This window comes from Betta splendens, chromosome 2, assembly GCF_900634795.4.
Source record: "Betta splendens chromosome 2, fBetSpl5.4, whole genome shotgun sequence".
Taxonomy (NCBI): Eukaryota; Metazoa; Chordata; class Actinopteri; order Anabantiformes; family Osphronemidae; genus Betta; species Betta splendens.
Window position 1 is genome coordinate 9946722 of NC_040882.2, and position 60948 is coordinate 10007669.

The 60948-nt window shown below is 45.1% G+C and overlaps 6 protein-coding genes across 9 annotated transcripts; 1 reads left to right on the forward strand and 5 right to left on the reverse strand.

Moving 5' to 3' along the window:
* Positions 1-2487: 2487 nt before the first annotated feature.
* LOC114851212 (kelch-like protein 41b) lies at positions 2488-6972 on the reverse strand. Its single transcript, XM_029142895.3, has 6 exons — positions 5752-6972; positions 4710-4867; positions 4220-4327; positions 3308-3493; positions 3016-3162; positions 2488-2906 (listed from the first exon to the last, which is right to left on the reverse strand). Exons 1-6 carry the CDS (start codon positions 6853-6855, stop codon positions 2795-2797), a joined length of 1815 nt encoding a protein of 604 aa, XP_028998728.1. The 5' UTR covers positions 6856-6972; the 3' UTR covers positions 2488-2794.
* Positions 6973-8597: 1625 nt separating this feature from the next.
* On the reverse strand, positions 8598-33768 carry LOC114851343 (collagen alpha-1(XXVIII) chain-like). The gene is made up of 36 exons (XM_029143119.3): positions 33512-33768; positions 33222-33379; positions 31033-31607; positions 29755-29775; positions 29613-29675; positions 28475-28528; positions 28350-28394; positions 28175-28201; positions 27806-27850; positions 27570-27614; positions 27086-27139; positions 25941-26009; positions 25770-25838; positions 24927-24995; positions 20887-20955; positions 20215-20283; positions 19314-19382; positions 19011-19079; positions 18853-18924; positions 18696-18764; positions 18517-18588; positions 18290-18358; positions 17676-17744; positions 17108-17176; positions 16143-16211; positions 15395-15463; positions 13093-13161; positions 12908-12976; positions 12747-12827; positions 12638-12673; positions 12522-12558; positions 11833-12390; positions 11141-11388; positions 10788-11049; positions 9647-9841; positions 8598-9543 (listed from the first exon to the last, which is right to left on the reverse strand). Exons 2-36 carry the CDS (start codon positions 33370-33372, stop codon positions 9536-9538), a joined length of 3684 nt encoding a protein of 1227 aa, XP_028998952.1. The 5' UTR covers positions 33373-33379; positions 33512-33768; the 3' UTR covers positions 8598-9535.
* Positions 33769-39283: 5515 nt separating this feature from the next.
* LOC114870420 (ATP synthase subunit beta, mitochondrial) lies at positions 39284-42625 on the forward strand. The gene is made up of 10 exons (XM_029174979.3): positions 39284-39442; positions 40272-40445; positions 40527-40701; positions 40828-40949; positions 41044-41228; positions 41295-41453; positions 41574-41696; positions 41785-41997; positions 42076-42277; positions 42360-42625. Exons 1-10 carry the CDS (start codon positions 39340-39342, stop codon positions 42455-42457), a joined length of 1554 nt encoding a protein of 517 aa, XP_029030812.1. The 5' UTR covers positions 39284-39339; the 3' UTR covers positions 42458-42625.
* Positions 42626-42837: 212 nt separating this feature from the next.
* LOC114870433 (retinol dehydrogenase 7-like) lies at positions 42838-60382 on the reverse strand. Of its 2 annotated transcripts, none has more exons than XM_029175024.1 (5): positions 60255-60382; positions 44267-44581; positions 43667-43925; positions 43416-43579; positions 42838-43332 (listed from the first exon to the last, which is right to left on the reverse strand). In XM_029175024.1, exons 2-5 carry the CDS (start codon positions 44577-44579, stop codon positions 43109-43111), a joined length of 960 nt encoding a protein of 319 aa, XP_029030857.1. In that variant the 5' UTR covers positions 44580-44581; positions 60255-60382; the 3' UTR covers positions 42838-43108. The 2 variants fall into 2 exon arrangements, with proteins under 2 accessions (XP_029030857.1, XP_029030851.1); XM_029175018.3 differs by lacking the exon at positions 60255-60382 and adding an exon at positions 49040-49199.
* On the reverse strand, positions 49256-55047 carry LOC114870444 (retinol dehydrogenase 7-like). Of its 2 annotated transcripts, none has more exons than XM_029175045.3 (5): positions 54905-55047; positions 51936-52250; positions 51342-51600; positions 51091-51254; positions 49256-51015 (listed from the first exon to the last, which is right to left on the reverse strand). In XM_029175045.3, exons 2-5 carry the CDS (start codon positions 52246-52248, stop codon positions 50792-50794), a joined length of 960 nt encoding a protein of 319 aa, XP_029030878.1. In that variant the 5' UTR covers positions 52249-52250; positions 54905-55047; the 3' UTR covers positions 49256-50791. The 2 variants fall into 2 exon arrangements, with proteins under 2 accessions (XP_029030878.1, XP_029030895.1); XM_029175062.3 differs by lacking the exon at positions 54905-55047 and adding an exon at positions 52905-52920.
* LOC114870427 (retinol dehydrogenase 7-like) lies at positions 57574-60395 on the reverse strand. Of its 2 annotated transcripts, XM_029174991.1 has the most exons (5): positions 60255-60395; positions 59554-59868; positions 58194-58452; positions 57937-58100; positions 57574-57864 (listed from the first exon to the last, which is right to left on the reverse strand). In XM_029174991.1, exons 2-5 carry the CDS (start codon positions 59864-59866, stop codon positions 57641-57643), a joined length of 960 nt encoding a protein of 319 aa, XP_029030824.1. In that variant the 5' UTR covers positions 59867-59868; positions 60255-60395; the 3' UTR covers positions 57574-57640. The 2 variants fall into 2 exon arrangements, with proteins under 2 accessions (XP_029030824.1, XP_055360258.1); XM_055504283.1 differs by lacking the exon at positions 60255-60395 and having other exon boundaries at positions 59554-59881.
* Between the last annotated feature and the right edge of the window lie 553 nt (positions 60396-60948).

A 60948-nucleotide genomic window follows, 5' to 3' on the forward strand; every position in this document is an offset into this window, starting at 1 on the left:
GGTCCCCTGGGAAATCAATCCATGCACTTATTGTTTGTGGTTAGCACACGACGAAGGAACTACAGCTGTCACATCTACAGCATGCGTTTGTGTGAGTCCAAGGGCTCGTTCACCTTCTGCCAAAGCTATGGTAGCGAAGTCAAACAAGGCCAGCACAGTTTTCATGCATATGTATGTTAATGCAAACACTGTGATGCTTCATGCCTCTGTTTATGCACTCGAACAGAGCTAGGTCCAAGCGTCCGGCCAGAGGTCTGCACAAAACATCCATTCACACCATTGGCAGAGTGTGAAATGGATGACGGCAACGTCTCTTTGCTCACGCTGAAGTTCTAGTTGCTAATGTCTGTGTGGCTCCAGCACACGAGGTCAAGAACACATATAAAGCAACAGCAAAGAGGCTCAGATACTCTCTGTGTGTCACCGTGACTCTTAAAGTGCGAGCAGCCATGTTTAAAAACCGGTCCAGCTTCAAAGTTTTGGAACGCGCTGCGCAAACGCTGAATGTATTTCTGGCTCTAACAGACACTTGGAGCTGCATAAATCCGCCGCTTCCCGTGAAGCGTTGCAATTTGCAGTTCTTTGCGGTGAATAGTTCCGGAGGACTGTACTGTGCATGTTTGTGGGGTGAGGGGAAATAGGTTATAAGCCGTCACTCCCTCCGCTGTCACGTCACTGTCAGCAGCAATTACTGCTTGAAGAGGGGAAGGAGAAGCAGGGAATGAAACTCAGAGGTGAGAAGACAAAGAAAGAAACAAACAATCAGACAAACTCAGTGGGAAAGGAGCAAACAACATTTTCCACTTTCCTCGTCAACGGTGTGATTTTTTTGAAAGCCTCTCCTGATGTGACAGGGCCCATGGCTGCCTGACTCCATGCTGTCAGTGCATTCTGCTCTCATTATGAATATGAGGGAATGTGTGAGATGTCATATTGCACATACCATGAGCACTCTGATCTCCCAACGCAGGAACCTGCACTCATTAAAGTGCTTGTATTTGTAGAAACGCACAAAGCTGGTGCGAAGCCTAATTCCGCCGTGCAGCGTTGAACAGGACAGGTTCTTCTACCCACCTGTGGTTGTTCCCAGCTGTGCTCCGTCCAATCATCCCGTCCCGTTTTTTTTTTTTTGTTTTTTCATATGTGCTTGTCTTCTTGCTTTCTATCACCCCTTCTCTCGCGGTCCTTCACACCCACACACCCATGGGGGAAAGACTGGCACAGCGTTCTTTTTATGAGCACCATCTTCCCTGTGTCATGTTTCTGCATACCACCCCTCTCTCAACAATCAAACAAACCCTAAAACAAACAAACTAACAAAAGACATTAGTTTCATTTCCAGCGACATATTCGCTTGTCTTTTATTTTGAAAAATGCCTCTTTTCATATATGTGACAACCAGGCTTTCAATTACTGTAAGTCTCCAGGAAAGTGATTTTAATTAATTTAGTAATTACATTTTACTAATTTAATATGAATTGCTAATGAGATTGGTGAAGCTGAACCAAACTACAATACAGTAGTTTCCAGACGAATTTAACAAAACAGCAACAAAAAGTGGCAGGATTTGCTTACAGTTCTCTATGGCTTTTGTGGATGTTCACTGTAGCAGCCTTAACCTCTTAACCTCTACAGCGTTGTCAAGATGTACTGTACAGCAATATGGAGAATGGATGGGTGCGAGAACAAGCTTAAAACATACAGGCAAAGACAAACAAACAGCAGTACTTTGTCACCCACGGATAAAACAACCTGAAATTTAAAAAATTATATTCAAGCATAGCAGCCATGAATGTTGATTTATGTAACATCTTGTAATATATATACAGTATTAGTTCACTATATCCCTCAATAGGTGTAATTGTTACAGCACAACTTACCTGTCACTTTATTATTAACTATTTTTTGGTATATTTGTCTAGTTTGGCCTTTTCTGTCATTTTCTTCCTTTCTGTTTAACTGTTTGCAGTAAATATTTCACGCATACAGTAATTGACTCTATATTTACAGTTTGTTCATCATCAAAGCTTTTTATTTGACATTACCTGTCATCGCTCTTCACAGCAGGCAGGACAGAAGAAATTGTAGAAGTTGTAGAAATGCACTTTGCTAACTCCTAACTATTACTACTGTATTTATTTTAAGTGTCAATGTTTGTACCTGACATTTTAGACTTTTGTTTTGATGCAGTGCGGAGGTGCAGTGACATTATTTCCCGAGCCATTATCCTGTAATGCAAGTGTTAAAAAATGGTGTAAACAGCCATGATTCAGCATGAATATATTGCATAGAGAGTCATGTTTGGGATTTTAATGTGTTTGCTGGACAGAAACACGCCCACGATTAGCCGCGTTCCGCTTCCCTATTTTAACTCCAGCAACAGAGGCTAGAGCTGCACGTCCCGTCTCCTCCCGCTGGTGCTCAGCACGTGGAGGGAGCCTCCGTAATGTCACATTTCTGTAGATCAGACAACGTCAAGCAGCGCAGGAAGATTACAAATGTTTATTTTACAAAAGAAGAGCTAGAAACGATGTAAACAGAGCTTCATAGATCAATCTAAATGGTGGCTTCGTTTTAAAATGCTGCGGGGATGGTTCACTCTTAGATGCAGCGGCAGAACCAAGTGTTTGTAGTACAGATAAAAATCAGAGAAAGTGTAATGTCAAAGATCAACTCAGCACACAGGCATCGGAGTGTAGAGGATGAGACAGAGGCAGCTCGCCTGGGGGTGTCAGTAGGTGTTGATGGCGAGGGGGGGGGGGGTTAAGAATCACAGGGAGAAAAAGGCTTCTGTCTACAGTTTGGGCATCCTGGCGGCGTTGAGGCGCATGGACACACAGGACGAACCGGCAGCGTAACGCATCTCCCTCAGCATACCACTCCACTGCTTCTTATCGTCCTCGAACCTGAGGACACACACACACACACACACACACACACACACACACACAGGTGAGTCATCGGCAGCGATGGCCGTTGCCGGGGGAAACATTTTAGTTCGGGTCCCGTACTTACTGCCAGACATCAGTGACCTCTGTGGGAGCCACCTCCTTGTTCTCCATCTCCACCATAGCGAAGCCGCCCACAGCGTAGAGGGAGCCGCCGTTGCTCACCAGGTTGATGGAGCTCCTCTCCTGGGGGAACTCCACGAAGGGCTCCCACCTGAGAAGGCAGCGTTACAGAAAGGTCACGGGTGAGGCGCAGCGCTGTCCTGTCTGTAGGTTCTGTCCATTCGTGGTGTATAGGAAACCCTGAACACTGACTATTATTATTAACGAAACAAAACTGCATTCAAAGTCACTCGTACTTGTGCGTCGTGAAGTCAAAGGCTTCGCACGTGGCAGTGAGGCCGTCCTCGTTGACCCCTCCGGCCACCACAATCTTGCCGTTGTGGATGGTGGCGCCGAACATGGCTCTGGGCGTCTTCATGGCTGCCAGCTCCCTCCACTCGGACTGCTTGTGGTTGTACACAAACACCTTGTTCAGCGCTTTGCTGCGGAGACGAGAAGAATTTGCTGATGATGTGTGCGCGTGATGTGTCGTCGCAACTGAAAGAGACAACGCGAGCTGACAATGCGTTTCAGCATGAAGCATCTAATCAAATCAACTGAATCTCTTAAAACTCTTAATTTAATATAACCTGGTTAATATCGTGTGTTTTCCTTCCTGCGTGTTTGAAGAGAAGCCGCATTAATCAGATTTCCTCTTCCTTTCACATCCTTCCTTTTGTGGCAGCATTAATGGTTTCCTCCCTGATTGATTAGCTGCACGCTGCGTTCAAACACTCGCTGTAATGACGGCTTTCTTGAAACACAGACGCAGATGAAAGTCTGTGCAGCGCAAACACACCTGTTACGGCTTAATAATTAACACAGTGGTCCACTGGCAGCTGCCGAGTATCAAGACACACGTGAATTGGCCTAGGAGATCTGAAATTAAATGAAATCCCATCTTCTCCGGACCTTTTATGTTTTATTTATGTGATATTGAAGGTCCCAGCATGTTACGCTCGATGTTTGGCTTTCAGACACAGAAACTAAGCAGCGCTTGTGTCCCGGCTGTAAAGTGTCCAGGACCAGGCTTTTCCATTATTGCAGCAGTCGTGACCTGCAGCACAGTAAGTGTCGTCTGCGTCGGGCGGCGCTGCCCTGCGGCCGGGCCGGATGACGGAGCGCGAACAGCTGCAGGTGCCCTCACGTGCACATGCTCACGCACTCACTTGTCATCTGTTTTTCCTCCGATGCAGTAGACGGCTCCTTTGTGGGAGATGACAGCGTGGCCGTGGATCTTCAGTGGGAGCTTTTTGGTCTCGGTCCACTTCATTTTCCTAAACAGAGGATGTTTAAGTCTTGGTTTGAAACCAGGTGAACACATTTGATGGTGTTTGGAGGCTGCTGCTGTCTCACTCAGACCCTCAGACACGTGTCTGGCAGGACTAAATCAACCTGGAGGTTCTGACAGCAAATTAAGGAAACACAGCTGTATAATTACTGAAGAAACACCCGAGTTGATTAAGATGGTGCGATCACATCAAACCACAAATAATTACGTCTAAGCATCGTGTTTCTTTTTAACGTTGCTTAAAGGAAACAATTCTGTTGATCTCCGGAGCTCAATTATCACCTGACATCTTGAAACATCAACAGACAGACTCAGACTCAGACGGAGATGGAGAATGTGAAAGCCAAGAGGCAAGTAATAGCACTAACTCGACATCGTAGCACAGGACGGAGTCCAGGGACTCGTTGGTCTGCAGGTCTTTCCCGGCCACGGCAAACAGCAGGTTCTCGCTCTCTCCGATGTTGAAGAGGCACCGTGGAGAAGGCATGGGCGGCATGGCCACCCAGTCAGAGGTCAGAGGATCCAACTGTGTTAAAAGATGGAGGAGAGTGGAGGAAGCCCCCTCTTAGCACCCTTTAGCTCTTTATCTTCCCATAAAGCAGGGATGACTCACAGAAGTGTATTGATTATGCTGTAAAACGTCAGTATTCAAGGCCAGGATCACTGCATAGTGATGGGCAACGTGGGAAACGTAATCCACTAGCTGCTGCCAGCAATAATGAATGTCAACATGTTCTGACTTTTCCTCTGAATCCTTTATGGTTTGAGATTCATAAAACCAGCCTATTCATATCTGTTGTTGCCATAGCTAACATAGCTAATGCTAACACCGTGTTACATAATTTACCACTTATACATTAATAGAATTATAATAGAAGATGTTGGGAAATACCATTAATAGTTGTCTTCTTGACACCCCCCATGTCTGTATGTTAAATATAGAACTGAGCTGAACTGAAAACCTGCCTGTGACTGTCGCAGCCCACGGGAACCAATGCACATACTTTGAATAATTAATCAGTCATTTATTAATTCAACCAATGCGCCTGTTCAGATCATCCACTGCTGGATGTTTCTCCTGCTTCAGGTTTTTGAGTTTATGAGGTTTTAACATTTAACATTTTCAGGAAAAGTGTGAATTTCGATTGCGGCTGATTCTCAGGTATGTGTATCATCATAAGAGGTTTCACCATTTGGCTTAAAACGCACAGAACTGCTCACACCAGCTAAAAATAACTTATCAACAAAGTGTTGGCAAAATGGCTGCACGCAACGTGGGCAACGGCTGAATAAAATATACAAAAATGATTCTGCCAAAGTGGGTTTAGGCCATTTGAGCTCAGTTCTTCTTGTTCAGCAGATTCCCTAATAATAAGGGAGTCAAATGATTTCCGGTGAAACGCTACTCACCAAGTAGACGTAACACTGCAGAGGCACGTCCTTATTTTCCTCGTCCACGAAGAGTCCACCGATGATGTACAGCTGGTTCCTCTGCGTCACCAGGCTGACGTGGTTGCGGGGCAGCTGCTCCGACATGGCCGCCAGGAAGCATTCGTTCTCGCTCACGTCATACGCAACCGCCGCCGTGTCGTTGATCATGAGGATGAAGTCCCGCGCATACATGCCGTGTCTGCGGTTGTCGTTCAGGAAGCCGGGGAACAGGCTGTCCTCCTCCTCGGCCCCTTCCTTATCTTCACCCTCCTTCCTCGCGGGTTTGTCTGGGAGCTTCCCCTTGTAGGCATCCCTGACGACCTGGATCGTCTTCTGAAGCTCCGGGTCAGCCTTGATGATGTCATCCGTCTCCACTCTGTCCTTGAAATACTTCTCCGGCAGAAGACGGAAGCGAATGCAGTTGAACGCGTCCTTCAGGACCTTGACGCGCTTGTCCCTGTCGTGGCGGACCCAGGACATGACTGCCTCAAACACCAGCTCCTCCTTCTCCACGTTCAGCGAGTCCCCGCCGATCACGGCAAACAGTTCGTGGGGCGCGAGCTTGAGGAACTCCTCGCCTTTGTGCAGGAGCTCGAAGCGGTCTGCGATGTAGTTGCGCGCGGCCACCGCCAGCCTGGGGCAGCTGAGCACCAGGCCCATCCTGAAAATGGCCATGCAGTTGGCCAGAGACAGCTTCTTCTGAAGGTAGTTGACGCAAACGGTGAAGACGGAAGGAATCTGGAACCTGTTCGCTACAGCGATTATGTCCTGCACGTTATCGTCATTGAGGTCGATCTCGGCAGAATAGAGGTACTGGATGATCAAGTCCAGGGTGGAGGGGTTGACATCCTCCAAGATCACCTCTTTGGTGTTCTCCACCTCCTTCCCATCCTCTGTGAAGAAAATCTCCCTGAAATAGGGACTGCAGGCAGCCATGATCAGCCGATGGCAAGGAAAGCTGCGGTCACCTACCTTCAGGGTGCAGTCCACAAACTTGTTCTCATTCAGAAGCTCCTTCAGCCCATCCTGGAGCAGGGTGCTCTGAAACAGACGCAGCTCCTCCTTGATGGCGTTGGGGTCCATGGTGAGTGGGAGGTGAAACGGCGGGTGATCCGAAGGGTTTGTGGAAGAGGAAAGAGCCGTTGGACGCGAGTCCTTTGGGCAGTCGGTCCTGGCTGGAAAAGGCAGAGCAGAGGAAAGGGTCCCGGTGTGAAGCCCCTGCAATTTAATCCTGCCCCGGCCTAAATATAGCTCCTCTGCCCCCTGCCCGCTGCAGCTCCGGTGGAATCCGACTGGGCCGGATCACAGAGCAGCGCAGGCCTCGGCCCGAGCAGCTGCTGTCGCAGACTGAAGGAAGCAACTGGGCTGGAGATATGCCACCATGATTCAGCTCGCACAGTGTCATGTGTCCGGCTAATAGTGGAGACAATGCACACAAAGCTCTCGAAAGGCCGCACGTATGACTTGAGGATATTTAGAGCGAGCGCCGTCACGTGTAAAACATGAAGATCTTAGTTTCAGATTATGTCTTATGACAGTAAATCTGTTTGTTTCTGCTTCGTAGGTCACATCTAACAGTAAAAACAAAGTACTTATTGGAGTAACTCAGTCTGAATCTGAAACAAGCAAACATTTTTGAAAATACAAGAGTATAAATTAAAGTAGTTATAGTTATGTTTGGAACGCTTAAGCACTAAAATCTAAGTCACTAGAAAGTTTTATCACAAAACTGCAATATTTAAGAGGGCAAAAGCTAAAAATGGAGCAGAGACGTTTGAGTAAAGCAGCTGTGAACAGAAACAGGTGACAACCACTCACCAATCAGCAGAACTCAGCCTTGTCCTTATTGGGTGTATTATTGTCCAGCTGCTTGTGTCTGTGAGAGTGTGTGCGTGTTTCCATTAAACACACACTTTCAATCACCGGGATAATAACACTTTTTCACTGCAATTTCCATTTTCTTTTAGATAAGTGGTGTCAATTTGCACGGAGCGCTTTTTCGCCATGACTGCGTCTGTTTCAGTACAAAACGTCAAATGTGTCTGGATCGATAGGCTCATATAGTGGTAAGTCCTATTTCTGTGGCCTGATAGAGTGTGAGTTAGGTAATGTGTCTCCCGTGGGTAGCACTAAAGATAGATCATACTCCTCTCGTCCAACGTGTAATTTAAGCAGAAGGGTAGAGCGCAGGAAACGCTGCCCTCCTCCTCAAACCTCAGCGGCTCAAGCAAGATGCACAGAAACATGTTTTACAAATGTTTGTTCTTGTTGTTGTAATATTTAGGGACTGTGTAAAAATGACCGGCCTCATTATAAAAGAACACCAGTGCCAGCAGTATTAAATTGATTTTGAGGAAAAATGAAATGCCAAACTGGGCAAAAGTCCAAAGTTTGCTTCATTTGTTGACACTTGCTAAGCGTCGTCCCAGTTGGTCTCTATCACACATGAGCCCGGAAGGCGCTAAAAACGGCAGCTTGAATAAGACCTACTCGTTCACTGCAACAGCTACAAAGCAGCACATGGACTGTGCTACATTCAGAGTCTAACGAGATATTTTGGTCCGATGATGAACGGTATTGCTAACTGTTACGAACGGCACAGCAACGTACTGATAGTCGGCCAAGGACACAGACGCCAGGAGCCTGTTGTAGCAGAGCTGCGACAAAAACACAGACCCACACAGGTTCTCTAAACACTGAAAATGTGCTTCTAGTAGGGAAAACTTTACTAGGCTCCGAGTCTGAAAGCAGCTTCTCCTGTTCACGTCCATTCAACACTATGCATGAAGGTGTTTCATGTGTACGAAGCACAGTCACAATGCCAATCTGGGGAATAACCTTTAATCAAGTACCATGAAAACAGCGATGAAAACGTCAAGCCCCATTAACTCACATTAACACGGCCCCCATGGACGTGATCCTTTACACATATTGGTTTAGATACAGTTTATTGAAAACCTTTGACTCTGTAAAAACAGTACAGTATGAAAGTTCAAAACAAGTACAGCAGGAAAACTCATGTAGACATGGTGTGTTATAAGCAGTAGAGGGCAGTGTGTGTGTGTGTGTGTGTGTGTGTGTGTGTGTGTGTGTGTGTGTGTGTGTGTGTGTGTGTGTGTGTGTGTGTGTGTCTATTTCCATATTAAGTTACTGTTCTAATGGTTAGTGCTAAATGGAACTATGTACACACAAAAATCACATTTCATTCACAAGATGTAAAAAAAACAACAACACCTAAATTCGAACAATTAGTCCATGATGTTACAGAGCATCAGTCATTTTCATACAATAACAAAACAATCTATATTTTATTGATATAAGTGAACTGAGGTTTCATCACTGCCACGTGTTATTGACAGAGTTACAGCGACTGCTGGAGTAAAGTACAGTTTGTCTTAATGGCATCCTGACTGAGAGACGTGAGCAGTGACCTGAGTTATTGAGGAAATCTTTTCCCCAAATCAACAGGCCGTGTGTGAAAAAATCCCTCCAGTGGCTATTGGAATGATTGGAGAAGTGGACCCACACTCATCTGTATTCCTGAGTAAAGGTGGCCCAGTATCTGAATGCTAATGTAAAAAACACTGGAGGTATTTATCAAACCTGGCTCCTTTTACGACAATTAGACAAAGGTGTTCTTAGGGGAGGGCAGAAAAAGCATAACGTGAGGAGCAGTGGTGCCTGAGATTCAAGCTAAAAGTGATGGCGATTAGCTGCCTCTCCTGTGGAGGATCCACAACAGATGTCGGGCAGACGACTCCACTCAGCGTCCTGGAAGAAGAGCACACGGAAAAGTCAGCACGTGAAGCGCTCGGAGGCCTCGGGCGAAACGAGGCGGCGCCCGAGACAGACAGGCGACGCGAATCAAACGCACCCGCGGGTCTGGCGAGCACGCACGTCCTCCGGCACTCCGCCTCCGTGTCGAAGCGGTTCCTGTTGCCGTTGCAGCCGCCGTACCAGAACTGCGCGCAGGCGTTGGCCTGCTTGTCGTAGTACCAGCGGATGCTGTAGTCCCGACACGTGCCCTGGTCCAGGACCAGCGCGCAGCGCGGGTCCAACGGGGCGGACTCTGCCGGATAAAGCGTTTCAAACGAGTCACAACCTAATCTCACCTCAGAGCAGCCGCTTCTGCCGTTTTACTCGGCGTAGAGCAAATTTTGTAAAATCATCCACAGTGCATCAGAAATAATTGGCCTCCCTGCTCCTCACTCGACCTCATTACAGAGACTGTCAATCACGGAGTGCTAATCATAACCCTGGAGCCGGGCCGCTGACACTTTAGCTGCAGACACAGGGACTGATTTTCTCACCACAGAACAGCTCTTGTCACTCAGAAAATGATCATTAAGGAAATTGGTTCCAGCCTCCTGATTCCCCAGTTTGTTTGCAGACAGTGCCCTCAACACTGCACTCTTCACTATTATTTCATTTCACTGATGTCCATTTTCCTATGAGGCAGTCTCTTGTTATTTCATTAGTAATTACATGTTCAAACATCAGGAACGCTCTTGTCTGATTGGCCTCTCCTGCTCTGGACATACATGTGATTAGTCATCTTGATGTGGATGAAGCTGATCATTGTGTTATAATTGTTTTGGAGCTCTACACAAGCTCAGGTCACCTTTGGCATATACAGGATTAGAGTGCAGGAGAATCCAATAACAAGGTGGGAGGGTCTAACGGGGCCTTCACACCTTTAGGCTTTAGTGCTCCTGTGATTTTTTTCCCTTCTCTTCTCTTGTTGATTACAAATGGTGAGGACAAAGTTGCACTAAAAAAACACAGCTGGACTTGATCTGAATCATTGAGAGAATCGAAAGCAACGAATAGGGTCTTTATAAATAGATTGCAATTTGTCTGTGTTCACCCTGATCCTGCTGCAGCGTAATGCACAGGCCAATGGGGAGCGAACTCATCAGCTGATTAGAACCAAACAATCCAACAGGTGACTTGGTGACATGGAAACATTGCAGTGATTGCAGTAAAAGTATCTGCGGTTACAGTGCGAACTGTACCTTTGGGAAGAGCCGGCCTCAGTGCAGGCACATTGGACACAGATACACCTGAGGAGAGCACTGTTATATTTGTAGAAGACGCCGACGATGACGACGACGACGATGATGATGATGATGATGATGATGATGATGAAGACGAGGAGGACCCTCGGCCGCGGGAGGACTCCTCTCTAGGAAGAGGGGCAGCCGTTGCGTGCGACGTGACGCGGTTGAACGTGTCCCCGCGTTCAGCTCCTCTGTTTGCTGTGTCAGCGCGTCCTCCCTGACAGTTAAAGAACCAACAAATGGGCTCAAACACTTGTTATGATCACCTGTGTGTAAACCGCGTGAAGTTAAAAGCTCCGGTTCTGTACGTGCGCTGTGCCGGATCCTTTGGCTCCGTGCTGGGTGGTCTCCACCCGTCCTCCTTGACCGGAGGTGCTGGTGCCGGTCTGCTGGTTGTGCAGCGCTTTGTCCGTCAGAGGCCGGTACCCGAGGCCCCCGAGAGCCGAGTTCCCGTTGAAGCCATTCCTGTGGCCGTTGTTCCCGTTAGTTATTCTGTTATATATCAGGTCTCCGTTCTCGTCCTCACAGAACTGACTGACCAGCTTGGACTCCAGGGCTGCGACGGGACGAAACACAAGCCACAGTCAGGATGGAGCTACACGGACTAACTTTGCTTTACCACCGAGGTGTGTGCTGCGCTGGCTGACCTTTACTGTGCTTCTTATGCTAATGCCTGAAACAACATAACTCCAACTGTTCACAGGCAACTCTACAAACCTGAGCATTTCCGAAACAGACTGTCTAGTGGAGTGTGAAAATAAAATCTGTACTAGAATAACGAGAATAAAGAATGATCAGTCATCATATTGTTTTTTATGCAATGTTAAAGTAATAATGCAATCGAAAAAATTTGCAAAAACATCTAAGAGTCTTAGATGTAAAGCCTGGAACAGAAGCTAGTTAGATATATGAATAAATAAAAGTATAAGGTGGATCGAACGTTAGCATTTCTAACCCCATGAATCAACTATCGATGACCACACTGAGCTGAGGCTCCTACCTGGCAGAGTGTTGAAGTCATCAATGAGGAACATGTGCTCGCTGTCGGGGTCGGAGGCGATCAGGTTGAGCTCTCTCAGGAACTCCGTCTGCGTCGGGTCCGACGTGTTGACGATCCCCAGAGCGAACATCTCGATGTTGGCAGCGTGAGCCTCTCGCACGGCGATGTCCAGCTTCACGGGCTCCCGCTTGTCCGTCTGCCCGTCCGTGATGACGATGGCCACCTTGCTGACGCCCGCGCGCGAGCTGTAGAAGGCCTCGTGCGTGGCCTTGCGTATGGCCGTGCCCGTGTGCGTGCCCTCGCCCATGTAGGGGATGTTCCTGATGGCCTGCTTGATGTCCTGCCTGGTGGCGTAGCGCGCCAGGTTGAACACCAGCCGCACCTCCAGGCTGTACAGCACCAGGCCGATCCTGGTGGCGTTGCGGCCCACCGTGACCCGGTCCACCAGCGCGTTGACGAAGTCCTTGATGATCTCGAAGTTCTCGGGGCCCACGCTCTCTGAGCTGTCAATGACGAACACCAGCTCCATGGGCCTCTCCTTGCACCGGATCCCGCATCCTGGAATCACATCGCATGGACACATGAGAACCGGGTTGAGTCTGTGGAACCCGATCCAGCGATTCGCAGATAAGACGAGGCGGCTGCTTGGAACCTGCTCGATCAATACATGTGAAATGAATATACGTTACCGCAGATCTCTTTGATCATTCGAATAATGTCCTCTCTCTGGAAAGAACAGACCAACAGTGTGAGAGCAGCAGTTAACAAAAGCGATGAAGAAGCAGAAAAGGGTGACATCACTCACAGTGAGGCCAGCTTCACCTTTGACACCAGGTTTGCCCTGTAATAAAAAGTCCATCAGAACCAAATACACTGAAACAGGGAACAATGTCGGGTTTTCAATAGTGACTCACAGACTGTCCTGGGATTCCGGGGTCTCCCATGTCTCCTTTAAATCCCTTCATCCCCCTCTCCCCCGCCGAGCCTCGATCCCCCTGACACACAACCAAAGGTCACCACTTGGAATGTACAATACATGGATTCAAGTCTCACGTTGACAAATAAAAAAACCCACTTTGGCTCCAGGAAATCCTTCTCCAGGAACCCCCCTGGGCCCCGTGACCCCCTGGGCCCCCTGCTCTCCCTGAATCAGACATAGAGTTCAGAGCTCAAACGCACACATGCAGTAGCAAAAAAAAATAACTAAACATCCGAATCAGTTCACAGCTTCTACAAGTACGACAACAGACCCTGTCCCACCTTCGGTCCTTGGACTCCTTGTCCTTGTGGCCCACTTGGTCCTGGCGGGCCCGGTCGTCCAGGATTCCCCTGAAAAGCACGTCTATTAAAATGCATTCAAAAACTATTCAAAGAATTTTAAGAGTAAACAAAATGTATATCATAAATGTATGTGGAGAGGAGCAGAAGATGAGTAGAGCTTTTCTGTGATGTTGTGTTAGGTATGTGAAGCACCAAATCTAAAGCGTGCTTTTCCGCGTCGGGCCTCGACTCTGGGGACAGGACGCTGACCTGTCCCAGTCGACCTGAGAGCTCTGGCCTGGTTCACAACCCGCAGCGGATCAGTAATGTGCTTCATCCCAGAACAGCAGGTTTTAAAAGCCCCAAATGAATGCGTTTCTCTCCAGCAGCCATGAGCTGAATCATCTTACACAGAACTTTATCACTGAGACTCTACTTGTTTTCCTTTGTTCTGCCGTTCAATATTCTTGGAACTTTGTTAATCTATTTCAATGTTTACAGTATGTACATGTTTCAGCTTCAACTCAATTTTATCTTTATTTAATCCAGAGATTAAATAAAGATAGAGATAGCGAGATAGAGATTAAATCTAATCTCTTTTTAATCTCTATCTCTATGTACCTTATTCATCCAAACCATCGACTACTGAAACTACATTTAAATGTATTATTTTCTTTAACAATTGCCTCTGATTGTGCCCAGAGGAAAAGTGAAGCAGAGTAGTTGGACCTTTGCTACTTTGTAATTTTGTGCTCTTGACAAACACTTTTTCAGCCATTGTCTCCTCCAGATATATTTTTAAGCTTTTCTTTTTCCATACATTTGTACATCTATATAAACACCCACAAAAGGTGACAAACTAACGCTCACAGCAGCTGTTAACACCAGATCTTCACTTCAACATAAGCAGGAACCAAAACCTAAAATGAAGTGTTTATCTGCTATGAGCTTCATGCCCTAAGGTTAGTTATTGGGGCTTGACCCGTACTCTGTGTCCAGACAGCTAAACGTTTGTTTAATGGATTAATAAGCTTTTCATTTTATATCAACTATTTTAGGGGGGCATGTTGAGACAGAAAAGAAGAAGTGGAAACCGATGCGTGTCTGAGCTTTCTATTGGAGCAGGTGATTCATCTGTAACACGTAACTGTCCTGTCTGTCAGAATTTAAGGGCATCTAACAGTTGGCAATGTTCCACAGCAGTGACAGCATCTCAGTCCTGGCTGATTACCCTGTACGAAGCTGTGTTTAATGGAAGGAGGGAGCTGCAGTGACTAAAAGCTCCTCCAACTGGAATACGAGGACGTAAACACTGTCAAACTTTAATGTGTCGTCTGTGTGTTGTTAATTAACCGCATCAACTGCTCGGTTTGTGTGGAGACCCAGTCAAGGGAAACACAAACCCCGGGGTTTCCCCTGGATCTGGCTGTGGAAATAGACTACACACTGTATTTCATTGTTTTCATGATGTCATGGTTGGATGAAATAAAGGTTTCCCAATGTGAGAAACGCTCTGCAATGTTCAAAATCCAATCAAGGACCATGTGATAGTGAGTAATCCAGCTTGACCAGAAGCAGAATGAATGTGAAATCAAATACTTATTCATTCGTCTCCTTTTTTTTGGTTCAGCATTATTCTTTTTTTATAGTGAGACACAGATTTCTGATACCACCATTTTCTCAACATGAATAGGGTTTGAAGTCTGCCAATGTAATCAGCGATCTCATTTTTCCCTGCTTGACAGCTCTACTCAGCTCAATTAAATCTCGCCGGCCGCCACGAGAGTGTGACAGGGCTTGTACCTGCAGAGACACTGGTCTGGAGCCTGCAGGGAATCTGAATGTGATATTTCAGGACATGGGTGTTGCTTCAGTTAGGCCTGTTAGGCCAAGTGCTTCTCATCAGACACGTATGTCTGTGGAGATTTGCACACTGCATCAATGTGTCAGAGTGCTGTGGGGAAAATGATGATAAATACCCCGAACAAATGAACTGGCAGCCTTTGAATAAAAGGCCCCTGTGGTGGGCATGTTCACACACAAGATGAAGCAGTCTTTTTTCAGCCCGAAACTCTCTTACTAGAGCTTAGACACAATTCTTCAGAGAATATGACTCAATTGCAACCATCTGGTTTCATGTCAAACAATTACAGCAGGCTCCCTGCATAAGTAAACACATTAGAATGCTGTCCTTAAATGGTGTTTGCAGAAACAGGAAAGAAAGGCGGATTTTAGGCGCTAAAAGTCAGAAAAAGTTAGAAAGCTAGTGCAACATCTGGAGAAATGTCAAGCTGTGAAGTACCGGGGGTCCTTGGAGGCCTTCGCCCGGGGGTCCTGGTAAACCAGGTAAGCCTCGGAAACCAATATCTCCCTGCAAGGAAGAAGATGAAGATGTATGTACAGTCAGTTCATCAAATGAATGGGCTTCTGCGCCCAGTGTGGCTCCTTAAACAAACAGATCTTGGATTCCTGTACAGCGCAGTGCCTCAAACACAGATTCACTGACAGCAGCAGCTGTCATGATGTTTGCAGTGCGTGAGATTACGTTAGTCTTTATGTGAATAAAATGTGTGCAACATTGCACAGGCGTAGCTCATGTTTACCAAGTGTTACACATTATGCAGAGGTCATATGCAACTTTTGCTGACAGATATTGAAAACATTCATTTTACACTTTTACACTCACTGCATGCACATGGTTCATTCTGCAGACTCTGACCACACAGAATACAGCGACTGTTGAGGCTGTTGTGTTCTGAGGTTTTAGTATTCTGTCTTTATACACAGGCTGTTGTGCAATGAATACAGATGTAACAAAGGGGACATGGCTACAAAGATGAGTGAGGAGCACGGGGACTGGATTTACATTATATACACAGATCCAGAGCATATTTAATGGGATGAAAACATTTAGAACCCGGTGCAAAATTATTTGATGTTTTATAATTAATGGTGAAATGCTGGAAAAGTGAAAAGCAAAACCAGGCTGATGTGTCAAAACATGAATGAATTCAGCTCTATCTTTGCTTCCATCTTCTTCTCTCCCTCACCTTTGGTCCGGGGATGCCCAGTCCTTCTTGGCCAGGTTCTCCCGGAAGTCCAGGCAAACCAGGAAGGCCCTAAATGACACGAAGCCAGGAAGAGAGAGACACACGTTAAAATGAGGTAAACACATTGACAGCTTTCTTCTGATCTGATCGTGGCCAACACTGTGTCACATAACTGCAAAAAACTAGACACCAACATCCCGTAAACATTCATTATTGCTCAGAAGAAGGCGCAAATCGCTAATCACTTAGCCTTAGAGGTGTGAATAGGTGCCATGTGAATCACCTCAGCAGGCTTATCTCACCAATAATGATAGAACATGATGATGATGATGATGATGATGATGACGAGTACGTCACCTTAATCTGGTTATAGGTAGGGTTTAAGAATGTTTTGTGTGAACTACAGTACACCTAATACTACACCAGGAGAGATTTTTTGAAGATTCTGGTGACTACGTAGAACTGGGACTAGTAGAGCTAGTGAAGCAATGTCCGAGATGATTCAAAGTGGATTTGGAGTGAACCCTTCGAGTATTTGGATCAGGCGAGATGTTGTAGCGGCACACAGCATGTTGCAGAATGGTGCTGCCGTCACGGGGCCCAGCAGATTTATGACGGCACGGCCTGATACCCGCTGCAGGACTTGGTGATAGGTCAGAGCATTTATCATGAACACCAGGCTTTTGTCGGAACGCTTACACATGTGGCACATTTAGCTCCGGAGTGATAATTTTAGGGGACAGACGTGAGCATGGTATTGATTGTCTTCCTCTTGTCCAAAGGTCAAAGCATGTGTTTAAATCTCTTCCTCGATGACCACGTATCCTAACTAGCCTGTAAGTAAATTCTGTCCTCTCTATGAACTGAATCACACGTATGCCAAAGACAAATGGATGGAGCAGAAGATTTAATGGATACTGATTCACGACATGGATTCTCAGATTTACGAGTGGAGTGTTCCTCACCGTGGGACCAGGGTATCCATCTCCTTTGGGACCAAATGGGCCTGCGGGGCCTGGGTCTCCTCGGTCGCCCTTTAGCAGAGAGAAAGACACATAATCAATAATTCACTCAAGCAAAGGAAGTTAAGTGACTTGAAGATGTGTGGATGTACAGTAAATGGAGACATCTGGTCTGTTGCGTGGTTCGGCTCTGCAAGCATTGCTCATTACACCGCAACAGCTGGAAGGTTCCAACTACAAAAACATGCTCCAACATTTTATTGGTTAAAATGTAATCCCTGATTTTAATTTTAAACAAATGCTGGAGCAAAGGGCAGCGGGATGTGATGTAGCTGTATGTTTTCCTTCCAGTTTTTGACGTGTTGTGATCTTTCCGGAGGCAGGGACCTGATGAAAGCGGCCAGACCTGCCTCTCATTACACTCGCTTGATAATTAATCAACACAGGCTGCTCAGTTGTGACAGCGTGCTTGCACTTGTTTATTGCAAATCTAATTTCTAATGTGTTTCCACCAGCAGACTGCCAGGACAGTACGCACTGCGGCTTTCAAAGGGGCGGTTCATTCTGTCACCTTTGGACCAGGAAGTCCGTAGCCCGTCTCCCCGACTGGACCAGGAGGACCATTTGGACCAGCATCACCCTAAAAGACAATTCAGGTTTCCTCACCTTTACATATTTACATAGGTACATACAGTAAGAGTTCTTAACAAACACTAGACTGTTTCACATTCAAGCTTTAGCATTTACCTGTAATAAGCAAACTTTGTAATGTTGACGTTTACAAAATGTGTACTGTACGTTTAACATCTTACTTCTGTTACTACAGAACAATTTCTAAATATCCAATGTATATTATTTTTGATAACCTGATGATTAAACTGCAGAATTTGCTTCGGTGGGAGTGCTGCACCCCAAAGTGTGACAGGATAGAGCAGCGTCGACACACTGAGCAAGCAACAGGTCACTAAACACCGCCTTTACTTCCTATGGTGAGTATACTACCATTGATGACAGTACTATACCAACTACTGAAATATGATACTAGTACTATGAGGCACTCGATTCAGAACAGCTTGCTCAGAATTTCATCAACTAAGAGAAAAAAAATTTTAACAGTTAGTTGTTTTACTGTATGAACATGTGCACAGTTGGTAATGTCAGTGTAGTAAAAGTGAAAACTCTCACCTTGGGTCCCACCATGAAACGACCTGGTGGACCTGGAGGACCTGATCTGCCTTGTGTCCCAGGTTCTCCCTGATGATGATTAATGGAAACCAAACTGTCAAAGTCATTATGCATGTTTTCATGCCTCACATTTACAAAAAGGAAAGGCCAGAACACTAAATACAACAACTCAACACAAAAATGTTAAATTATGTAGTAACTAATGATGTTGTGTGTGACCTGCTCACCTTTGGTCCAGAAGGCCCAGCGATGCCAGGTGGCCCAGTCAGCCCTCTTATTCCTCTTTGGCCTTGGTCACCCTTAAAGGTCACATTGAGAACAAGGTTAATAACCTGGCTGCTGTGGCTTCCCCTATTACTCGCAGCATGCTTGAGTAAAAATTGGTTGTGAAGATATATGTATTTACTTTTTCACCCTGGGTACCAATTCCAGCTGCCCCCTCTGGCCCCCTTAGACCTACAGCCCCCAGTTCACCCTACAGAGTCACAGACGTTTGATTAGTGGACTTGGGCTTGATTTTGTAGTGAATAGATGTAGATCCAGTAGACGGCGACTTAGACAACCTTCTGTCCAGGGGCTCCATCCTCTCCTGGCAGCCCTGGCAAACCTGACATGCCTGGTGATCCCGGCTCACCCTGACAACAGGTTCATTACAGTGAGTCAGCGTGCTGGTCAGAACACTGTAAATCTTCAGATCACTGAGTTTTGTGTGAGTGTTTACTTTAGCACCAGGCTCTCCAGCTCCTCTCTCTCCTGGGGCACCAATCTCACCAGGCAGTCCTTGGTCTCCCTGTACAGGTCAGCATGACAACATCACATTCCTTTTTCTGTCATTATTACGTTTATTCAGAGTTGGTGGAGATTTATGATACAACAGGAAACACGATGGTAGGAGATTCTACAAAGGTCTTGCAGCTGGACTCAAACTTCGCAGTTATGACTTGCACAGTAAATATTCAGCGACCAGTTTGCTCCAGGCCCATCTAATTTGATATGAGCAAACATTGTATGGGTGAGTGCAGACCTTAGGTCCGGTCAAGCCTTCTCCTGGTGGGCCTCTGCCTCCTGGTGGCCCCCTTGGTCCTTCTACACCCTGTGTGAATAAATAGATGCAGTAACAAAATGAGTAGTGAATAAATGACTAAGGGGCTAAAGTTACTGTTTAGTGGCAACGTATGAACACAAAACAGCAGACCCTGTACCTCTGGAGCATTATAGCTATTATTTATTGAATGTGAAGCACACATTCAATAAATAATAGGTTCAGTGGATTTAAACGTGTTATGGTTTGCTCACTAGTCCACACACTTTCAGAAGCTGCACTTTTAGAGGCTCGTTCATGAGTCACCTTGGCGTCCGGTGATTAAAAACCTACGGGTACTGTAGATCTCAGTGATCGCGTATGTGAGCAGTGGACTAAAACCACGTTTTGACAGTAATTATCTTGAATTTTAATATCAGGGAAGTGATCTTTGACTTCGCAGGGAGCGGAAAACAGCCTCCAGCTGTTGGTCCAAAACACTAATTGTTATGCAACCGTACGCATCCTGCAGTTTAATTATGACAGCTAACTAGTCAGTCTGACCTTATACTGCACACGTTATCTGTTCTAATTCAACTACGCTTCATTTTGCATATATATGTTGCATGTAGGGTCATTAATTAGCAGCTTGAACAGTCTACCAGCCCTGTGAGCCTGTGCTTGGCCATAACACTGGTACTGTGGGGTAAATGCCACCATCCAAATGCTAACACACTGTTTAAGGGTTAGAACGTTCAATTATTAATCAATAACAAACAACAATGGTGAAAAGGGTTGTTAAATAAAGCACAGCTCTCCACAGTAATACATGTTGCATTGTTAGACTATGTAGAAATATGTTAATACGATAAGTATAGTCGTTATTTATAAATTCAGTACTTGCCTTCTCTCCCTGTATTCCTAATCCTGGGAGGCCGAGGGGCCCTGGAAGACCCGGAGGTCCAAAATCCCCCTAAAGGTGCAGATAAGGAAGAAGGTTAATGGTGCTAACATGATGCAATTGTTGACAGTACAGTGTATGACACCTAATTGGCAAGTGGAGCCCAGCTGTTAAAAGCTGATTTGCAAAAAGGTCTTTGTCTCAGCAGCTAGCGTTAGCTAGCGTTTGCTCCCGTACATCTTCGGACTGTTTTCTGGGGGAACCATTCGCGCCCATTCCTAAAAGTTGAGGCCATCTTCTAGCGAGAATTATCTCCGAGTTTTCTAGTCATGTCCTTGTCGACATCGCTGAACTACAAAACCGACAGCGGAGATGTGTAAAAACATCCTGAAAGGTTCGGAGAATATCTCGATGACCTCATCTGAGCGCACCGGCCCAATGTTGCCTTCCCCACATTCATCAGCCCAAACCACCAGGCCGCTCTCCTCCTACACTGTTCCAGCTTTTACCTTGATTCATCACCTGCAGACGGTGACCTCCTGTATAACAGCACACTGAATGGATTCAATAGTGACTCTGTCAACTCTTGGCCTTCTTTGCAGCAGGACCCTGGCTTCATGGCTGTGTGAAGTCTTTTCAGACAGGTGTCTTATTTACAGCCTCTCTGTACTCTACCTTGTCTCCTTTGATTCCAGCGCCTGGCTGTCCTCTGAGCCCCCGCGGCCCCTCCAAGCCCCGCTCTCCCTGTCAAGACAGACAGAAGTTATTGCATTTTGCCTCTTGAAAAAAAAAACTTAATATGTGAGAATAATGAAGAGTAAATAAAGCAGCCATGCAGCAGATCGCAGCTGCACAAATGGGGGAAACCAGCCCGATATGCAAATAACAGCAAATTGCCAAAGTGAACTGAGACTTCACTGACCTATTAGTGGAGCTGCACTGACAGCTTTTATAGGGAAATGATGAATTGTGTGGCTTTAAGATGCAAAGCAGAGCTGGGAACATGCATTTCCATTATTTAGCACGAACCCCTGTGCTGTCTGTTTTTCATTTTGAGTAGTTAAGTTGTTTTTTAAGGACATATTCCACAGAAACTATCCTCTCACCAAGTTCGAACTAATAACCAACAATAAAACAAGAAAAGCCCTGTCATACAGAGCTGCAGGACGGGTCTGTCTGAAACAGGTGAGCCAACAAGAAAAAACTATTTAACATCAAGTACAAATCATTTAATACAGATACACATTGAAAATATATTCTAAGCCATTTACATTTCAACAAAAAATATCAACATCTTAATTTATTAGAAAGATTTTGTCTGTCACATAACAGAAAGTAATTTTAGGACTGAAGCTTTAATTACTCACCTTAAGTAATTTTTATTTAAGACCTGAATGCTAAATCCATTCACATGATTTTTTTATACAATTGTTGTCCTGCAGCTTTAACCATTTAAATCAGGGGTGTCCAAACTTTTTTCATCAAGTGCCATACTGTATGTGGTCAAATACACAATACTCACTGAAGATTAGAGCAGATATTCAGCATGCACGTCAGTTAGGAACGGTTGACACACACTGTGATAGACTGCTCGTAATCAAATTATCTTTACCGGTGGATGATACAGTTCAACTGCATCATCTCCACTCTCCTGCGCGTTGGCGCTCAACAAAGAGGCCGTTCCTTTGCGCCTGACATACAGTAACTGGCAGTAGCTCCATCTATTGTAACTCCACACAACTTGTCCTATCTTGTCAATTGCATTTTGACAATACTTTGTTTCTTCGGTGTTGTCCTTTTCAGTGTACTGCGGCAATTTTTTTTTATTTGTAGAAGAACTTCCTTTATCAACTCAGTAGCTACACTTACAGTTCTGGTATATTTGTGGAATTTGCTGTGGACCAATTAAAAGTGGAACGCCGGCCACAGGTGGCCCGCTGGCCGTAGTTTGGAAACCTGATTTAAATCAATTTATTAGTTCATGCTTTAAAGTTTGGGGACTTGTTGCAGGGTGCAGATGTTCGGATCTGACATGCTCAGGGCTTAAACACAAACCAATTACTGATTAAAGGTGATTAATACTCATGGATCTCATTGCATGCATGACTTTGTGCAGATGTGTTATTGCCTTGACATTACACGCTTTGTGTGTCGAAGTGTTTTCATGTTAGAGAGCTCTTCTGGTTACTCAAAGCCTACCACAGAACCATATTTGCATATTCATTTGTGAAGAGTAAACAGCATAATGGACGAAAATATGATTCAAGGCACGGGATTTTGTCTCAAAACGTCTCTGGAAGGGATCTATGTGTAGCGACAACAGTACGCAGGAGTAGAACTACGCTGAAGGATTAGGGAAGTAATCTGAACTGACAGTGGGTACAATGAAAATAGTTCAGCATAACGTCTAGCTGCGTATGACTCCGCAGAGAAGTCTATTCTCTCCTGGGAAGATTTCCCTCTGGCCCAAGGTCATCCAAGGACAACACAAATACACAGTCTGACACGGACGCACATTGATTAGCATAATAAAGCCTCATTTACATATCGGCTTTGAAAAGTTTAGAGGCGTCGTCATACTGTAAATACGATCCCTCACTCTGGCACCGGAGCCGAGGTTTTAATGATGTGAAAGAGAGGGCGAGCTTGTCGGGACGCGTCGTGCGAGGAGCGCCGCCTTGGAACAAGAACGCCATCTGTGAGTCCACGCTCAGAGCTCCCGTGGAGGCGGCCCAGGGGCTCGTCTCCAGCGGGGACACACCTCCCCGCGCTCGTGGGGCAACGGAGAATGATCGCGCTTAATTAAATTTTGCGTTTATCCAAACAACCAAAAGGGCTACGTCGGGTTTTACACCTCGCACACGTTTCATAGCAACATTTTGCCGATGTTAAAAATAACATTTGCAATTAAAATGATGCAGATTTGAAGTGTTGACTATGTTATCGAGCTGAAATGACTTTTTGTTTCAAAATATCTCGGCGTTAAATTGACTCAGATATTTCGGGTCATTAATTAGGAAAAAGATGTGTTTAAAGCCTGTGTCACAGCAACCTGACGCACACTGTGTTAAACACCAGCAGCATGTTTAAATAAAAGATAAAACCCATCATTATAGAGGGCTCTGGCTACACACTGTGTCTTATGATGGCGTTTTAATGATTATTATTAAGGACGAGGCCAAAACAATCACATCAAGACAATGAAATCAGCACTGATTTATTCATGGTGACCTGATTTTAGCCTCCACTGTTTTTTTAATATGTATTTTATATTCCTGCACTCAGACCTTCCTCCTCATGATAAAGAACTCTGACTGCATCATGATCTGTAGCAAGCATTGTATTTACTGTGTAGCACGAGAAATCAGCAGATGTCACCCTTGACCTTTTGTTACTTAGGCACCTAGACAGAATCCAGGGTAGTGGTTGACCTACATAAACAAAGCACAGGTCTCATCTTTGGGAGGCAAGGAACTATGGAAAAACCATCTTCATTTTACAATATGTGATAACAAACTGAATGAGAACTCGAAGTTTATCTAGTTGGGTGCGACCACTTCCCTAAATGTAATGTTCTTACCAGGAAAACTAGACCCCTTCTCTAGAGTGAACACTTTCACAGAAGCTCAGGTCAAATCTACTGGAGGATGCTTCAGAGGATGTCAGATGCATTGTGGTATTAGACCTGGGGTGTCAAACTGATGCCATTGAGGGCCGTTTCCTACTGATCACCTTGACCAGGGGTGTTCAGTCAATGACAAGCTGGAAAAGCCAACTGACACACCTGATCAAGGTAATCAGAGTTAGAACTAGAGAACCAGCAGCTTTATTAGACCAATCACAGACTGTCCTGCAGGCCCAAATTTTTTATACTGGACAGATCTATAACTGGACCTGGCGCCTGTAAAACCCTACAGCAAGTAAAAGCAGTGGCCATGAGGCCTTGAAGTGTCTCTAGGCTTAAAAAAACCTTGACTTTCTTGATTTATTTGAGAGTTGCACATGTTCAAAATACATATGAAACATTTCATAAAACCTGGTGGTTTATTGTTCAGCTGAAGTTGCTCATCCAACAGTTAAAGTAAACCTTAGACAGGTTAAGACTCAGACTCAGGTCTCTGTTACTGCCACCATATGTCATCTGTGGATTTTACAATAGAAACTGCACCTCAGGTCTCAGCCCTGTACTCGTTTGCACTGGTGTAGGTGTGCATCCCATGTGGGATGGAAGCAATATGTGCGTGTGTGTGCGTATCCGCGCATGCTGAGGAGACGCAGATGCGGCAGCGGACTCATTCTTTCCTTCCTCTCTGAGTCACTCTCGCTGTCATGGCTCGAGGTGTCCTGGCTATTTTCCTCCATTATCTGTGCTCGGCGCCGACACGCTCGCATGTCCTCTAGTGAGGATGATCAATAGGCCAGATCCTATCATGAGGTAATGGCAGCCGCGCCGCACCGCTGTGTGGGAATTTATGGAACTTCTGCGTTGTGTTCTCATCTCTCATCTCATAACCGTACACAGCGTTGATTCCCAGTCACGACGCCCTGGGAACTGGGGCCCAGACGCGGCCTTTGCGCAGGTCAGTGGGAGGGGTGGGTGAAATGAGAATGAACGCATGGAAATGGGGTCAAGAAGGTTCACAGCTTTTAAGTGGCTCGAGCAACGTGAGACCCACGAAGCATGTGAGACATAAAAGACAAGAACACTAACTCACCTTTGGTCCAGGAAGACCTTCTCCGATCGGTCCTCTCTCTCCTTGGACTCCCTGTGGTCCTTGGGGCCCCTGAGTAAAACAATACGACGTAAATGACCAGCAGAGGCAAACAAAGGATGACCTCTATAAATAATTTATTGTTCACTACACCTTGATGTGAACAGAGATTCTTCAACCTTCCCAGAGCAACCGTATACAGGCCCGTCAGGTTCTTACATTAACAAAAATGCACTGCACGCATCAATAAAGGCTTTGCTCAATTACAGTGTTATGATGTGGGAGATTTTCAGTTGCAGCGCTGTCAGGTAAATCTGATCAAACTGCATCCACATAAAGCTTTGTCATTGCTTTACTCTTTTATAAATATATTAAATAAAAGGCAGAGAAGACGCCACTTAGCCCATGTTAACGCCAGCAGCAAGCTTGATCAGACCACTCAGATGTTTTGTTCAGGTCTAAGCAAGTCTTCCTGTGGCTGACTAATGATTCCATTATGCATTCTGTTCTTGTTCAAACATTTTCAATTATTTACCTCAGCGTGTTGTGCCAGTTAGATGTTAAGTCATCTGCTTAATTTGAACGTACATATATATACTATATACATTATGGTTTACACCTCTGCCTGGCTAATCACTGACTTGTCACAATAACCTCTAGTCTACAACATGATGATGTATGAGAGTTCCATTTAGCATTAACATTAGAAACTTCAGCCAGACTTCTGACCTAGAAGAGTCCTACATTTGCTAAACTCATGTGCATGTCCTAATTTTCGGAGGGGCAACATAATAATACAAATACACCTAACACACTGAAAATGCCCGAGTCCTGTGTCTTACTCACTGGCAATCCAGGCTCGCCAACTCCCGGAGGACCGAGAGGCCCCGGTTGCCCCTGGAAACCAACATCACCCTGTGCAGGAAAAAAGAGCAAGCGTAGTGCGACACGGCGCGACACAGGTTGGGATCCTGACAGTAATAGCTTCATTTTTCAGAACAATAGAGCAGGTTTTACCTTGGGTCCTGGAAGGCCGATCCCTGTTTCCCCTTGGATTCCAGGTGGCCCGGGAAGTCCCCTCTCTCCCTAAAAATGACAGGTGGGTTCATAAACTACTGCCAACATTGTTTACTCTGATTACACAGACACACACACACACACACACACACACACACACACACACACACACACACACACACACACACACACACACACAGCTTTCCCTTCCTCTAATAATAAGCTATTTACAAGGGGTTGAGACAAGTACGATGGGGTTCCTTCATTCCTTTAGTGGTAAAGAATGCAATTATTTAGTCAGAAGCAGTAAATCAGCAGCAGGAGGGCACATGACAGGCATGAAGAGAGAATGCAAATGCTGGTGGGTGCATACCGGCACCTTTTTTTGCTTCCCTTGCTCTTTTAGGCAAGTTAGGGCGATGTTTAAAGCCAGACATTAGTCTGCCTTTCAGGTGATATAGGTTGACAGCCAGACGATCAACATGAACATTCTTCCAAAATAATTAAGGAGGGAACACTTGGTGGGGAGTGTGGGCTACTGGGAGAATTAGCAGCTATAACATGGGAGAGAGGACCTGAAAGCTATGAACAGACAAATAGGTTGACAAGGTAATAACAGATGAGCTACTACAAGAGGAGGCTTAAATATTCCAGTGTTGGTGGATCATGTGTCGCCTCACATGATCTGTTCTTGGGCGTAAATAGCAAATGTCAAGTAGGTTTGTGATGAATTGCTTTAATCTAAATACATTTTCACGGCTTCAAACGTCCCTGTTATGTTCACATTTTGTTGTTTTTAAAAACGTGCAGCAACCCATTACATCTTTAACCCCTGTTCACTCACAGGCACCAGGTTCATTCATATTCCTGGTGCTCACGAATGCGGTGCCGTGGACGCATTTTGTACAGCCACAAAAGTGCCTGAATTCAAACCAGGCTCAAACAGATGTCTCCAACCTAAAAACAATATCCTAGAAAGACGCGCAAGGTCTGAGTCACTGTTTCACCTGGAAATGGTGCATTTGTAGAAGAGAAAGACAGACTGGCCTCTGGTCAACAGCGTATTTATTCATTCATATGAAGGTAAAAACAGGCCTCAGATCTCAGAGAATTTGTTCAAATATATCAATCAGGGAAGTACTTACTTTTTTACCCATCATCCCTTCAGGTCCGATATCACCCGGTGGACCAGGCAAACCCTAATATAACATAATGGTGTTATTCACTGGGTGAAACAGGGCAACTTTGAAAGGACAAATAGCTGGAGTGTCTGTTTGCTACAGCAGAGGGATGTAGCGGACATGCATTTACTGTAATGGTGTGCAGTAATGTTACAAACAAGTTGGTCATGAGCAACATCTCTCAGCTACACCTTTTGTCTGGTCTGACCAAGTATCAGGATGCTGACATCTGGAGCTTTACAGCATCAGTCTCTTTTATAATACACAGTAGTGATGCCAAGCATGCTAACAAACATTTTACAGGGTCCACAGCTGGCAGACCCACAAAACCTTTGTAAAGATTATGTTGCTGAACAAGACATGGAGCTTTTCATAAAGCTGTTATTAATAACTCAACAGCCCTCTGTATGAATGACGCTTAGCAGACAGGTAGAAATGTAGACTTTACCTGAAGTCCACGATTTCCACTGGGACCAGTAGTACCTTCAGGACCCTGGAGAAGTATGAAACAAGCATTAAAGGAAAATATTATCCCATAACAGTCAACATTTTGGGACGGAATTCAGTGAGATTACCATAAAACATGACTTCATGTTGGTAAATTAACCACATTTTACTCAAATTAAACAAGACAGTCGTCCAGTTGTGTTTAGCAATAAAACTGTAAGCAGAAGGTTCTCTCACTCTGTCTCCCTTTATTCCAGGTGTGCCACACTCCCCCCTCTCTCCCTGTAAAAACATCAAAAGACTCTTAGGATTTTGTCATTTCATCCATTTACATACTTACAATAAAAATGTCACAGATTCCTCATAAAAAGTAGTACTGAACTTATAATATAGGAAAACATGGGAAAATGTAAAAGTAAGCACAGACCAGCTTGTGATTATACACAAATGAAAATGAGACTCGAGCCACTGATATTGTCTGTGTGCTTCATTTTACATGTTTGTGAAACATAATTTGTCGCTTTCTGCTACTGTTGCAGATTTTCCTCCCGCGTGCTCTGACAAACCACAGGGGCATAGTGAGAAACAATAGCATCCATACGGTACCTTCTCTCCTTTGTATCCCGGTTTTCCCTGTGTGTGCAAAACATGTCTCATTAAGTAAGGATAAGATAAGGAACACCCAAACACACCATAGAACAAAACTTGGATGATGGAAATCAACTTAAAAGCTTTGCTGCTCTACGGTTAATGTTAAAAGGGAGATTGAGGAAGTTCTGACCTCTGCTCCTTCTCGACCTGGAAGTCCACTCAGTCCACTTTCACCCTAAAGACAAGGATCGTCATGTTAAAAAGGTTGAACGCGTTGATTGATATTTCATAAACTGATGAATCAGCAGACAGCACCTTCTGGCCTTTTAGGCCGGGGCTTCCATCTTCTCCAGGACGGCCCTTCTTGCCCTAAGAAAGTAAATTTGAAGAGCAACATTATTTATTTATTTATTATTTTATATTTTTATAAGACAGCTGGAGCAATTTTAGAGATAGTTAGTTGTGCAGCATCAATTTGTGTTTTGACAAGTCCTGCCTTTTTGTATGTTAGAGGAAACACATTGTATCGTCTGCATAGTTTCATATCCCACGTTCCAGAAGTGTTTAGGCCCAGATGTGCGTGCACATGTTTCCTTGTCAACGATGGCCTAATAAACATTACCTCAGGATCCACCACTGTGGTAAACCTTAAAAAGGCCAGACGGCAGCTTCTGGCCAAAGCCCCATCAAATGGTGGAGAGATTAAAGTGTGGAAAAAATAGGAAACGCAGAAGAGATGGTGACACAGAGCGCCACCTCATTTGTCAAACACAGTTGGTCCTGGTTTTCATCTTCCTATTGTTTGATGCTGTGCGTGCGTGTCTGTGTGCGTGCACGGCCTCTGGCACTGAGCTCCTGCCGCCCCTGATGTGAAGCAGCTTTTGTTGCGAGCATTCTGTTTAAGAAGGTAATTACGCCGCTTTGATCCGGTGAAAATACATCAAAGCAAAACCGCGGCGTCTAATTGTTGCTGACCTTTTCCATGTAACAATAAAAAAAATAATCATGTCGCGGCTTTGGCAGCTGAAGAAGTTCAGTCCATCCTCTGAACACGCGTCCTCGGACAAACCAAGAGGCCGCGCTGCTCTGAAGACGCGACTCTACCAATTTCCCATGTAAATATCTGTTTAGGCCTGTTCTCAATAAGCCGTTAGAGGAATGTGAAGCATTTGCGTTTTCTCTCACTGCTGCTGGGGAAACAAGCTCGTAATCACATGATTTACTAAACCCGCCCCAAAACCATGCAATTAAGTCGTCGAGTGGCATCAGCTGCTGCAAAGCTTTCAAGGTTACGAAGTCCATCAATCATCAGTGTTTTCAGAGAAGAAAGATAAAAATTAACAAATAAATAAATACCTTATTAAGATACTAGTGATTAGCTACTCATTACTGAGTTAATATTAACTAGCTGTACATATAGATATTGGTGCCTGTGTAGCAGGAGGGTACTTACAGGAGGGCCGCTGGGTCCCCTCTCACCCTTGTCACACACACACTGGCTCTGGGCCAAAGGACACTTGAAACACACAAACGAGGGAAGAGTTAGAGGCCGCGCATCGAGACGTGAGCAGACGGACAGATTCTCCGATACTCACCCCTTCATCTGCCAGGGCCGTCTGTGGAGAGAGGAACAAAACTGTGTCAGGAGCCCGTTCCTTTAAGTCCATATGGTTCATATTCATCTCTACTTTTCCATCAGATCTAAGCCAACAGTCTTTCAGCACGTGCCTAATTAAAAAGTGTCAGACTGAAGCAACACTCAGACTTCGTCATTTGGTGACACACCGTGGCCTCGTTCGACTCCTTTCACCTGATTCCTCAGATGGTCTAACACAGTGCAGACGCATCTTCCAGAGGCCTGACATTTACTTTGGAGTTTGTGTTCGACCCTGACAGCTCCCTGAACACAAACCACATGCACTGATCAGTACAGGGCCTGGCTGTGTTTCCACTGTGGGGGGGGGGTCAGAAGACAACAGGGTCCCTGGCTGCTCTTAGACAAAGAAACGCTGGAGTCGAACGCTGTGACTAAAGATGAAAGGCGCGTTCTCTGCTGGGACAGAGGCACTTGCTTATGATATACAGCTGCTCTCTGCACAGGGCAATGAGATAAAAGTCTGAGTGGAGCGGCTGCTGGGCTCCTGCCTTGCAGCAGAGCGCAGGCTGTCAGGTTCAATGCTCTCAGAGCCTCGGCGCTTGTTCTCAGTAAAGTTTTCCTTTATTGTCGTTGCACGCGCCCCACCTGCGACAACGGCATTCGAGGAACGGCTTGAGCGCTGTGTGTTCGTGCTCCCGCCGCACCACATTCCCCCGCAGACCGTTCTAACGCTGAGCATATGTCCCGTCCGTGTCTGCAGGGTGCCGCTGTGCCGCACATGCTGTTATTGTCTTAGCGGAACTGTACCGTCGGTTTATGAACATCACCCCCAATTATTCGAGTCGAGCTGATTTCAGACTGAACGCCAGACTGGGTCTGTCTCTCGCAGCGATGACACGGCTGATCACGGTTGATCGGTTACTATGGCAGCAGGTAGCAGGTGTACATCATGGATGCAATAAGCCAAGAAATTAAAGCGGTGGGTAGTGTGAAAGACTGTACACTGGAAGTGCTCAGTGGGTCTCACAGGGAAGTCAAAGACGCTAACATTTTATGCATTTGGCTTCCATCTGTTTGCATAATGGATGTTTAAAGCTTCCATCTGTCGCACAATAACGCTGCAAATGTCGGCTTCTTGGAAATGAACAAACATGAGAGCGTTTAACTGTGCAGGTGTGTTCTTTGACTTCACAAGTGCAGTTTTTACCTTACAATGTCAAGAAGCTGCCTTCATCATTATGCCAAGTACATTGCAAGTGAGTTTACGTATACGCACAATTTCCTTGATGACTTTTTCCACGATGCCCCGGTCCTGCAGGTTGTGGAGGTAGCGGTTGGCTGGGGGGCTAGCGATCAGGCGCAACTGCGCTATGTTGGTCGGCTCGTTGGCTTCGGGCGTGATGCCTATGGTGAAGAAGCGGACGCCCTGGTTCTTGGCATCAGCCACAGCTGAGAATATGTCCGGGTTCCTGGGGTGTGAGATGCCGTCGAAGAGCAGAACGGCCACCTTGATGGTGCTGGGCTCCGACTCCTCCAGGTAGATGCGGGTGAGGTTGGTGATGGCGTAGGTGGTGTACGTGCCATGGCCGATGTACGCGAGTGTAGCGGCCTGGGCCTTGAAGTTGTCGGTGCCCTTCCACTGTTTGAAGGTCTGCTCTATGATGACATGGCTGCTGTACTGAAGGAGAGCGGCGCGGTAGCTGAGCCCCTGGCCCGTCTGCAGGCGGAGGCCCTGCAGCCTGTCCACGACGTCTAGGACGAAGGTCTTCTCCTGGGCATGGTTGTCCTTGGCGCTCTCTGAGCTGTCGATGAGGAAGGCCAGCTCCAAGCTGCAGTCTTCATCAATGAGTGCTGCCAAGAAGGAGGAAGAAGTCATTTATTAGCTCACAGTAAGAATTGAGTAGCTGTTTCATTAGATGGTTGAACTGATATCAGTCTTGTTTGTATACGCTACATATGCAACTGGTCATTTAACAGAATTGTTGGAAATGGGAAAACCACTGTGGCTCTGTCTGAACAATAAATAATTATGGAGGTTTATTTGGTGTTGATTGTGTTACTTTTGTGCTAAATCTGAAGGCGGGGCCAGCAGCAGCTTAGCTCCCTGTTGTAAGGCTTCAGATGCCGTGTGCTGTAAATGTAATTTAGATGGATAACATTGACCATTTTGCCATCACACATAATAACCCAACCAAGAAATTAGTTGGAAGGACAAGCATCTCTGCAGCGCCCCATCAATCACCCTTTATGGTACGGTGGCTACACGCTGCATAAAAAGCACATGACAGTTTACTTGGATTTTCTGAACTAAATTTAAAGGAAAGAATTAAACTCCATGGGCAAAGCTCCAGGCTCTGATCATCACCTGCACTGATGCTTGGTCCTTGGGTGAGGCAGCCGAAGCCCGACATTATAACCTACAGAACACCTGTCAACAGACCTAAAGGCAGCAGCTGACAGCCCCTTGCAAAGATTTGACTCCAGATCCAGATGTACAAAGCTTGTAGAAACTTCCCCAGGAGGACTTCAGGGCATAACTGTTACCTTGTCCTCCACTAAAGACTTAAAAAAACATTAATATAGTGCTATATTTAAAATACAATAGTTAGTCAGATTTCGTAAGAGTTGATCAAAATAATTAAATGTATATGAGTATCAAAGTTTTGTTTTTTCATAGAGCACTAATGTACAAATTGATGATGTTAGACTCTAAGGTTAATTTTCCATTTTCTGCTGCAGTAATAGCTGCTCTCCATTTTTTCATCCGTTCATGTTTTGCCTACAGACTCTTCTCAGTCTTCTCATCCAATTTTTTCCCACAAAAGCAGAAAGATTCATTTGGTTTCCTGCAGAAATACCATTCAGTACTTTCAGTCTAATACAAAGTTTAAACAGATCATAGCTAAACTGATATTGTGGGCCATGGAGACTTTTCTGTGGCCCCTTCATAGGGGTTAAAGGTGATTTATTGACCATTTAGACTGTGCAGGCTGATGCCTTTACAGGAAAACTATGATAAGTTCATGAATGTGTCACATAATTTCGAAAATAAAAATAACTTGCAGCAGCAACCTTCAGCAATAGAATGAGGTCACAGATCTAATATAGTCTGAGGATAAATCACATTAATCTTGGGGGAAATGTTTCACACAGAGAATGTGCCTGGGGAAACGGGATTCTGAGCGAGTAGAACATTTGGGTAACGGAGCACTGAACAGTCGCACAGGAGATGGATGCTTCTGAAAGGCCTGAGATATACGATCAATCCAAGCGGGGCCTCCTCCAGCGACATCCTGGTTGAGTATCAAGTTCAGTTTTCTCACCTGTGGCAGCACCTTCACATAATGTGCCACCTGTGCTAATTCCATCACACTTTTCAAAATAAGTGCATTCGTATAGAACCAATGCTGACTCTATGGTTGCTCAGGTAACATAGTAAAATTAATGGATCTACATTAGACTTACATTTGTCATTTTTGGGTATGGAATTAGAGGGATACAGTTTGTTCTTCTTACTGGTGGACACCACCTCCTCCTCATAGTCTTCCTCATAGTCCTGTGCACAAAGACCCTGAAGTCCCCACAGCAGAAGGAGCCAGTGCAGTGAGGGGACCATGACTTCACTGGGAGATGAAGACAAACCAAAGGTGGATTTAAAAAAAGGCGGATGCTTAGCGTCTTAATACCCTTCAATAGACCTGCACACGCTCAGAGAACAAGCTTTAACAAGCAGGCGTCAAGCATGCATAACTTACAGTGCAGCTGTATCAGGTCTACAGCTTGATCAGCCCTGTAGTCCTCCAACAGAGAAGAAATTCAGAGTGCAAATAGAGAAAAAGACAGATTTTTCATCCAGGGTTAGTTTGGTCCCATGTCCTGAGCATCAGATTTTCCTCTCTCACTGCAAGTCTCTAAAAACCATGTCATGGCAGAAGTGCATGGCTCAAAGTTTGAACTCTACTCTGACTCTCGTGAGACTCCAGTTTGAAACACTCAGAATGTGAATGTGCAGAAATCCAGCCCTTTTTAACTATCACTCCCCTTTTTTGCAGAGAGGTGGGAGGGCTGGACAGGCAGGCAGCTACAGCCAGGAACCCTGTAGTAATGACAGAGCAATTCCTTAACTCCCTTTTATCAAATTCACATGGTTATACATGCTATTTAAAATGAGAACAGAAGGAAATCCCCTGGGAATACTAGCAATTTATCTTCTTCACCAAGACAGTGGGACCAGATCAAAGCGTGGGATTGTTGTTTGAGCAGGACCAGCGCTCCTGTGGAGCATCCAGGTAATATCATTGGTTCTGTCATGGTGACACAAAAGACGCTTTTCAAATTGGGTTATTAGACCTATTTAGACCTTTGTATAACACTTGGTTGTGATATAGCAAATCTATTTAAAATTACTTTCTGCCGCTTGTTACATGATGTGGTGTTGCTCACGTTTAGGTTGAATTCACACTTAGATGCCATGTTCACCATTTGTCATTTATTGAAGACAAATTGTGGCCAACAAACTGTGCAAGTGGAAGTTTTAATCAGACAAACCAGCAAAGCCTTTGGAGGAATGAGAATGATCGCCGCCGTCTGAGGAGAGAGCTGCAGACTTCCCTCTCCTCGGACACTTCCTCCAACTCCACCGGTGGGACCACAAGGCTTTTCCAGGCGACATAGTCCCCCACCGTGTCCTGGGTCTTTCCCAGGGCTCCTACTGGTGGGACATGCCTTGAACACCACTGCTCCTCGATCTGGACAGAGACAGAGCTCCTCATCCTACGTCTGGTGCCCAGCCACCCTAGAGAAACTCCTCTATGAAACGCCCCCTTATTGTGGTGTAGAGGTTTGTGTGTTCAAAGGACCCTAGGAGCTGTGTTGTCAGGGCTTGATGTCCCTGGTAGGGTCTCCCAGACAACGAGCCCCTCTATAAACAGTATATTAACAAGGACTCGGTGTGGCGGAGCCCCACCCCAGCCAGACCTGGGGAGGCGGAATCCTCAGTGACCGAATCTCTGCACAACAAATGTGGCTTTTCCCCTTTCTTTAAAATGCATTTCGTTCACATCATTTCAACTAAGTTTAATCTTAAAAAGGTAAGTTACCTGGAAAATCCATGTTACGTCCAAGACACGTTTGAATGTTGTTTGAAATAAAAATGTAAAAACCTTATTTATGGTAATAAAACTTATTGAATATAGGATAAATTTCATGAAACTATTAATTAAACACACAGTTGTACAAACAGTTCTGACTATATCTGGCCCTTTAATTATGAATGATTGTGTTTTAACAGTTATTTTAAAGACAAGTTCTTCAAGCCAAGAAGAATCCATCACTTTAAATCACCCCACCTCATCATCATCATCATTTGTCATTTTCATAATCATTCTTCTGGTATTCTGGTACCTTTCTCAGAATAATCCAGGAACCTGGAAATGTTTGCACAGGGGATTTATACCTTAAGGCAACACACCTTGCAACAGCAGCAAACTGGGATCCACCACCCAGAGCACTCGTTTGTTATTCTTTCTCTGGTGCAGATTTACTGTCAGGGCACATTTCCAGCAACAAGCACATGGACAATTTGAGGGTTTGAGTTTGAGGGGTCATACATGGTTGAACAGTTGGATTTCATCTTTAACATTTTTATGCTTGTGTTCAGGTTTCTCTAGATGTTCTACCATCATACATCTTCCATCTTCTGCTGCCAACCACTAGATGTCCTTAGACATTTCCCTTTATCCACTTACCTTTCCATTTTAGCTCTCTTACATACTAATTTGCAAACCAGCAGTCTTATTATACACAATTATTAACTCAACTCTTCAACTTGTGTCGAACCATCCTGCAGTTTTCTGTTCTCTTTGTGAAATGTCTTCATCCTGAACCTGCTTTTACGCTTTCGTTTCCAGCTCATCTTCTAATCACTCACTTCGCTGCACCGGCCTCTGACTCCAACAGATTCTTCACATTATTACAGGACAACGTTTCTTTAAAGTCAGATTTTAACACCTGTAAAGCTTCACTTTATTCCCCGTTCCAAATTTGATTGAAACCTGGTGCCTGCCCATTCAGCCCAGCAGCAATGTCTCCAAGTCCATAATAGCACCTTCCTATATGTGTGTCCGAGTCCTAAAACCCAATGGAACCATCTGCAGCCATAAAAGCAGCAACTGGAATCACGTAACCCTACAGCAGGGATGACGGTGTGCGTTTTATCACCTACTGTATCACTGAAAGGTGAGGAAAAGCGTGCTGTCACTCAAGAATGCTTCACCTGAAGGATGGACCTTCTTAAATCTGGGTCAGCTCCCCTTCATTCATGTGGAGCAAAGCCAAGTTGTGTCTATTCTGAATATGTTTTTTGTGTTGCTAATGTCAGACCTCTGAAAGTAACATTCAGTTCTGCTTTAGCTGTTTCACAAAACAGAAAGTTTTGTACCTTATTTTGCTGCATAACCCACGATAAAACTAGGACACAATATTGCACTGAATATAAATATGATGGGCCATATACAAGCGGAAAACCACAAAACTTCCATGTACTGTGGAAGACAGAAGACTGGAAAACTAAGGCACTGAACGCTAAAAAAACACCTGCAAACCCACTAACCTGCTCCAACTATCTCTTTAAAAAGCTTTTAAATCACTCTCCAGATTTATTTCACAGTGGGGATGCTCAAATAACGAAGCTCTGTGTTCACCATAGTGCATTTAAGGCGTGCATTAAGTTGGCTGAGAGGTTTTCTGGAAGCAGACCCCCGTAGTGCCTCTAAAGTGCTCAGCAATTAGGTGACATTCATTCAACAAGTTATGGGAATAAATGAATAAGGATCTGTCTGAAAGGGCACAGCGCTGCTCTGAGCAGAGGCAGGCAACAATACAGAGCAGGCGACCACGGCATTCCGCTTATTTAAGGCCACGCATTTGAATTTTAATAAGCAGGAAAGGTGCCGTGTGGAGGAAAAACAGGAGCTCATCTTTTTATGATGCTGTGGAAGCCACCATTTAGCTCTTTGATACTCCCTCGGCCCTCCAGGGGTATTTCCGGTGACATTTGGTTTATTCGGTTGCTTTATGGGTTAATGCATGTTTTCTTAGACACCGTGTAGTCACAACATCGACCAGAACACAACTATTATCAGTAGTTGTTGCTGGAAAATTGCATCAGTTCACGCATTTGTAAAATTACTGCGAGCAGCGCAGCAGTTCGAACAAGCTTTGTGTGGTCTAAAGGAAAACTGAGAACTCCACAATAAGGCAGCAGAAAACTGAAAATAAGCCTTACTGAGTACCTGATACAAAAGAGTTGTGTTATTGTAGCATGAGGTGAAAAAAGCACTTTGTACTGTATATACACACCTGTCAAGGACTTGCATACATTTAAATCAGACTCTTGCTAACAGAATATTTTAATTGTTTGAGATGTTTACAAAGTTGACACTACTATGTAGTACAACAATGCAGTCCCACAGACGGAAAAACACCTAATGAATATATAAATTCAGAAATTGTTCATGTGTAGGTTGGTAAGACATTATGCAAACAGTAACCTGCATCAGCCTGAACCAAAGTTCTGGACTGACATACAGCATTAGGCAGAGTGGAGATGTCTAACAGTGCAGGTAGAGAAAATCAACTCCAAGAAACTAAAAGGCATTTGCAATCTTCACTTCTGCTTCAGTGAAACCCTTTAAGCACTTTTGTGTCACACTTGAATCACCATTCTGAGGTTTTCAGAAACTATTATAATAAGAAACTGAGATAAAACACACTGTGGCTGCATTAGTATGTTATGTGAAAAAGCAGAAGGCTCCAAATGTTACAACATAATATTTATATGGTTGTTTAAAATGGCAACCACTGGGAACATGTCTGCTCTTGTGTCACTTTGTTTCCTTCACCGTTGTGAACCCATTCACCCTGATTCACCACCGTTACTACAGCAACAGCAGCCCAACATACTCACAACCGTCTCGAACTGCAAAGGTGTAATAGGGGGAAACAACAACAAATGTCATATCTGACCTGAAGCGACATCAACACCGTGACTCCTGTGTGTAGCTGTAATAGCCCATCAACAGGAATCACGAAACAAACTAATGACACTCATCACTCATCAGACTCCACTTTGGGGCATGCAGAGTGGTTAATTCAAATATGTAAGATGGATCAAAGTCTGCAGATTGACGTCTGTAGGCCGGTGGAGTCATGCCAGAAAGTTAAAGATCTTCAGGGAGTGAGCTTGAAAACATCCAAATGATTCAGGATGCAGCCGATACATGAAGAACAATGATCTGATGACTCACATTACACAGCATCAATTCAATGCATGAAACACAGGGCTTGGAAGTAACTAGTCCTTTTAGTCAGTAATTATACTCGGGTAAGCTCAGCGGTAGCATGAGCCCTAAAATAAAGCCTCTGTGCTACAACCTGGAGAACACTTCAGCTATTAGTCATTATCAAACGCAACAATCAAATGAAGCCAGTTTGAGCAAAACACTATTTCCTGTTCAAATATTGCATTGAGACTAAATTTAATAATTGTTTGAGGGAAAAAAAAGAGAACTCATGCAGTGATTTACAAATAGCATTAGATGAACTGACAAAAAATTTCAATTATTGCAGATAAAACAAAACTGTCTTTTTCTTTTTGTCTCATACATCATCTCATAACTTCACCAGCTACTGTGTTCATAGTAAACACTAAAATTCTTCTCACTGACAAACTGATATTGACAATGATAATATTATTCTGAATCTGCATTACCGCATGATTATTAGTCACGTAGATAGTGTACTGTATGATTATGTATAATGTGTATGGACACACATTTGCTTTACTCTAGTAGTATTATTAATGCAGAATTTCTAGTGTTGCATTGGTATTTTGACACAATTAATGGCTGGTATATGACTCTACATTAAACTGAAGACACATGTATTCCCTAACCCTCCAAAATAAAAAAGGCACTTGGTAAACAGAAAAATTGCTCCTCACTTCTTGTCGCCTGTGGTACAACAGTGCCCCCTAAAGGGCACATGAACATGAACACGCTGTCTTAATATCAATAAGAAAAAGTATGGAATGTAGCTGCATAGTAATCCCATCTCTAGAACAAATGAGAAAAGTTCAGAGGAAAGCTGATACATGTAGATGTGAATACTTTATGTTCTAAAATTGAATCTAGAGAACACACTTGCACTGTGGTTATTAGTTGCAAATCCCTGTCAGATGGAGCAATGGAGGTTAAAAACCGTTCATTGTAACATTGGTCATAATTAGTCTGTGCGTATTTGCAGTATTTGCAAGTAAATACCCCACTTTGTAAAAAAAACAAATAATGACCTTATAAACAGAAACGATCATGGGATGTAAATCTACATGAACTGAATGATGCATTCATTGTGTTAGCGGTCATTCAGGAATCACTCTGGAGGGCAGAATGTCAGCTGGAAGCCGGTGTCGTGTACGCATGCTCAGTGGGCCGGTTTACGTTGCACGCACGCGCAGTTTGCCTGAGCGGCCACAGTATAAAGCCGCAGGTTTCTCTGTCTCCTTCCACCTTCAGCCATTTTGACAATGTTAGGAGCCGTGGGACGCTGCTGCACCGGGGCTCTGCAGGCTCTCAAGCCTGGGGTCCAGCCCCTGAAGGCTCTCGTTGGATCCCCAGCCGTTCTTTCACGTATGTCCCGCATGACGCGCGCTTTTCGGCCACAGTATACTAACAAAACTTCGCATGTCAGCGCTTGTCAGAGGAGAGCAGGGGCGAAGCTAATGTTAGCTGATGCTAGCAACACGCTGGACGTCCGGCCGGTGTCGTAGCAGGCCCGAATGATCAAACGTTAAATTAGTAAGGTTTTTAAGTTGCTGTTAAACTTTAAATGATCGCTCCAGTTTTAAGACGCTTCTGTTGACATGTGTCGGTCAACAGACGACACCTAGGTTATATTTTACATGCGCTGGCAGTAATGACCTTTGCGTAATGACATGAGGCGGCGGGGCTGCTAACCTAGCTTAGCGTTACCATTGCATTTTTGCAGAATCTTGCGAGACGATTAGCTTTGACAAGGGCAGACGGCCCAGCTGCATCATTCCATTGCACACATGTTTGTGTAAGTCAACACGTTAAAGCATAACATCATTTGAATACACGTTAAACGCCTTTGCCATTGAATGTTTTGCGCCAGACGCTACGTTAGCATAGTTAGCTCAGTGTATTCCATTCATCTGCCATTGGCCCCACATTAGCGTTTTTCTCGTACTTTCTGCTGATCCAGTTTTTCTGATGTTACTATCGAGGTGCATAATGTTTTGCTAGATGTCTGTTTAATCCTAAACCAGATTTAATAGTAGACAACAGCTACTTGACATTGACGGAACAGCAGTCGCGAAGTTGTCTGACTGCACAAATTGGGCTATCACGTCGGACGTGAGAGCAAATAAAAAACACTAGTGGACATACAAGATCACGTCGACGCCGAGTTGAATGATTATACTGTTTGTATTTACAGGCAGAGACTATGCCGCACCCGCCGCTGCTGCCAGCGCCGCCACTGGGCGCATTGTTGCTGTCATCGGTGCCGTTGTGGACGTCCAGTTCGACGACGGCCTTCCTCCCATCCTCAACGCTCTGGAAGTCGCCGGCCGTGACTCCAGGCTAGTCCTGGAGGTGGCTCAGCATCTTGGTGAGAGACCTCGATTTCAGGCTTTGCTCATGTACACATGTACCATTCACCAGCAAAACTAAGGATTGCATTTGTGTTTAGGGGAGAACACTGTGCGTACCATCGCTATGGATGGTACTGAAGGTCTGGTTCGTGGACAGAAAGTTCTGGACACTGGTGCCCCCATCAGAATCCCAGTGGGCCCTGAGACCTTGGGCAGGATTATGAATGTGATTGGAGAGCCTATTGATGAGAGGGGTCCCATCACCACCAAGCAGTAAGTTTTATTTTGCAACAAAATGATAGTTTCACAGTAAAGTGTGAAACCTGTCTCAGAATGAAATCACAAAGGTAACTGACCTTCAAGTGTTTTTTTTTTCTTTTAATTAATCTGCTCTGTAAGGACTGCACCTATTCATGCTGAAGCCCCTGAGTTCACTGACATGAGTGTGGAGCAGGAGATTCTGGTGACTGGAATCAAGGTGGTGGACCTGCTGGCCCCCTACGCCAAGGGAGGAAAGATTGGTATGTGGCCATGCAGTGTCTGCCTGTCATGAGCATGAATACCAGCTGGCATATGGGTGATGGGCGACTGATCATTTATATCTACTCATCACAGGTCTGTTCGGTGGTGCTGGTGTGGGAAAGACTGTGTTGATCATGGAGCTGATCAACAATGTGGCCAAGGCTCATGGTGGTTACTCTGTGTTTGCTGGCGTGGGCGAGAGAACCCGTGAGGGAAATGATTTGTACCATGAAATGATTGAGTCTGGTGTCATCAACCTGAAGGACACCACCTCAAAGGTGAGGACTGAACGACTATTGTGAGTGAGACTGATAATTGCTAACCTGAGTTGTTGCGCTTGCAAGGTGGCGCTGGTGTACGGACAGATGAACGAGCCCCCAGGTGCCCGCGCCAGAGTGGCTCTGACTGGATTGACCGTGGCAGAGTATTTCCGTGACCAGGAGGGTCAGGATGTGCTGCTTTTTATTGATAACATCTTCCGCTTCACACAGGCTGGCTCTGAGGTCTGTATAGTTGGAAAGGGCAGTTGCATTCTTAAGTCAGCTTTTTATTTTATACAGTCAAACATGCGCGAAAGGGCACACTTGTGGGTGACCAACTGAAGTCCTCTGCTCCCCTCGTAGGTGTCTGCCCTGCTGGGTCGTATCCCCTCAGCTGTGGGTTACCAGCCCACTTTGGCAACTGACATGGGCACCATGCAGGAGAGAATCACCACCACCAAAAAGGGTTCCATCACATCTGTGCAGGCAAGTGGTTAAGAGCATGATGCACCTTTTTAGTTAAAGGTGGTTATTACTAGCTGCTTTATTGATGGTTGTCATCATTGTCCTCCAGGCCATCTATGTGCCCGCTGATGATCTGACTGACCCCGCCCCTGCCACCACCTTTGCTCACTTGGATGCCACCACTGTGTTGTCCCGTGCCATCGCTGAGCTGGGTATCTACCCTGCTGTCGACCCACTGGATTCAACTTCCCGTATCATGGACCCCAACATTGTCGGAGCTGAGCACTACGATGTTGCCCGTGGTGTGCAGAAAATCCTCCAGGTTTGGGACTTAATCATTACTTATTGAAAGTTGGCTTGATACTACTAGTTGTGATCGTGTTTGGCTTTCCTTCTGTAGGATTACAAATCACTGCAGGATATCATTGCTATCCTGGGTATGGATGAGTTGTCTGAGGAGGACAAACTCACTGTGGCCCGTGCTCGCAAAATCCAGCGTTTCCTGTCCCAGCCCTTCCAGGTGGCAGAGGTCTTCACTGGCCACTTGGGCAAACTGGTTCCCCTGAAAGAAACCATCAAGGGCTTCAAGAGCATCCTTGCTGGTAAGAGTTAGCTGCTTAAAATGAGTGTTTGTTTTTGCTGCTACTCCCCACCTTGCTCAATTGTATTGCTTTTTTCCTCCAGGTGAGTACGACCCTCTGCCCGAGCAGGCCTTCTACATGGTCGGCCCCATTGAGGAGGTGGTTCAGAAGGCTGAGAAGTTGGCTGAAGAGCATTCGTAAACATCTAACCCAACTGTTGGGGGAGAAAAATGGGAGCAGTGTCCTGCTGTCAGGAGCACTTGGTTTGTAAAACATGTCAAAATGCAAATGTACCTGTTGTCATTCTAAAATGAGGTTGTATTTAATGTTTCCAATGGAAGATGGAATAAAACACTTTACACAAAGGAACTTGTCAACTGTAATTTCTAGACCTTGAAGTTAAATCTAGTTCTTGGTAAGAATTTGATGATACGGCTGTTGTCATTGTCTGACCACAAGATGGTGATCTAGAGCTCCATTAAGCCATCTGATCTGTCATTGTGCAGAAATAAAACAGGACAGATGACTGCTTGTATAGAGGCCCAGGAATGCTAAAACTAATATATGCTGCCAAAATCATATGCTGTGTAAAGTCAATGGATTTATTGTCTGAACTTCAAGTTAACTGGGATGGAACCCAGTAAAAAAAGTTAAACTGAAATGAAATTTTGAATTGAATGCAGCGTATCAACTTTATTACTGAGCCTTATAAATCAAAGCTTTGTTGCCATTCATCCTTAACCTTTCACACACGTGTCGGAGAGAAAAAAGCAAGGTGTGCACAGTTGTTTTTTTAAAAACACATCTTTGTCAGGTGTAATGCAAATACAACAAAAGGAAACCCAGCACAGGTTACTGCACTTGCTTGGCGATCGGAATGGAGTTCCTCAGCACGATGTAATCAGTAATGCAGCTGGGCATGTAGGACATGGGCAGGCAGAACAGCTTGGCGTCCCAGCCCGGGGAGTAGCGGGTGCGGGGCCGGACCGCAGCCACGGCGTGCTCCATGCAGCCCACCACCTTCATCAGATCCCCGTCACTCGCACTGGGCATTTCAACATTTAGCCTGTGTAACGCTGGGAATGGGAACGATGCCACAATGAGTTCAACGTATCAGCAAAGCCCCCCCCCCCCCCCCCGCCGAATGTAGAAAACCTACCCTTTGGCAAAAAATCTACCCCGTAGTCCTGTTTGACGTCCTGGGGAAGTCGGTCCCACAGCTTTTTGAGATTTTCACCCAGGAAAGCAGCATCCATCATTCTGGTTTTGAAGCCGCCTGGCTCAATGCAGAGGACTTTGACACCAAAGGGCTTCATGCCCAGCCTACAGACGAAGATGTATTTATTTAGGTCCTGAACTCATCTTTGTTGTGGCTCAATGCTGATAAATCATTAATTTTTAATATATCACCTCAGGCTGTCATTGAAGGCCTCCACACCAAACTTTGACACAGGATATGGGCCTCCGATAACACTGATCCTCCCAAACACGCTGGCCACGTTCACCACCCTCCCCCTGGCCTTCTTGATGAGCGGCAGGACGCTCAGGGTCACGGCGATCACGCCCATCAGGTTCACGTCCAGCATGGACTTGTAGTCGTCGATGGTCAGCCAGTCGCACGCCGCGGAGGGAACGCACACGCCAGCGTTGTTCACCACGGCCCACAGTCCTGGAAGCACACCACGTCGCCATGACAACCTGTTTCTCATCATTTCTCTCATGTTTTCGGTTGTCAGCTGGCGTCTTGTTGCACCTTTGATTTAAAATAAGTCTAATTGATCATTTCAACCTTATTAGCAATGTGAGGCCTGTAAATTAAATATAATAAAGTATGCCCTTAAATCTCAAAGCGTTTGTTCTAGCTAGTTACAGGCACAAAGACACCATGCTGCGTATTCAGTAGGTGGATTACCCAACAATAAATAACTACTAGTGTAAAATAAATAGTGTAGGAGAGAGTTGCCAGGTTCAACTGTTAGTGCACAGTAGAACCTGGCAGCACGTGCTCACCCCGTTCCCCCACTTTGTCCTTGATCACCCCGGCCACTTTGGCCACGCTGTCTTTAGACGTCACGTCCAGGTGGACTGCGGTCAGGCTGCCGGAGCAGGACTTCCTCAGGTCCTCCTCGCCCTTCTCCGTGAAGCAGCCGGCGATCACTCTGAAGCCCTGCTTGTCCAGGTGCCGGGCCAGGAGGTTGCCGAAGCCGGTGTCGCAGCCCGTGATGTACACGTACTTGCTGTGTTTGTCGGGGACCCTGGGGAGCTCCCTGACCCAGCGGTACAGGTAGTAGAACACCACCAGGCCGAGGAGGTACAGGTACATGGCTGCGGGAACAGCGTCAGGTCCCGTTAGCGACTCTTCTGCACATGAACACAGCTGCTTGTTTCCTGCCTTTGTTTAGCATTAATAACACTCTTTCAGAATAAACGTAGGGCGGATGGAGAACCGGCCTCTCTACCAAACTAAAACTTGTGTGGTTGTAACAACTTGTAGTTGTAACTAGACGGTGGTAACTTGACCGACTCCCGAATGCAGCACTGGTTGCTCTTAGTTGCGGCAGGTGTTTGAAGCAGAGCAAAGCAGCTTAGCTGTACTCGTCGATGCCTTGATAATGTTTTGTCAATGCTTTGTCGTCTGTACACGATCTAAACAGTCGTTACATTTTTTTACAAGGTGTAAATAGAGATGGTTCAGTCCCTGGTCCAACCATCCTGCCTGTGCTCTGTTGTTGCTGTGCTTTTCCCTCTCTCTATCCCCTCACCCCAACCGGTTAAGGCAGATGGTTAGAGTGTTTTTCCTCTCCACTAAAGCAATCCACGTCTGGACTGAGGTAACCTGACCTACATGTGAACTTAACTCCCTTATTGAAGAGCCTCTACGTCCTTTCCAGTCCCAAGAGATAAGGGACCCTGAATCTTTCTCCACCACAGGAGACTGGTTTCTATCACAACAGGCACCAATTGGCGCCAACATCTCAAATGTCCATATCAAAGAACCATGAGTCCACTTTGTTGATCTACCTGTAAATCTCACAGGATTCCACCTCTGCTTATCATTCCAAAAGGACAGGCTGTCACATTTATCACTGAGAAGCTGCCTCTCCCAGAACTGGGACCACCAGTCATAAAATGTGGAATGTGCTCATCAAGAGAACAAGAGACTTCATTTGGACACAAGTTCTGGTTCAGATGCACCAGAACTTTCAACTTCCATGAAACAGATGCCATTGTATTCTGTGGACAAAATGTTTTCATTTGATATTAGATTGGTTTCTGTGTGATGTTCAATGCCCGATCTACAGATTTTCCAGGAAATTCCTAAAGTTACTAAGGGACTTCAACTCATCACCCTGCTTTCCTTTGTGTGTAGGCACAAAGTTGAAAAAGAGAGACTCACCGTCTTTACTTCTTTTAATCTGTGCAACATACACATAGACTATGTCCACCAGCTACAGCTTAAGGGTTACAATTGTTTAATAAGTAATGTCCAGATTAGGTCATTTATAATTTGATTTTGCTTGCATTTATTATTCGTGTTTGTTTTAGTGTTTACTGGGTGTTACATAAGACAAGACCAGTCATGATGAATAACATTTAATTTGTTACAGCGTTGTAAGGGACCACGTATAAGACCTTATATTCTAGGCATTTAATATTGCTGTTTAACCATTCTGACGTCTCTGCTTATTTGAGTGTCAAAGTGATCGTTACACGTGTATTTTGTTATGGTGTGATGGAACTTTGAGCTTGATGAAAAGAGGAAAGCTTAGTTATCCCAGATTTAGGAGCGATCCAAATCAAATAGTTTGATTCCTGATCTGAAGAGGCGGAACTCTTCACCACTGGTTGAACTCATTTCTCCGCCCTGCAGTGACCACTGCCCCAGGGGTATTTAAACCAGTGACACCCTAGGCGAATCGGATTTCCCTCTATCTTCAAACTTCTTTCACCTTTTCTTTTTGCGTCGCATTACTTTTCTTTTATTTTCCTTTGTTCTTAAATTTTGTAAACCTAAGTTAAACTTAGAAACACGAACGAACAATGAATTTTGTAACGTTAGAAAGTCATCAAGAAACGCCGCAAAACGGAAACTATTACAAACAGTCATTAGTTGACTCGCTAATTTGATCGAACTAATTAAATTAGATTCCAGCCCGTTTCCCTTTTGGGCTAGTTTAAGTAGCGCTGACGCTTTGAAACACCTTGGAAAGTTCAGCCTGGCTGACTGTTACTTCGCTGAACCCGAGCCGTCATCATCATCGCGGGTAAGGATTCCTGGCCCAGAGGCCGTGGCACCTGGACCAGAGAGGGCACGCCTGCTCAACCAACCGGTAACGGGAGACGCTGCACAGCGGCTACAGCTCCAAACTAAGGCAAGACGAACATCTCTAATCCTCTGAGGATTCTGGTGTTTCTCAAAGCGCTGAAGTTGGATATTCCAAATTGATTAGTTATCCTTAGATTTGTACAAGTTAGAAACTAATACTCTTTTCGCTTGATCAAAGCCATCACACACTCAGGTCTTGACCATTCTTTGTGTTTTTACTCATTGATTCATTCACTGTTCATCATCTCATTCTGATTGTTCTCTCATTTTTTGTTCTGTTTATTTGAGTATTTCCATATTATGTTATTCATATATCCAGTAGTGTTAGATTAATAAAACGTTAAAAGGAATCTAGTTTTGTGTGCATTGTTCCTCACATTTAAGTAGAGGTCACTGAACCGCGACAAGAATTCATGGTATAAGAGATTGATTTGGTTTTATCACAAGAAAGTTGTTATTGTTGTTCGTAACTGATAACTCATTGAATTGACATCTGGCGTTGACTAGATTGATACAAGCGTGGTTTCAGTTTTAAAACAAACCTGGTGCCCCAACTTCGAGGTATATTAATGTTTCTGCATTAATATCAAATTATTAATAATTTGAATCCGCTACACCACCGTCAAATAAAAGGCTTGCTGTATGTGGGATCTGTTGGGTTTAGTTGTGTTAGGTCTTAAACCTTACCTTGTAAAGTGCCTTGAGATAACCTTGTTGTGATTTGGCGCTATATAAATAAAAATGAACTGAAATAAAATTGAAGATGTTCATGTTTCTTGTACCTAATACAGTACACACTAATTTAATCTATTAATATTATTGACCTAGTGGTTAAGGCAGTGGTGTGCGGTGAAGTTCATGGCTGGTGAGGCACTGACTTCTCCAGAGTCAGACTTACAATAAAAGAACTTGAATGAGTCTCTATATGTTCACTATGGGCAATGACAATTACTTTAATTATAACAGAGGAACAGAGGGGATCAAACAGTGATACTGGCTTTAAACTCACTTTACTCACTTAAAACAAAACTTTGACTTTAGAAAATACCACAGGACCTAACACAATTACAATAGACATTAATGGAAACATGAGACTTTGCTTTCGATTAACACGGGACTTCTGCCTTATTTAGTTAACACAGCACTAGTACTTTTAACACGGGACTGCAAAACGACACAAGACTTTGACTTTACTTGACTTAGAAATTTAAGTTGGTGTCATCTGTTATTTTTTAGAAAACATAAAACCATTTGTGGTCTTAGTTTTACATATTTTATTCAACACCCTGTGTTAGTCCAGACGTTATCAAGGCAGCACAGCCAGTCTTTTTCGGGTGCACCAGTCCGTTTAAAAGGAGCGAGTTGTCTTCTGTCCCGTAGTTAAAGCAAACCTTTAGGCTCCCGCGTTGCTCTTCCATCAGTTATGAGCTTTTGTTTTGAAAATGTCTTAAGACGACTTACATCATTCTCCTCCATCTTGAGAGGTGGGAAATAAACTAACTGAGTTCGTTTGCTAACTCACTGGAGCAGCGCCAACGTCACTGGCGCGAAGAGGCGTCTGACAAAAAAAAAAAAACAGAATTGCGTGACAGTAGCATTCAAGCACCTGTCGGCTTCCGTAGAGGCTATTTTCTGTCTTGCCTTATTTGGAGATTTCTTTGCCCGTTTTGCGCGATCAAGGAAGTAATTATGTCAGACACAAATTGATAAACGCATTAAAGAACTTGTAGAAAGTGACGGTAAAGACAAAATCTCTTTTGTTGACAAGCTGTGAAACAGGAATCAATTGCTTAATTTATTAACACATATAATGACGGCTCGAGAATGGGAGCTGGGGCCCCAGGTATTGATTTCTATTTTATGTTATTATGTATTCATATTATGGTATTTTGTCAGGCGAGGTGAGGCCCCGCCTCCCCCGCCCACCCTGACCGCACGTCACTGCGGTTAAGGCCATGACTATAGGTTCCTTTTTCTGCAGCAGGATCGAATCCCGTCAATGTATTTTTTTTTTTTTTTTTGCTTATTTCACATAAGGACTGAATCATCACTTCCTTTAAACTACTTCCGCATCTACAATACGAGCAACGTTAAAACTGTGTCAGATTACCCCCTTGTAATACTGTAAAGACTGTTTAGATCGTGTAGAGACGACAAAACACTGTCCAGGCATCGACGAGGACCTGCTTTTCCCTGCTTCAAACATCTGGTGTAACTAATAGCAACCAGTGCGGCCACCAGTTAAACTAGAAACGAGTAAAACCGGGTAAAGTCGCAGATGTTAGGCAGAAAAAGCTGTAAAACTAATTATCAGCGCTGCTAAATTAAACCAAAGCTACAAACTACAGGTTAAACGGAGACTTCAGCTGAGCGACTTCTAAACACGTGGGAACGAGATTACGCGTTCTTTTAAATAAGCGCTGCGAACAGAGGCCGAGCCAGGAGCAGGGTCCTACCTGCAGGACCGACGGGTTCTGGACGTCTGAGCTGGTTCCGTCCGTTTCACGCAGCAGCAGCAGAGCGGAGCCTCAGACGAAGCGGTCTTACAGCTTCATATAGGAGTGTACGGGACGACACAGGCTTCACCAGCACATACTTGTTCGATGGTCTGTGTTGCTCAACAAAGGCGGAGCTTGTGTACATGTACATGTGATGTAAAGAATTAGATCACATGAAGAAATGCTTTGATTTATTGAATATATAACATTGATTTTTATCTGGCAGAAAACTGAAATATTGTAAATATTACAGACAGTACATGTAAAGAGAAACTATATAATCATCACACATACACACATCCATAAACAAAGCACACATCCATGAACAGAGCAAATGCAGTTTGCAGTTCTGGTTGAACAGTCTTATAGCAGCAGGCAGGAAAGACCTGTGATATCTCTCCTTCACACAGCGAGGGTGGAGTGCAGCGAGTCCTCCAGTGGGTGAGAGTCCTGGTCCAGGACGGATGTCAGTTTGGCCAGGACCTTTTTCCTGCACCGTGTCCAGAGTGCAGCCCAGCACAGAGCTGGACTTCTTGATGACCCTGTCCAGTCTCTTCCTGTCCCTCACTGTGATGCTGCTGCTCCAGCAAACCACACCGTACAGGATGGCTGATGCCACCACAGAGTCATAGAAGGTCTTCAGGAGTGGCCTCTTCCTGTACAGTGCATCCGTGTTATGAGTCCATTCCAGTTTATTGCGTACATGCAGTCCGCGTATAAAAGTCCACTCTCTCAATGTCCATTCCCTGGATGTGCATCGATGAGATGACAGCAGACTGCCGTCGGCGGAAGTCCACTGTCTACTTGGTTTTCCCTGCATTGATCAGGAGGTGGTACTGTTCAGCTCACCTCTGATTACAGTAGTTATGTTCTCAAAATCCCAAACAATACATTTGTCTTCATAAGATGACCGGTCAGAAAACTGCTAACAGAGATGAAACTGCGGCTGCTTCATTATCACATTGCACACATACAAAAAGAAATGAAGGAAGTAGCCGGAGTAGATAAGGAAGGAAATTTTAAAGTGGATTTGTAAAAACAGTCCTGCAGCGTATCAACTTTGTAACCAAGCCTTATAAATAAAGGCTTTATTGCCATTCATTCTTAAACTTTCACACGGGCCTATCATCAAAGACACGATTAGCTTCAGACCTGTATCTACCTGTAGACAGAGTGGCCTTGAACAAAAGCACAGAGATTTTTTTTTAAAAACACATCTTTATGTCAGATGTAATGCAAATACAACAAAAAAAAAACCAGCCGCTTCGGGCGTTACCACGCCATTCAATGGTCATTATCAGTGGTTATCAGCCCATACGTATGAGCCGGTAGGTGCCCACCTACCTGCTGGCAGCGGTGAGTAGGTGCAGTAGGTCGCCGTCATTGATCCGTAAGGTTGATCATGGCTCAGATGATTTAACCAGCAGAGTCAGTAGGGGCGCTGTTGAGCGATTGTTGTTCAGACGGGAGGATGGATTTTTTTTTATTTTGATTTATTAGCAAGCATAAAAGTAGCTAGCTGTATTGTGTTATCTCAGCGGAACCATAGCCACAATAATGTCCGTAGCTGCTTAACGTAGCAACTTAGCTAGCTGCTAGCTGTTAGCGAGTAATTAGAGTAGGCACCTACTGGCCCATACGAATGGGCTAATTAGTACTGATCAGCCCATTTTTTATGGGTGATAACATCCGAAGCGAGTGCAGCACAGGTTACTGCACTTGCTTGGTAATTGGAATGAAGTTCCTCAGCAGTATGTAATCAGTAATGCAGCTGGGCATGTAGGACATGGGCAGACAGAACAGCTTGGCGTCCCAGCCCGGGGAGTAGCGGGTGCGGGGCCGGACCGCAGCCACGGCGTGCTCCATGCAGCCCACCACCTTCATCAGGTCCCCGTCACACAGGCTGGGCAGCTTTTCAGTCAGCATCTGTAACACTGGGAGTAGGAACGAGGCCACGGTAAGTACAATGAATAAGCAAAGAACCCCCCCCCCCAATGTAGAAAACCTACTCTTTGGCAAAAAATCTACCCCGTAGTCCTGTTTGACATCCTGGGGAAGTCTGTCCCACAGCTTTTTGACATTTTCACCCAGGAGAGCAGAGTCTGTCATGCTGGTTTTGAAGAAGCCTGGCTCAATGCAGAGGACTTTGACACCAAAGGGCTTCATGCCCAGCCTACAGACAACCATGTATTTATTTAGGTCCTGAACTCATCTTTGTTGTGGCTCAATGCTGATAAATCATTAATTTTGAATGTATCACCTCAGGCTGTCGTTGAAGCCCTCCACACCAAACTTTGACACAGGATATGGGCCTCCAGGAACACTGATCCTCCCAGCCACGCTGGCCACGTTCACCACCCTCCCCCTGGCCTTCTTGATGAGCGGCAGGACGCTCAGGGTCACGGCGATCACGCCCATCAGGTTCACGTCCAGCACTGACTTGTAGTCGTCGATGGTCAGCCAGTCGCACGCCGGGGAGGGAACGTTCACGCCCGCGTTGTTCACCACGGCCCACAGTCCTGGAAACACACAACCATGACAACCGCCTTCAGCTGGCGTCTTGTTGCACCTCTTTTGATATGAAATGAATCTAATTGATCATTTCCACCTTATTAGGAATGTGAGGCCTGTAAAAGACTGAAAACTTTGATTGAAGTATGCCCTTAAAACTCAAACCCTTCGTTCTGTTATCTGAGCTAGTTACTGGTTACCACGAGCACAAAGACACCATGCTGCTTATTCAGTAGGTTTATTACCCAACAATAAATAACTACTAGTGTAAAATAAATAGTGTAGGAGAGAGTTGCCAAGTTCAACTGTTTGTGCACAGTAGAACCTGGCAGCACGTGCTCACCCCGTTCCCCCACTTTGTCCTTGATCACCCCGGCCACTTTGGCCACACTGTCTTTAGACGTCACGTCCAGGTGGACTGCAGTCAGGCTGCCGGAGCAGGACTTCCTCAGGTCCTCCTCGCCCTTCTCCGTGAAGCAGCCGGCGATCACTCTGAAGCCCTGCTTGTCCAGGTGCCGGGCCAGGAGGTTGCCGAAGCCGGTGTCGCAGCCCGTGATGTACACGTACTTGCTGTGTTTGTCGGGGACCCTGGGGAGCTCCCTGACCCAGCGGTACAGGTAGTAGAACACCACCAGGGCGAGGAGGTACAGGTACATGGCTGCGGGAACAGCGTCAGGTCCCGTTAGCGACTCTTCTGCACACAAACACAGCTGTTTGTTTCCTGCCTTTGTTCAGCATTAATAACACTCTTTCAGAATAAACGTAGGGCGGATGGAGAACCGGCCTCTCTACCAAACTAAAACTTGTGTGGTTGTAACAACTTTTAGTTGTAACTAGACGGTGGTAACTTGACCGACTTCCGAATGCCGCACTGGTTGCTCTTAGTTACGGCAGGTGTTTGAAGCAGAGCAAAGCAGCTTAGCTGGCCTCGTCGATGCCTTGATAATGTTTTGTCAATGCTTTGTCGTCTGTACACGATCTAAACAGTCTTTGCATTTTTTTACAAGGTGTAAATAGAGATAGTTCAGTCCCTGGTCCTGTCACGGAACGGCAGAGAAAGGACCCAAATGCGCAGTGCAGACGCAGCAGACGGGAGGTATGATTAAAGTGATATTTAATGCAAGAATCCAGGTCACAGACGGTCCAAGTCATACACAGGTAGGCACAGTATTGTAGCAAGCAAGAGATAAGCTTAATCGGGTCCGGTAACAGGCCTGGGTCAATAACAAAAGGCTCAGATCTCAGAACTAGAACCGGCAGGCTTAGACAGGTCCAGAAACAGGCAGAGTTCAGCAACAGAGTGAAGACTTACAACACTGGTCAGGATCAGGCGAGAACGATAGTCAGAGGTACGGAACTGAGTCAACAACAGAATAAGCCGAGCTAGAGAAATGCTGGAACGTGAGGTCATAGAATCAACGATCTGGCGAGGTACTGGGGTGAGAAGTGGTGCTTAAATGCAAGGTGAATTGATTACTGATGAAGTGCAGGTGTGGATAATGACCGGGTGAAGCAGGGACAGCTGTGACATGACGTAAACTGGGAGTGAAGCTAGAACGGAAACTGAAACTGGGAGACTACCAAAATAAAACAGGAAATGGAAACTGGAACCCAAAACATGATGATATGGCCGATGAACACAGTACTTTCAAAATAAAACTGAAAACAGAACCAGAACCTGACAGGTCCAACCATCCTGCCTGTGCTCTGTTGTTGCTGTGCTTTTCCCTCTCTCTATCCCCTCACCCCAACCGGTTAAGGCAGATGGTTAGAGTGTTTTTCCTCTCCACTATAGCAATCCACGTCTGGACTGAGGTAACCTGACCTACATGTGAACTTAACTCCCTTATTGAAGAGCCTCTACGTCCTTTCCAGTCCCAAGAGATAAGGGACCCTGAATCTTTCTCCACCACAGGAGACTGGTTTCTATCACAACAGGCACCAATTGGCGCCAACATCTCAAATGTCCATATCAAAGAACCATGAGTCCACTTTTTTGATCTACCTGTAAATCTCACAGGATTCCACCTCTGCTTATCATTCCAAAAGGACAGGCTGTCACATTTATCACTGAGAAGCTGCCTCTCCCAGAACTGGGACCACCAGCCATAAAATGTGGAATGGGCTCATTAAGAGAACAGGAGACTTCATTTGGACACTAGTTCTGGTTCAGATGCACCAGAACTTTAGACTTCCATGAAACAGATGCCATTGTATTCTGTGGACAAAATGTTTTCATTTGATATTAGATTGGTTTCTGTGTGATGTTTAATGCCCGATCTACAGATTTGCCAGGAAATTCCTAAAGTTACAAAGGGACTTCAACTTATCACCACGCTTTTTCCTCCATCTTGAGAGGTGGGAAATAAACTAACTGAGTTTGTTTGCTAACGTCACTGGCGCGAAGAGGCGTCTGACAAAAAAAAAAAAAACAGAATCACGTGACAGTAGCAGTCAAGCACCTGTCGGCTTCCGTAGAGGCTATTTTCTGTCTTGCCTTATTTGGAGATTTCTTTGCCCGTTTTTGCGCAATTAAGGAAGTAATTATGTCAGACACACATCCATAAACGCATTAAAGAACTTGTAGAAAGTGACGGTAAAGACAAATTCTCTTTTGTTGACAAGCTGTGAAACAGGAATCAATTGCTTAGTTTATTAACACATATAATGACGGCTCGAGAATGGGAGCTGGGGCCCCAGGTATTGATTTCTATTTTATTTTATTATGTATTCATAGTATGGTAGTTTGTCAGGCGAGGTGAGGCCCCGCCTCCCCCGCCCACCCTGACCGCACGTCACTGCGGTTAAGGCCACGACTATAGGTTCCTTTTTCTGCAGCAGGATCGAATCCCGTCAATGTATTTTTTTTTTTTTTTTGCTTATTTCACATAAGGACTGAATCATCACTTCCTTTAAACTACTTCCGCATCTACAACACGAGCAACGTTAAAACTGTGTCAGATTACCCCCTTGTAATACTGTAAAGACTGTTTAGATCGTGTGGAGACGACAAAACACTGTCCAGGCATCGACGAGGACCTGCTTTTCCCTGCTTCAAACATCTGGTGTAACTAATAGCAACCAGTGCGGCCACCAGTTAAACTAGAAACGAGTAAAACCGGGTAAAGTCGCAGATGTTAGGCAGAAAAAGCTGTAAAACTAATTATCAGCGCTGCTAAATTAAACCAAAGCTACAAACTACAGGTTAAACGGAGACTTCAGCTGAGCGACTTCTAAACACGTGGGAACGAGATTACGCGTTCTTTTAAATAAGCGCTGCGAACAGAGGCCGAGCCAGGAGCAGGGTCCTACCTGCAGGACCGACGGGTTCTGGACGTCTGAGCTGGTTCCGTCCGTTTCACGCAGCAGCAGCAGAGCGGAGCCTCAGAGGAAGCGGTCTAACAGCTTCATATAGGAGTGTACGGGACGACACAGGCTTCACCAGCACATACTTGTTCGATGGTCTGTGTTGCTCAACAAAGGCGGAGCTTGTGTACATGTACATGTGATGTAAAGAATTAGATCACATGAAGAAATGCTTTGATTTATTGAATCTATAACATTGATTTTTATCTGGCAGAAAACTGAAATATTGTAAATATTACAGACAGTACATGTAAAGAGAAACTATATAATCCATCACACACATCCATGAACAAAGCAAAAGTAGTTAGCTGTTCTGGATGATCAATCCTATATATATATATACACACTCTATTCTCACCATCCGCGGGTGGTCTCATCCACTTTCCAAGCTCGGGTCCTCTACCAGAGGCCAGGGAGCTTGAGGGTTCTGCGCAGTATCCTTGCTGTTCCTAGGACTGCACTTTTCTGGACTGAGATTTCGGATGTTTTTCCAGGGATCTGTCGTAGCCACTCCTCCAGTTTGGGGGTCACAGCCCCTAGTGCTCCGATCACCACAGGCACCACTGTGGCCTTCACCTTCCAAGCCTTCTCCAGTTCTTCTCTGAGCCCTTGGTATTTCTCTAGTTTCTCATGTTCCTTTTTCCTGATGTTGCCATCGCTTGGTATTGCCACATCCACCACTACGGCTTTCCTCTGCTCTTTATCCACCACCACAATGTCTGGTTGGTTCGCCATTACCATTCTGTCAGTCTGGATCTGGAAGTCCCACAGGATCTTGGCTCGCTCGTTCTCTACCACCTTGGGAGGTGTTTCCCACTTTGACCTTGGGGTTTCCAGTCCATACTCTGCACAGATGTTCCTGTATACTATGCCAGCCACTTGGTTATGGCGTTCCATGTATGCTTTGCCTGCCAGCATCTTACACCCTGCAGTTATGTGCTGGACCGTCTCTGGGGCCTCTTTGCACAGTCTACACCTTGGGTCTTGTCTGGTGTGGTAGATCTGGGTCTCTATGGCTCTGGTGCTCAGGGCCTGCTCCTGTGCAGCCAGGATGAGTGCCTCTGTGCTGTCCTTCAGCCCAGCCCTTTCAAGCCATTGGTAGGATTTGTTGAGATCAGCCACTTTCAGTTATGTTCCGGTGGTACACCCGGTGCAAGGGCTTGTCCTCCCATGATGGTCCCTCTTCCAGCATCCATCCTCTGTTCTCCACGCCTGAGACATTCACTCAGCACGTCATTCTGTCGGGCCTTATCCTTGATGTACTTATGGATCTGGATGTTTCCATTCTGGATAGTAGCTCTCACGCTCACTAGTCCTCGCCTCCTTCCTTGCGGCTAGCGTACAGTCTCAGGGTGCTTGATTTGGGGTGGAACCTCCATGCATGGTAAACATCTGTGGTCTGTATCTCTTCCTTTGGCCACCTTATATATTATATATATATATAAATATAGAGTATAATATATATATATATTAATATAATATATAAGTATAAAGAATATATATATATATATATAGAGAAATATATATATGATATATAACTATAATATCTATCTTATAATAATAATATCTATATGCTAAGATTTAGATATAGATATATATATATATATATATATATATATATATATATATATATATATATATATATATATATATATATAGATAGATAGATAGATAGATAGATAGATAGATAGATAGATAGATAGATAGATAGATAGATAGATATATAGATATCTCTCCTTCACACAGTCAGGGTGGATCGGTCTGTTACTGAAGGTGCTCTCGAGAGCAGACAGTGGGTCCTCTAGTGGGTGAGAGTCCTGGTCCAGGATGGAGGTGACTTCTTGATGACCCTGTCCAGTCTCCTTCTGTCCCTCACTGTGACGCTGCTGCTCCAGCAGACCACACCGTACAGAATGGCTGATGCCACCACAGAGTCATAGAAGGTCTTCAGGAGTGGCCTCCTCACTGCAAAAGACTCTCCTCAGCAGGTAAAGTCTGCTCTGACTCTTCCTGTACAGTGCATCCGTGTTATGAGTCCAGTCCAGTTTCTTCATTGTACATGCAGTCCGCGTAGAACAGTCCACTCTCTCAATGTCCACTCCCTGGATGTCCATCGATGAGATGACGGCAGACTGCCATCGGTGGAAATCCACCACCATCTCTTTGGTTTTCCCTGCATTGATCAGGAGGTGATACTTACTATTGAGCCCACCTCAAATTAGTTATGTTCCCAAAATCCCAGTTTAAAACAATACATTTGTCTTCATGACAGGTCAGAAAACTGATAACATAGAGATGAAACTGCGGCTGCTTCATTATCACATTGCACACATACAATACAGAAATGAAGGAAGTAGCCTGAGTAGATAAGTAAGGAAATTACCCAGTAGGTGAAGCTGTGGAGCAGTGTAATTTTAAAGTGGATTTGTAAAAACAGTCCCTCGGCGTATCAACCTTGTAACCAAGCCTTATAAATGAAGGATTTATTGCCATTCATCCTTGACCTTTTACATGGGCCTATCATCAGGGTTACGATTAGCTTCGGACCCGTATCTACCTGTAGACAGAGTGGCCTTGAACATGTGTATGTGAGAAAAAGCAAGTCTGCATAGAGCTTCTTTTCAAAAACACACCTTTATGTCAGATGTAATGCGAATACAACAAAAGGAAACCCAGCACAGGTTACTGCACTTTCTTGGCGATCGGAATAGAGTCCCTCAGCAGTATGTAATCAGCAATGCAGCTGGGCATGTAAGACATGGGCAGCCAGAACAGCTTGGCGTCCCAGCCTGGAGAGTAGCGGGTGCGGGGCCGGACCGCAGCCACGGCGTGCTCCATGCAGCCCACCACCTTCATCAGATCCCCGTCACTCATGCTGGGCAGCTTTTCAGTCAGCACCTGTAACGCTGGGAGTGGGAACGAGGCCACGGTGAGTACAACGTATGAGCAAAGTCCCCCCCTGAATGTAGAAAACCTACCCTTTGGCAAAAAATCTACCCCGTAGTCCTGTTTGACGTCCTGGGGAAGTCGGTCCCACAGCTTTTTGACATTTTCACCCAGGAGAGCAGAGTCCGTCACGCTGGTTTTGAAGAAGCCTGGCTCAATGCAGAGGACTTTGACACCAAAGGGCTTCATGCCCAGCCTACAGACGAAGATGTATTTATTTAGGTCCTGAACTCATCTTTGTTGTGGCTCAATGCTGATAAATCATTAATTTTGGGAGTGAATGTATCACCTCAGGCTGTCGTTGAAGCCCTCCACACCAAACTTGGACACAGGATATGGGCCTCCGGTAACACTGATCCTCCCAAACACGCTGGCCACGTTCACCACCCTCCCCCTGGCCTTCTTGATGAGCGGCAGGACGCTCAGGGTCACGGCGATCACGCCCATCAGGTTCACGTCCAGCATGGACTTGTAGTCGTCGATGGTCAGCCAGTCGCACGCCGCGGAGGGAACGGACACGCCAGCGTTGTTCACCACGGCCCACAGTCCTGGAAACACACCACGTCGCCATGACAACCTCTTCCTCATCATTTCTCTCATGTTTTCGGTTGTCAGCTGGTGTCTTGTTGCACCTTTGATTTGAAATTAATCTAATTGATCATTTCCACCTTATTAGGAATGTGAGGCCTGTAAAAGACTGAAAACTACTTTCTGAGATCCAAAGGAAAAAAAAGTGTCTTTCAATTAATTTTTTTTGTGATTTCCTGCCTCTTTGCTGAAGATGCTTGAAACAATCCATTTATCTAGTGACCTCTCATAAGAAGTTGTCCTGTTCATTCTTGTCTGTTTTCTCATCTGATGAGCCTCCTGATTCTCTGAGCTTTTTCTGTCTTCTCCAGCAGCAGAAACCTAAATTTCCTCATTTGACAATTGCAGATCTGAAACGTCCTTAATAATTTGGTACATACCTCTTTCTGCCTCAGTTCTGCCTGCTGCTACAGTGTAAAATTTAAGAGGTTTATAGTTATTGTCCCACAATAAAATGTGTTTTAAAAACATAGAGCAAGCAAGCTAGTTAGCCATTAGCCTACCCATCTAAATAGTTTTCATGTCCATTACAGTTGACATTCATAAATTGGCTATTCTTTTCCTTTCATGTTCATGATCAAGGAAATATATGATTATTATGGTAAAATAACAATACCTTAACAATATTTGACTCTTTTCCCAGCTGTTGCATTTGGCTGCTGCCTCCATTTTGTCTCAGCAAAAAAAACAAAGTTTCCCTCATCCCACCCAAACACATGAGATATCATTGTTAAGGCCAGGATGTCCTCTACAGAGCACACCAGGACTTAGTAGCGTAGCTCAAATGAGTCAAAGGTTATAGACCAAAAACCAATGTCCACCACAGAGGACACAAATGTATAGGCCGGATCTCAGGAGGTCAAAGTATGCACCTAAATCTCAAACCCTGCTCTGTTATCTGAGCTAGTTACTGGTTACCACGGGCACAAGGACACCAAGCTGCTTATTCAGTAGGTTTATTACCCAACAATAAATAACTACTAGTGTAAAATAAATAGTGTAGGAGAGAGTTGCCAGGTTCAACTGTTTGTGCACAGTAGAACCTGGCAGCACGTGCTCACCCCGTTCCCCCACTTTGTCCTTGATCACCCCGGCCACTTTGGCCACGCTGTCTTTAGACGTCACGTCCAGGTGGACTGCAGTCAGGCTGCCGGAGCAGGACTTCCTCAGGTCCTCCTCGCCCTTCTCCGTGAAGCAGCCGGCGATCACTCTGAAGCCCTGCTTGTCCAGGTGCCGGGCCAGGAGGTTGCCGAAGCCGGTGTCGCAGCCCGTGATGTACACGTACTTGCTGTGTTTGTCGGGGACCCTGGGGAGCTCCCTGACCCAGCGGTACAGGTAGTAGAACACCACCAGGGCGAGGAGGTACAGGTACATGGCTGCGGGAACAGCGTCAGGTCCCGTTAGCGACTCTTCTGCACATGAACACAGCTGCTTGTTTCCTGCCTTTGTTCAGCATTAATAACACTCTTTCAGAATAAACGTAGGGCGGATGGAGAACCGGCCTCTCTACCAAACTAAAACTTGCGTGGTTGCGTAACTAGACGGTGGGCGGGTCAAAGTTCACCGGGCGGACAAAGCCGCAGATGTTACGCAGAAGAAGCTGTGAAACTAGCCTAAATTAAGTTAAACCAAAGCAACAAGCTACAAACTACGGGTTAAACGGAGACTTCAGCTGAGCGACTTCTAAACACGTGGGAACGAGATTACGCGTTCTTTTAAATAAGCGCTGCGAACAGAGGCCGAGCCAGGAGCAAGGTCCTACCTGCAGGACCGACGGGTTCTGGACGCCTGAGCTGGTTCCGTCCGTTTCACGCAGCAGCAGCAGAGCGGACACAGCGAGCGGAACCGCAGACGAAGCGGTCTGACAGCGGCGCAGCTGCAGCAGCCGCTTCATGTAGGCGTGTACGGGACGACACAGCGCCGCCTAGCGGCTCGGGCGTCAACAGCACGTTCGATGGTCTGTGTTGCTCAACAGGCGGAGCTGAATTTATCAGTACATGTGATTTATAACATAAGAGCCAAGCTTTTATTGATTATTTGAGGCTGTCATGGTCATAAACCTAATTATGTTTATTATAAAGTTCAGTTGTACTGGAGTCATTTAGGACTTTGAATTTGTATAATATATACTTATATATATGCTTTGTATAATACTATATACAAAACTATACAGTATCACTTTGTTATGACACTATTGTATGTTAAGCTTATTCTGAAAATGCCCATTGAACAGAGGAAATTTTACAGTTTTTATCAGTCGCTTTGACGCAGCCGTCCAATGAAACAACACATACTCTTAACAGTTCACACACAGGTCTAAACAGCTGCTCCAGTGTCAAAATGACACGCTTTGTTTGCAAAAATATATAACTGTGTAAAAACAAACAACACAGTGGACAGCAAAGTACAAACCACTGATCTCAGTGTGAATCAGTGCTTGATTTTCTATGTAGCCT

Excerpts from the sequence above, each read along its gene's own strand:
- LOC114851212 (XM_029142895.3), bottom strand. The coding sequence starts at position 6,855 with ATGGACCCCAACGCCATCAAGGAGGAGCTGCGTCTGTTTCAGAGCACC. Across the intron at positions 4,868-5,751 it reads TGCAGTGTTACGTCTACTTG|TTGGATCCTCTGACCTCTGA; the intron begins GTGAGTAGCGTT and ends CTTTTAACACAG. Across the intron at positions 3,494-4,219 it reads GGAGGAAAAACAGATGACAA|CAAAGCGCTGAACAAGGTGT; the intron begins GTGAGTGCGTGA and ends TCGTCTCCGCAG.
- LOC114851343 (XM_029143119.3), bottom strand. The coding sequence starts at position 33,372 with ATGGTCCCCTCACTGCACTGGCTCCTTCTGCTGTGGGGACTTCAGGGT. Across the intron at positions 26,010-27,085 it reads AAGGGATGATGGGTAAAAAA|GGAGAGAGGGGACTTCCCGG; the intron begins GTAAGTACTTCC and ends TGTCATTTTTAG. Across the intron at positions 12,559-12,637 it reads AAGGTGAAGCTGGCCTCACT|AGAGAGGACATTATTCGAAT; the intron begins GTGAGTGATGTC and ends TGTTCTTTCCAG.
- LOC114870420 (XM_029174979.3), top strand. The coding sequence starts at position 39,340 with ATGTTAGGAGCCGTGGGACGCTGCTGCACCGGGGCTCTGCAGGCTCTC. Across the intron at positions 39,443-40,271 it reads ATCCCCAGCCGTTCTTTCAC|GCAGAGACTATGCCGCACCC; the intron begins GTATGTCCCGCA and ends TTGTATTTACAG. Across the intron at positions 40,446-40,526 it reads GGAGGTGGCTCAGCATCTTG|GGGAGAACACTGTGCGTACC; the intron begins GTGAGAGACCTC and ends ATTTGTGTTTAG.
- LOC114870433 (XM_029175024.1), bottom strand. The coding sequence starts at position 44,579 with ATGTACCTGTACCTCCTCGGCCTGGTGGTGTTCTACTACCTGTACCGC. Across the intron at positions 43,580-43,666 it reads GCCTTCAATGACAGCCTGAG|GCTGGGCATGAAGCCCTTTG; the intron begins GTGATATATTAA and ends CTTCGTCTGTAG. Across the intron at positions 43,333-43,415 it reads GGTAGATTTTTTGCCAAAGG|CGTTACACAGGCTAAATGTT; the intron begins GTAGGTTTTCTA and ends TCCCATTCCCAG.
- LOC114870444 (XM_029175045.3), bottom strand. The coding sequence starts at position 52,248 with ATGTACCTGTACCTCCTCGCCCTGGTGGTGTTCTACTACCTGTACCGC. Across the intron at positions 51,255-51,341 it reads GGCTTCAACGACAGCCTGAG|GCTGGGCATGAAGCCCTTTG; the intron begins GTGATACATTCA and ends GGTTGTCTGTAG. Across the intron at positions 51,016-51,090 it reads GGTAGATTTTTTGCCAAAGA|TGTTACAGATGCTGACTGAA; the intron begins GTAGGTTTTCTA and ends TCCTACTCCCAG.
- LOC114870427 (XM_029174991.1), bottom strand. The coding sequence starts at position 59,866 with ATGTACCTGTACCTCCTCGCCCTGGTGGTGTTCTACTACCTGTACCGC. Across the intron at positions 58,453-59,553 it reads GGACAAAGTGGGGGAACGGG|GACTGTGGGCCGTGGTGAAC; the intron begins GTGAGCACGTGC and ends GTGTGTTTCCAG. Across the intron at positions 58,101-58,193 it reads GGCTTCAACGACAGCCTGAG|GCTGGGCATGAAGCCCTTTG; the intron begins GTGATACATTCA and ends CTTCGTCTGTAG.